At 42.7% G+C, this 72,089-nt stretch overlaps 2 protein-coding genes and 1 long non-coding RNA gene across 15 annotated transcripts; 1 reads left to right on the plus strand and 2 right to left on the minus strand.

The window, feature by feature from the left end:
* Positions 1-311: 311 nt before the first annotated feature.
* On the minus strand, positions 312-18,333 carry zgc:113425 (uncharacterized protein LOC541425 homolog). 8 transcript variants are annotated; one of them, XM_053428835.1, is made up of 6 exons: positions 17,839-18,333; positions 17,538-17,597; positions 17,151-17,282; positions 14,990-15,136; positions 820-877; positions 312-746 (listed from the first exon to the last, which is right to left on the minus strand). In XM_053428835.1, exons 1-6 carry the CDS (start codon positions 18,001-18,003, stop codon positions 640-642), a joined length of 669 nt encoding a protein of 222 aa, XP_053284810.1. In that variant the 5' UTR covers positions 18,004-18,333; the 3' UTR covers positions 312-639. The 8 variants fall into 8 exon arrangements, 5 of the variants coding, with proteins under 5 accessions (XP_053284810.1, XP_053284808.1, XP_053284807.1 ...); XM_053428833.1 differs by having other exon boundaries at positions 312-743; positions 17,800-18,333; XM_053428832.1 differs by having other exon boundaries at positions 17,800-18,333.
* A 1,125-nt stretch (positions 18,334-19,458) lies between these two features.
* Positions 19,459-33,365, minus strand: setd7 (SET domain containing 7, histone lysine methyltransferase). 2 transcript variants are annotated; one of them, XM_053428573.1, is made up of 9 exons: positions 33,090-33,365; positions 32,860-33,003; positions 32,314-32,443; positions 29,835-30,036; positions 29,557-29,746; positions 26,469-26,550; positions 26,256-26,373; positions 25,623-25,780; positions 19,459-20,746 (listed from the first exon to the last, which is right to left on the minus strand). In XM_053428573.1, exons 2-9 carry the CDS (start codon positions 32,864-32,866, stop codon positions 20,554-20,556), a joined length of 1,080 nt encoding a protein of 359 aa, XP_053284548.1. In that variant the 5' UTR covers positions 32,867-33,003; positions 33,090-33,365; the 3' UTR covers positions 19,459-20,553. The 2 variants fall into 2 exon arrangements, with proteins under 2 accessions (XP_053284548.1, XP_053284547.1); XM_053428572.1 differs by lacking the exon at positions 32,860-33,003 and having other exon boundaries at positions 33,090-33,362.
* Positions 33,366-35,530: 2,165 nt separating this feature from the next.
* LOC128445750 (uncharacterized) lies at positions 35,531-49,564 on the plus strand. 5 transcript variants are annotated; one of them, XR_008339502.1, is made up of 5 exons: positions 35,534-35,758; positions 36,457-36,588; positions 36,874-36,937; positions 42,828-42,880; positions 46,758-49,564. It is a non-coding gene; the product is annotated as an uncharacterized LOC128445750 (long non-coding RNA). The 5 variants fall into 5 exon arrangements; XR_008339504.1 differs by lacking the exon at positions 46,758-49,564 and having other exon boundaries at positions 35,531-35,758; positions 36,759-36,937; positions 42,828-44,885; XR_008339505.1 differs by lacking the exons at positions 42,828-42,880; positions 46,758-49,564 and adding an exon at positions 40,124-42,052 and having other exon boundaries at positions 35,537-35,758.
* Positions 49,565-72,089: the final 22,525 nt, after the last annotated feature.

Consider the following 72,089-nt stretch of genomic DNA (forward strand, 5'->3'; position numbering starts at 1 on the left):
GCACTTCAACCAAATGGCCTGTGCACACAGACTCTATATGGCTGACAGCTGTGTGACAACAGTGGAAGATCATGTTGGTGTTTCTACTGGTTAAGATTAGGGCCATCCACCTTCACACAGGGTCCCATGTCCTTTTCCTTACTTTTGTACAACGCAGCCATGAATAACAAATACTGCTAATGCATGTCTCAATAAGGAAAATCTCAGTTGCAGAATTGTGTTAATTCACAAAGTGACCAAATTATTGAAGACAAATAAAAAGGGGATACATTTACAATGGATTTGTTTTGTTAAACCATGTAAAAGCTCAATCACTGCAGTCAGGTTTTATTTATTAAATACACATAAAATGTCTTAGAATACATTTTACATACACAGGTATTTCATATCAGCTTTTACAAGGTTCAAATGAAATCTGGTCATAAAAGAAATAAAGACGTTGCCACAGTTTTACATATTTGGTCTAATCAAGAGCAGAAGTTATTTAAGTCATTTAAAAACGTATAATGTTTAAGATTGCTGACTGCTTCAGCAGAGTTTAGATTTCTCCCCTCAGTATATCCACCAGTATGAAGTCGGCACATCTTTAATCACTTGAATGAAGAGAGCAGACAGGATGTGTTTCAGGTTTTATGTGTGTCAGGTCAGTCTGCTGTATGGAGGTAGTTTGGAGGGTCCTTCTTCCTCAGCGGTGTACTGCTCAGTGGACTGAGGTGGAGAGTTAAAAAGCCTGTCATCACCTCCTGCTGCACATAGAGGAGAACTACATCAGAGACTGACAGAAACAATTGTAACACAGATGGTTTCAAATCAAATTACCTTGCCAGGTACAAACCATCTCAGTGTCCCCAGGGTCGCACTGAGGGACCAGGGTCTCCTACATCATAGACACACAAATTGTTAACAGTCACAGAAAGGTCAGTTCTTGGATTAAAAAAAGTTACATCCTTGGTGACAAAAACTCAACAAAAATGTTGTTCTTAGAGTAGAACTTCTTTGTTTAACCAACAGCATGTCCTGAACAGAGGGATCTGTGTTATCCTGTCTTTGGACTACACAACCCAGGGTGATTGCAGTTCAACCTTTGACCTCTTCTTCAAACTGTAACCATCCAGTGTTAGTATGTACAGCTGCCCTAATGCTTATTTAGTATTTATTTTGACTAGGGTTGAAAATAGATTGAAGTTATTGCAGGTACAACTAACCCAACCTTCAGTACTTCATATTGTCCTTCCACACCCGCCTTCATGCATCACTGAACACGTGCATTGAAATGCCTGTATGGTGTAGAACAAATTAGACTTGGCAATCACAAATATGTTGAATAATCCACAAAAGTCAAGTAGCTTGTTTGGTGTCCATGTCTTTGGAATGAGCAACTGATCATTGTGAAAGTTAACAATTTTGTCATTTAAAAAAAAACACACAGCACTTGATATCAACCAGTCAGCTGCAGCAGAAGTTGACGTTAGCCAGAAACAGGAACTCTTGTAACAGTTGTGAAAAGACAGCAGAATTCCCTTCAGCACCGAACAAAAATCCACAGCACAGGTATATTCTGGGGACAAACAGACCGGAAGTATTTAGAAACCATTTATGAGAAAGAAAACTGTTGATTATGTGGACTCAATGCAGGGCTGCACAATGAATAGTGTTAAATTGGATCTTGAATCACACCTACAGTTGCAATCAGAAATATTCAACCCCCCAAAGATTTTAAGGATTTATCAATGAAAGTTGACAGAATCTTGCTCTTTGAGCAAGATTCTGCTTCGTATGACTTCTTTATGAGTTGAGTGATACAGAAAATCAACACGGAAAATACATGATGTAGTATTTGTGTGTAGCAGTATATTTTGTTAAGATAGCCATGTCACAATTATTCAACTCCTATATAATATTGTTGTTTTTAAAGCTGTCTTAAAGTTGAGTTGAAACATTATTAAGCCTTTGGGAACTCTATACTGATCCTTCATTTGCTTCAGCTGTGATGCATATATAAACCCCACCCATGAAGGTATTCCAGGTGAGTTGCAATCATGGGAAAGACAAAGGAGCTTCCACAAAAGCTGAGAGAGGAGATTATTTCATCACACCTGAAAGGCCTTGGGTAGAAGAATTTCCCCAAAAAATTATATTCCAAGAGACACAATTGGGAACATTATAAGGAAGTTTAAAACTGATGGAGCGGCTTCAAACCTGCCTGGCCGTGGAAGAAAGCCCAACATTTCATCAAGGGCCCTTAGCAACTTAGTCAGAACAACTCAGATAAACCCCTGTGTGACTGCAAGCACCTACAGGATGACCTGATGAAGGCTGGTACAAGTGCTTCAGTGGCAAATATAAGACGTGCACTGAATAAAAAAGGACTTCATGGCCGGCTTCAAGACATACTCAGCTCTTGACCACAAGGAACATCATAAGTTGACTAGAATATGCCAGGAGGAATTTGGATAAGACTACTGAGTTTTGTGTCACAGTTCTATGGACTGATGAAACCAAACTGGAACTGTTTGGACGTATGGACCAGCGGTATGTCTGGCGTGTGAAAGGCCAGGCTTATGACAAGAAGAATACCATCCCCAAGGTCAAGCCTGATGGTGGGTCATTGATGATGTGGGGCTGTTTTTCTGCGGCAGGAACTAGCAATCTTTATTGTGTACATGGCATCATGGATTCACAGAAATACCAGGGCATTTTAAAGAGGAATGTGATGCCTTCTGTTGACAAATTAAACCTTGGTGATCATTGGACTTTCCAGCAAGACAATGATCCAAAGCAAAACCTCCAAGTCCACCAAAGCTTGGTTGAGAAAAAGATCCTGGAACGTCCTGGAGTGGTATTCACAGTCACCAGATTCAAATTTGATTGAAAATCTTTGGTGGGATTTAAAGAAGGCAGTTGCGGCACAGAAGCCATCAAACATCGCTGAAATGTTTTGCACTTGAAAAATGGGCTAAGATTCCAATCGAAAGGTGTAAGAAGCTTGTCCGCACTTACCGAAAACATTTTTTAGAAGTTATAAAAGCTAGAGGATGCGCCACAAAGTACTGAAGCTGGGGGCTTGAATAATACTGCACATGTGTTGAAAGAGTTAAATTTTTCATTTGAACTTCAAAGTTAAGTCAACTTCTGTTGTCAAAATAACTAAAATACGCATCAATAAATATCTTTTGTCGTTTGATGAGGTTTTTTTGTCATTTATTGTCATTATCTGTCATCCACATCACTATAATATCTATTGAGGTGAGGGGGTTGAATATTTCTGATTGCAACTGTACATACAATCTCATTTCTAATAACTATTCTGCTGCATTTTGATTAAGGGCTTCAGCTCCTACTTTCTCCCTTAACCAATGAAAACACAGTGTTACCCTATGTGATGCAGTGGAGCAGGAAACTAGCAATGAAATAAAGTGAATGAGAGATAAGGCGATTTTGGGTGGCCTCCAACCTGAAGGTCGGCAGTTCAATCCCCAGTCTTCCCTATCTGCATGCCGAAGTGTCCTTGGGCAAGATGCTGAACACCGAACTGCCCCCCCCATAGAACAACAAAGTGCTGCTAATTGATGCACTGTGTGTGAATGTAAAACTAAAGAGCTTTGAGTGGTCATCAAGACTAGAAAAGCGCAATATAAATACAAAAGCATTTACCAAAACCATAAACAGAGACAAATTTGTGTTGAAGACAAATAAAAAAAGGAATCCATAAGAAAAGACTCCTGAACAACAGTTAGATAACCAATCCCACTGCTTGTGCAGATAAAAATGGCCCTATTGATTTTGAGCAGATGTGAAGAAATTATAGAAAGCTCAAATGTGAAACTGTGAGAGTGAACAGTCAGGAAGGTTTATTAAAAACACGTAACTGGCTGAATTGACTCATAAGAAAAGTGTTTTTTTTGTCAAAGCTTCTACCACAATGAAAAGTTCTCAGGATGAAATATAAAAACATTTGATCAAGTGAAGTGTATTAATACAGGTTTTGTGAAACGCTAAGTCACACTTAATGAAAACTGAGCCATCATCACCTTTATCACAGCAGATATTTTTCTTTTTCAAATGTGTTTGAAAAAGTATTTTTCGTTGAGGTCACACATTTTACAGACCCTTTTCAAAACTGTTCACAGACCTTGGAAAGACCTAAGGTTCTATAGATTTAATAATGCTAAACATAAGGAATGTAGTTAAGTTGCATATTATATAATGCATTAGTGTTAATCTCTAATGCACATGTGTGAAGCTGTTTACTCAGCATCTGTCTGGATCCACGTATAATTGACCCTTGCAAACATGGATCAACAAGATTAAAGGTCATAAGTAGGACAAAAAAGTACAAAATTCTTTACTGCAGAACACTGGACTGAAACCTATTCAATGTCTACATGTGTCTAGTCTAGATGTTTACTGTATGTCTTATGTCAAAGACAGACTATGGACTATTGTTACGATAGCCGAATGTGATTTATGAAGGGAAAGTCAAATCCAGTCAGTCTCCAGTGTTAATAAAGTTGACTAAAGATAACACTACACACATTAATCAAATGAATGAAAGTAAATATTTTTACTGTATTCTAAAACAGTGTTAAAAGTGCAGATGCAGCCGGGTGACATCTCTGTAAAAACCATCTCAGGAGTCAAATATAAAGTTCATGCTGTGATATATTTTTGTGCATTTTTTGGCAAATACTATAATAATGTAAAAAATGGCAGTAAATCTTACTGAGCTGGAGTCTAACGTATAATACAGGGGGAAACGTTTTTTTAAAGGAACAACCATCTCATGTGTCATGTAAACCTTTTTGAACATGACATCCAGCAGTGAAGTGACAGTAATTACCAAATGTGAACTGCACTGCTACAGTGTTATTGATCAGGAAGATATTGAGCATCGTCGATCGAACACGCAAAGTTTCAGGTGGCAAAATAGCGAGACACATAGTTTGATAGTAAAGAGATTATTCCGGTGAGTGTCATTAGAAACAACTGGTCTTGGAAGTTGTCAAAGACACTGAATTCCCTCAGGTGACAATCTATATGTTTCATATATAATTTGATCGAGGGAGAGAAGCAGATTCTGATCATTTATAAACATCGCAAAAGTAGTCAAACCCGCTAGTTATAAAAGCATTTTTAAATTGTTCATTGTTTCTCAAGAAGAGAAATGGCCTCACTCTGGCGATGTTCTTCAAATAATGAAGTGCTGTTTTTGTGACACACTGGAAATTAGCATCCAAAATTAAAATCTGTGGTAAATATCCCTTCTGAATTTCTTGCCAGATTAGACCTATGGGCCAGACTAACGTATGTAGTAAAGTCAGAAAGAAAGAATTATGCTTTTAATACCAAGGGCAATGAGGAGGTATAACGGGTTGTCCACTAATTAGAAGGTCAGCAGTTTGATTATGGGCTCCTCCAGTCTGATTGCCAAAGTATCCTTAGGGCACAGTGTGGCAGCAGTGTGTGAACGATCAAATTTTATTTTTGCCCATATTCACATATCACAAATTGTCTCATAGGTGCAACAACTTTTGCCCTTAAGTAAAGAAAAACGACCCAAAAAAAAAAATTAACATGGGGAAAAACAGAAACCTCAGAGAAGGCCACATGTGAGGGATCCCCAGGGGCGTAGCACAAGATTCTGGGCCATATACACAAGCAGTCTCTGTGAGCCCCCTTCCTCTCTCGATTCACGATGTCCCTGATGGCCTTGAGATAATTCATGATGTGTTTGGCGTTATTCACATAAAACTTAATTGAATTGCATGAGCAATGGGCAAGACAGGGCCTGTGTTCACTGGCAAATCAAAATTTTGCTAGCATCACCTAGAATTAAGAAGAGCACAGCTGTTGACATGTAGCTGCACAGGTTTGGGAATAATGTTACAGACACAGATTTACCTTGTGGTCTCATTATGTAACTGAATTTGTTTTTGGTTAATGTTAGGAGGGAAATTAACATTTCAAACCTAAACTGCTCAGTCATGGAGAGGGGAAGGCATGGCTTTGGCAGGAGTGAAGAACAAGCAAAAAGGTGGAGGAAGGTGAGGAAGAGCGGTTAAAAGCAGTAGTTTCACTTGATCAAAAAGTACCACACATCTTTACAACCTACTCCCAGTAGTATTAAGAGATGGAAAAGGATAGCTGGCTAGCATGCTAATTTCAGAAGCTATTGGCTGCATAAAAAATGGCGCCGTACTAACGGGTGCCTGTTGTAGCAGCTCTTGGTATATTAGTCGTTTTTTGTGTTTTTATTACGTTTGTTGTAAGTTTTTTATACTTCTTTTTGCACTGCTCTGCGCATCTTCGTACCGCACAAGGACGAGATGCTTTTGTTATTGATTGGACACTTTTTTATAACTTTTAACCGCACTTCTACTTGGCCCCAAACACCTTAGAGATACATTATCTAATGATATAGCTGCGCTAGACGACATTGCCCTTGCTTCCAATGAAACAGTCAGAAACCTGGGAGTGATCTTCGATCCTGATTTATCCTTTAATAGTCACTTAAAACAAATTTCTAGAACCGCTTTTTTCCACTTCCACATGTCCTTTCACAAAAAGATGCAGAAAAACTAGTCCACGCCTTTGTTACAGCGAGACTGGACTATTGTAATTCATTATTATCAGGATCCAGCAGTAAGTCGTTAAAGACTCTACAGCTTGTCCAAAATGCCGCAGCACGTGTCCTGACGAGAACAAAGAGAAGAGAGCACATTTCTCCAGTATTAGCATCGCTACACTGGCTTCCAGTTAAATCTAGAATAGAATTAAAAATTCTTCTCCTCACCTTCAAGGCCCTTAATAATATAGCGCCTTTTTTACCTTGAAGAGCTGTTAGTACCTTATAAACCCACTAGAGCACTCCGCTCCCAGAATTCAAGCCTACTTGTCGTCCCTAAAGTCTCTAAAAGTAGAGTAGGAGCCAGAGCTTTCAGCCATCAAGCCCCTCGGCTGTGGAATCATCTACCACTTTCAGTTCGGGAGGCAGATACCATCTTTTCATTTAAGAGTAGGCTCAAAACCTTCCTTTTTGATAAAGCTTATAGTTAGAGCTAATTAGTGCGGAAGAACGTAACTTTTTCTATTTTATGACACATGACACACGGAGCTTCTCTTTCCAGCTTCTCCTTCCTCTTCTCCATCCCTATCCCCCTTCCCCGGAATCCCTTTGCTTTATCACCCGCAGATCCAGGGCCTCTGTGGCCGCACCATGGATTGCGGTTTGTGGATCGCGCACCGGGAGTCGCAGTGTTGGATCCAGTGTGGCGGATTCTGAGTTATGTGGGCTGATCGTGGTGCATGCGGCGGACCCTGTGTCGCGTTGGCATTGGGCACGGGCGGTGGACCAGGACCGCGGTGGTGGCTCGTGATGGGTCCTGGTGGGCGGCGGTGGACGGTGGAGGACTGGAGTGGCGTCTGGTCAGAGGTGTCAAAAGTATTCCCATTCATTACTCAAGTAGAAGTATAGATACTAGGGTTTAAAAATACTTTTGTAGAAGTTGAAGTATCCAATCAAGCTTTTTACTTAAGTAAAAGTGTAAAAGTACTGGTTTCAAAACTACTTAAAGTATAAAAGTAAAAGTAATGTAAGGGGAATTTTTTAATGTAAATACATTATAGTACCATATGTGTACTACTAACCATTAACATGCGTTTCATGGAGTGAAAGACATGATAACTAGCTGCCAATAAGTATTGTAATAATGCAAAAAGTCAAACTTCAGTGGAATGTTATCAATAACCTTTATTGAAAGAGACCTTGACACCTTTGGGCTAAACCTGTATGTACAACAACACTACCGATAGGCTTTGTTCAGCCGCAAAAGCAGCAGGTTCTCAAAGTTATTTGAGCCTATGCATGCTCCACCTGAACTGAAGATGAGCCCTGCAACACTAAACAGTCTTTCACAGGCTGCTGAGGCCCTGCCCTTTGTACACACCACCCGTCGCTACTACCGATTGGATGGTTTAGTGAGGTCCTCGGATCGGCCCCGCCGGAATCGGTAACGGCCCTGGCGGAGCGCCGAGAAGACGATCAAACTTGACTATCTAGAGCAGGGGTGTCCAAACTTTTTATCCTGAGGGCCACATACAGAAAATAATTTGAAGGTCTGGGCCACTCACGCCGCCACGCCCCCCTGCCCTGGAGCGGACTGTTGACAGTGTGCCTCAATCGCGTAGCTTAGGGTGGGGGGGCCACCTAGTGTCAAAACTGAGTAGTGCAACACAGTGGGCCATAGTCCATTACATTACAATTAATTTAGCTGACGCTTTTATCCAAAGCGATTTGCAATCAGTGCATTCAAGGGAAGGGGAGAGTAGGGTAATGTGAGACACCCACTGTATCTAGGCAACGGAACACATTTGTGGTCATGTGATCATTATGTTTTCAAGCCCCTCCCATTCCACCCTTGCCATGAAGGAGAAGTTGTTGCTGATGCTGTGGTTAGAATGTTTTTTCACAAAATTTTTCTTTTTGCATGTAAAAGTAAATTTTCTTGCATCAACTGTTGTGTCAAAACAAATTGATTCAGGTAGAAAAACGTATATCATACATGTTGGTGAACTTCCAACATATAAAACCATGTGATTGATGCTAGCTGAAGATTAGCCTGAATTGCTAAGAGATGTTGTTTTTTCTAAAATGTTGGCTGTGGGGTAAAGTGAGACACGTAGCACAAGTTAAGTTTAGTCTTAACCATATTTTAGTGTAATATTACATCACATATGTTTTATTTTTAATGCCTTAAACATTGTAGAAAAGCCATCATGCAAAGAAACCTCACCAGGAAGACAATTTGGGGCCAATCACCCCTCCCAGAGATGGAGAGTGCAGCCGCTGAGGTCATGCAAGGAAAGAAGTCCTTAAGAAAAGCCGGAAGGGATAGAAATATTGATAAGACAACCCTCAAAAGATTCATAAAGAAAAAAAGAGGACGGGGAAGTAAAATCAGTAGCCTGGGGTGCAGTAGCTGAGGCAAAGAGAATATTCACAGATGAGATGGAGGAGGAGCTTGCCAAACACTTGAAACAACTAGCTGACCAGTTCCATGGCCTTGCTCCAGTTAAGTGCTGTGAACTGGCATTTGAATACGCAGAGAAAATCAATATCCCTGTCCCTGCCAATGGGACATAGAAACAATGTTCAGGTAAGCTAAGGTGTTTAAGAGATTACATGAATCATAATAATCATAAATGTGCTTAATTGACATATTACAACATGTGTTGTTATGTTAGTTTTAAAGTGGAAAAGGTAAGTGGATCACTTTACCCCCTTGATTTCTCTGGTCTGTCTCACTTTACCCCTAAGCTGGGGTAAAGTGAGACACAAGACCACTTTTTTACAAACAATCATATTTTCACTGCCCTTTGTCCTGAAGACATTCTGATCATTTCCATTGCTAGGAAACATCCTGAATTAATAGGAAATATGTAAATTTTACTGATATATGATTTTAGCTCGCCTAGAGGGGAGCAAATGTAAAAAATGTCCCAAATTACCCCACTCTCCCCTACTCGAGGGTACAAACCCAGAACAACAAGAATCAAGAAAGTACAATTTCTTCAAAAATAGAGCAAAACTACATAGTGCTATAAGTTACTGCCATTTCAGTGCTACTAAATTGTTAGTTTAAAAAAAAAAAAAAAAAAAAGAATACATTTTTTTAATTTTTTTTTTTTTTTTAATTAAATTTTTTTGGAGGCGGGCCAATTTAAAATGGATGGCGGGCCGTAGTTTGGACACCCCTGATCTAGAGGAAGTAAAAGTCGTAACAAGGTTTCCGTAGGTGAACCTGCGGAAGGATCAGGTTCAACGGACGACGGACGGACGACGTCAGGTCGATGGACCTGACAGCGAGGTGCGTCAGCGGAGGCGGTAGGATGACGGATTCTGCGAGGAAGGTGCCCCACGCAGCTCTGGCTTTGCTCTCCTCCTTCTCGGAACCCCTCCGGTGGGGTTGTGTGGCGGCCTCGGCCTGGCCGTCATCCCGCGCGTGCGGCGGGCACCTTACTCAAACTCTCCTCGGAGTCGCTCCTCCAGAGGGAGGAGGGGGGTTTAATGTCTCACAAAAAAAAGTTTTTTTTGGGGTGACAAACTGGAATGAAAACAAGCCAAAATAAAATAGGAGTAACGAGGCTATTTTTAAAATGTAAGGAGTAGAAAGTACAGATATTTGCGTGAAAATGTAAGGAGTAGAAGTAAAAAGTCCTCTGAAAAATAAATACTCCAGTAAAGTATAGATACCCAAAATGTCTACTTAAGTAAGGTAACGAAGTATTTGTACTTCGTTACTTGACACCTCTGCGTCTGGTCTGGATGGTGGATCGTGGTCTGGATGGTTGCTGACCATGGACTGTGATTGCAGCGGGACTGCTTGGCATGTCATGTTGGGGTTGTCCTTCGGGATGTCTACCCTCATCAAATGCTGCTAGAGACTTTAATCTTTAATCTTGATGATGTTTTCCTGCATGTGGCATCTATTGCACTTCTGTCCGTCCTGGGAGAGGGATCCCTCACATGTGGCTCTCTCTGAGGTTTCTATGTATTTTTACCCTGTTAAAAGGGTTTTTAGTAGTTTTTCCTTACTCTTGCTGAGGGTTAAGGACAGAGGATGTCACACCCTGTTAAAGCCCTATGAGATGAATTGTAATTTGTGAATACGGGCTATACAAATAAAATTTGATTGATTGATTGATTGATTGATTGACTTCGGTCTCTTCGGATCTTGTGTGTCTCACGGAAATGTGGCTGCACGAGCAGATACCGGACTCCAACGTCACCATTCCCGGCTTCCAGACGGTTCGAGCCGACAGAGACACCACCGTGACCGGCAAGAAGAAAGGAGGGGGACTCGCCGATCTCGTGAACAACAGGTGGTGTCACCCCGGGAACGTCACCGTTAAACAGCGTGTCTGCAGCCCGGACATCGAGCTCGTCGCCGTCGGACTTCGTCCATATTATTTGCAGAGGGAGTTTACCAGTGTTTTCGCCATCAATGTTTACATTCCTCCATCTGGGAACGCAGAAGCAGCGTGTGACGTCATCCACACTGTGACTGCAGGATTACAGACAAAACACCCGGAGCATTCATCATCATCACAGGTGACTTTAATCATGCTTCCCTCTCATCCACACTCCCAACCTTCTTCCAGTTTGTAAAATGTGCCACCCGGGAAAATAAGACTTTGGACCTGCTGTATGCAAATGTTAAGGATGCATACAGCTCCACTGCCCTGCCACCACTGGGCAGGTCAGACCACAACCTAGTCCTGCTCTCACCATCATACAAGCCTGTGGTTCAGCAGCACCCAGTCACAGTTAGGACAGTGAGGAAATGGTCTCATGAGGCCATGGAAACACTGCGTGGAGCGCTGGAGGCCACAGACTGGGATGCTATTTATGAGCCACATGGTGAGGACATTGATGGCCTGACTGACTGTGTCTCTGAGTACATTGGGTTCTGCATAGACAACACCATCCCCACTAAAGAGGTCCGCTGTTACCCAAATAACAAGCCGTGGATAGCAAGCGACCTGAAGGCCCTTCTCAACGAGAAGAAGAGGGCCTTTAGATCACGGGACAGAGCAGAACTCAAACGGGTACAAAGGGAGCTCAAGCGCAGCATCAGGGAGAGCAAGGACAACTTCAGAAGAAAACTGGAGCACAAACTGGAGGACAACAACAGCAGGGACGTCTGGAGGGGGATGAAGGAGATCACCGGCTTCCAGAGGAGAGATGGGGGAACAGCTGGGAATGAACAATGTTCGAACGAGCTGAACACGTTCTTCAATAGGTTCAACTCCAACCCCCCCACCCCCAGCAGACCCTCCACTGCCTCTACGACTGCCTCTACAGCTTCTCTGAGCAACAACCCCCCACCTCCCCCCATCACCCCCTGCCCCCCACCACCCCGGTCACCACCTCCCCCCACCCCCCCCCGCTGGCTTTCACCACAGACCTTTTCACACCTCCCACCCCCAGGACATCCTCACATCACCAACAGCCTCCCACCACCTCCTGCAACACACACATCTCTGCACCAGCCTCATCACCTCCACCCTCAAACCCACCACTGACACCCTCCACCCCCCAGCCTGGACTCCACATCACAGCCAGCCAGGTGAGGAGAGAGCTGGAGAGGCTCAAACCGAGGAAAGCTGCGGGACCGGACCGCAACAGCCCTCGCGTGCAGAAGGCATGTTCCAGCCAGCTCTGTGGAGTTCTCCAGCACCTCTTCAACCTGAGCCTACACCTTCAGAGAGTGCCAGTGCTCTGGAAAACATCCTGCCTGGTCCCAGTGCCCAAAAAAGGACGTCCTGCTGCACTGGAGGACTACAGGCATGGAAAGACTGGTCCTGGCCCACCTCAGACCGCTGGTGTGCCCATCACAAGACCCCCTGCAGTTTGCGTATCATCTACCTGCTGCAGAAGGCTTACTCCTCCCTGGACAGACCCAACACCTCAGATCATGTTTTTCGACTTCTCCAGCGCATTCAACACCATCCAGCCCAGACTGCTGAAGGCCAAACTGGAGGGCACACAGGTGAGTGCTCCCCTCATCAACTGGGTCGATGACTATCTGACGGGCAGACCGCAGTTTGTGAGATTACAGAACTGTGTGTCTGATCGTCTGATCAGTAACATCGGGGGCCCCCAGGGAACTGTGCTGTCCCCCTTCCTCTTCACCACATACACTGCTGACTTTAATCACTACACTGAGACGTGTCATCTGCAGAAGTTCTCTGATGACACGACCATTGTGGGGTGTGTTGAGGGCGGGAGGGAGGCTGAGTACAGGGAACTGGTTGACCGCTTTGTGAAGTTGTGTGGGGAGAACCGCATGCAGCTCAACGTGAAGAAGACAAGGGAGATGGTGGTGGACTTCAGGAGGAACAAGCCCCTGCCCTCTCCTGTCTACATCGGTGGGATGGATGTGGAGGTGGTCCCTGCTTACAAGTACCTGGGTGTCACACTGGACAATAAACTGGACTAGTCTACCAACACAGAGGCCGTCTACAAGAAGGGCCTGAGCCGGCTATATTTCCTGAGGAGGCTCAGGTCCTTCAATGTCTGCAACAAGATGCTGCAGATTTTCTACAAGTCTGTTGAGGCGAGCACCATCTTCTTTGCTGTGGTGTCCTGGGCTGCGGTCATCAACGCAAAGGACGCCAACAGACTGAAAAAACTCCTTAAGGCCAAATTATAGTCGGGTTGCACGCACGCACGCATGCACGCAAGACACGCAACACGCCCCTTTCGAGCCCTCTGGCGGCTTGCGTGCGTCCGCCAATTTTTCTAACTACACGACAAAGCGACGCGAGCCTCACGCAGCCCGCAAGGCTTGTGATTGGTCTGCTTACTACATCCCGTCCGGAGTCTAGTTTCCGGTTTCATGCCCCACAATACGCGGAAATCACGGAAGATTTAGAAGAACGAATATGGACCAAATAGAAGAGCACTTGGCAGAAGAGATCTGAAAGTATGACCACTTGTATAACCCGTCACTGACTGGCCGATTTGTCCGCCAGACATAGGCTATGAGGAGCCGGAGTGGCGATGTAAATAAACAGTCGACGAAGAAGAAGACGTCTCTTCTTTGTGTGTTTTGTTTTTGAAAAAAAACGTTACTCCGCCTAGTGTTCTGGCGGTGAATTGCGTTGCAACATGCGCAACACGTGAGTGAAGCATAAACCAAAACGAGTCCGTCGATGCAGCTGCGTGGCCTTCCGCGGTTGCAGTCGCAGGACTATAATTAGGCGTTTAGGAAGGCAGAGTCTGTGGTTGGCTCTAAGCTTGTCACCCTGGAGGAGGTGGTGGAGGAGAGGATGCTGGAAAAACTGCTGGCAATCATGGACAATTCCTCTCACCCCCTCCACAAAACACTAGACAAGCTAAGGAGCAGCTTCAGCCACAGACTCATTCAACCCCGCTGCTCTAAGGAACGATACAGGAAATCGTTCCTCCCAACTGCAATAAGACTGTACAACTCCTCTACCTCTGTCAGAGCTACCATCACAGAACTGCACTAAATGTACCTGTCTCCTTGCACTGTGTACCCTGTAAAACACTCCGCTATGTGTTAATATAAACCATATTGATACTATATATCATTTTATACAATAATATTGTCTTTTGCACACTGTCTACATATTCTTACACTCATAGTATATTATATTATCTATTGTAGAGTCGAATACTTATATTTATACCTCTACTATATATCATATCATATTATATCATACTCTTTGTATATTCTTTGTATATAATATTAATACATGTTATTATTATTATATTTACTATTATTATATATACTGTTGCTGCCATTATTACTTATTACTATATACTGCTATTATACTTATTTAGAGAGAATTACTATCATATATAAATATATATATTATGTTATGTTATATATACTATATATACTGTACTATTTGTATATACTGTCTAACAATAACATTACCATCATATCATCAGTACTATTACCATCATCTTGCCACTGCACCTTATTTACCTATTTATCTTGTGTTCCTGTTTTTTTATTCTTTCTACCTCAATATTTTTTTTATTTTATTCTATTGTATTGTATTTTATTGTATTCAAATATACCTGCTGCTATGACGACTTAATTTCCCTTCGGGGATGAATAAAGTAATCTATCTATCTATCTATCATATAGCGAACACAATAGATAATTTTTGATAATCTTAGTTTATTTTTTACGTTTCAAACTAAAATGCATACATATTGCCCCACATGGTGCATAGTTTAAGTTTGTGCTGATAATCAAGGACTCATCGCTTCCAAAATCATAAGGAATACTACTTGTACATGTATCTGCCTTGTTACTCATTGCCAGCTCCATGTACACACATGCAGATGACAGACTAACAGATGTAGCTAAATTAATTATAAAACACTGATAAGCAGGTCTAATTTAAGATTATTTTCAATAACATTCATTGGGATTATGTTGTTCCCTACCAGTCCAGTTCTGGCATCATAGCAGCCACAGCAGGGCAAACTGCGGCAGCCCACGTAGGCAATGAAAGTGGAAAGACTCAGGCTGATGGTGCAGGTCAGCAGTATGGTGGCATTGGCCCCCTTCACCATCCGATGAAGCACAAAAGTCTGAAGAGACACACAAAGAATGTCAATGCAGCACATCCTGTATACGAAAAAAACTCAAAACCTGAACTAGTAAGAAACTGTTGTACTGCACTTGTAAGAGTTCGCAAAGCAAATTGGAATTTTGACTGATGAAATTTAAACTACTTTTTAAAATTTGTACACGTATTAAAAAATTTAAAATATAGTAATTAGCCTCATTTTCTGGTACGAAGAAAATGTACTAGTTTTACAGTCCTGTCAAATGTATTACATGAAATATGAGAAAGTTTCTCAATTGATTGTATATTTTATAACTTTGAAGCAATTATAGGGATTTCCAAAATTATATGGAACAACCCTATAGCTGACTTGACATTTTTTTGGAATAACAATTGTTTATAGTCACCATGCAAGCTATTTTTAGATCAATTACTTAACATTCACCTTTTCAAATGGTGATTGTTGTTGTGCTTAAAATCCCTGGCTCATGACACATCTAGCCACCCCGTAGACAACACAGGAGTTGTAAAAGCCTTAATGCAAGCTGCATGCAGAAGAAGGTATGTCAAATTATTTTGCCATGCTGCCTGCTACATATTGTATATCTAATATATTTTACATAATATTGCAATGAACCAAAAGGTGTTCCATTGCCTGATCCATTCTGACATAAGTGTAACCTTATATGGTAATATTGGATTGCTAATTATACAAATGTTCTATCCTCATGCCTGTTTGCTCAAATAGGCACAGGTGGCTTTCATCATTTTTAAGTAATCTACACACTTTTCTGAAGTAAGATTTTTTTTTTTAAATTGAATGTGTCCTTATGGTACAAACAAGATAATTTTAGGATAAGAATACAAAAATGAGGCCCATTAGTAGTAAACATTTCAAAAAGTCAAAAACAGGAAAGGCTCTCAGATTTAAGTTAGTCTTAAAGGCCCCTTATTTGACACCTTTCTGGGATTTAATTTGCGGCATTGGTACCACTAAGATGATGTATCAGTGCTTTAAAGTCGAAAAAACTGCTGCAACATGTATATCCATGTCCTCTTGTGACTCTCCATGTGACTCTCTCTGGAGCTGCAGACAGAAGAGGCTTTTTTCGTCTGTCTCTTGAGCCGCTCCTCTGATTGGCTGACTGCACTTTGAGTGACACGCGACCTATCACCTGTCTCATTCTGGCGCATTCACTCTGGTTGTAAAAACAGCTGAGAGTCACTCTGGTATGTTAGCAGCCATAGAAAACCAGCCCTATATTTGTCTTTTACGACAAGATGCTTCTGAACGCAAGTTACACCGTCCTAATGTTTGTTCAAGTTTTTGCAGGACAGTCAGCCAAAGTAGGAGTAATGACCCGAGTTACAGTACAGAGTTTTGCAACAGAGTTTCAAAACGGAGTAATGTAGACTTTATTCACTAATGTAGTGAGCACATTGACACGGCACATCATAAGAAATAAAGCGTAACCGCTGGTCTCAAACAGTAACGTTCTTAGGAGTAATCTGCAAAGACATTCTCCTCCTTGCATCCCTCCACACTGCAGTGTTTCTTCAGTATTGTTTGTTTTGGTTAGCCTGAGGTGGCTAACAAGCTGCTAGCTCAGCAACAAGTCTGCTTGGTGTACCGTTTGTTGTGGAGGGGTGGTGGAGGTGAGGGGGGAGCGGGGTGGGGGGTTCGGAGGCTGGACTGGCACCGGCTGGGTTGGGCTGAGAGACGAGTGTGACACCGTATGACTCATACGGGGGAGAAAGTACGAAACGAGGCGTTTAGATAACATATTTCTTAGAATGGACTTTTCATACATTGAGGGTCTCTACTGACCCCCTTCAAGTCATTACGGTTATTTAAAGCCCAGAAAACAATATAGGCCCTTTAAAAACAAATTAATGATTCAGCCCACTGGATTACTTAAAGAGCAAGGGCCTTGACTGCAAACTGTACTGTATCTCCCCCTTTGCTACATGTTAAAAGAATATTGGGTATCATGCAGTGGAAGTCGTTTATCGTTATGCATATGTGTGATGGTTACCACTTGAGGACTGTCGTGGTGGTGAAAGACATCTTCATCCTCCTCTCCATAAGTGAGCGTCAGACAGGCATAACCAGAAATAAACAGCACAGCCACACAGGAGAGTCCTGCTGCTGCCACCATCACACTCACCTGCAGAGACAGAAGGACATGTTCAGCCAACCTCTTTATGAATGGTTTTGTATTTATATAGTTCTTTCTCAATCTTGATGACCACTCAAAGCTCCATGGGCCGGCATTAAGGGTTATGCTTAATAACTCAAGTGTCTTTATGGCATTATAATTTGGGAGATAAAAAATACACGGTGTCTGTGCTGGTGGTCTTTCTCTTCGATCCATGATGAGCCAAATAAACTTGAAAACCCCACCCTATCCAGAGATACTTACCAAAACGGAATTTTTTCTTTGTGAAGCCAACAGCGCCAAAACACCTGGAGAGGCCATGATCTGAAAGGCAGCGAAGTTTCAAGAGTAAACTTAACAGACAGGCAGCGGGAACCTTCTACAGTGTGAGCAACAGACTCAGACGATTAACATGTGTGATTTCTGGATATGTGGCAACAAACTATTCAGTGTGTGGCGTCATAGTTCAAGGAAGAAAAGTGCAGCCAACAAAACAACGCAGGTGACAGCCACAGGAGATAGTTACCTGTCGGCAAGAGTTTCTAACAAAGGGGCAGTATCTCACCAGTCCTCCCCACACCGGCGTCCTGGTGCAACTCAGCACGGTATCCTTGCGGAAAACAGCGTCCATAAAGCCGCAGACCATACAGAGACCTGCACAAGCCACCTGGAGGACACCGAGGCCGAGCACGCTTTTCTGGTTCAAATTGAAGTACCTGTACCGGTCCATCTCCGGGTTTTTATCAGCCTATGAATAGTCCGCTCACCCCAGCCCCAGCCAACTCTGACCGCGGTAATTTCTGTTGTACTTCCTACCTGTAGTAAACTTTAACACCGTCCCACTTAAGTGTATAATACTAACTTCAGTGTAACATTGCGCTCGACGTAGGTTTGTGCCCTCTCGGGGTCAAATACGGTCCCGGTATTGACAGCTCTGCGCAAAATAACATTTGTAGTTTGATTCCGGTATTTCTTAGGAGCTGTGTTGTGCGCTACAGCTGCTTGCACCGCTTCGGTTTATCATTAACCTGCTGGAGCTGCAGGGGCCAACACACCAGGGACTTTGTTACACACAGGATAGACTGTCAGGCGGTTGGCCCCGCCCCCTTCTCTTGCTGATGACAGGACATATCCAACCCCATCGTTTCTCTCAACCCAAGGATTTGTGTCAAATAATTGTGATATATGTATAAGTTGTACAAGGGTAACATTGCATAAATAGTAAAGGTTTTCCTGTGAATCTAATCTAAAATTCTCGCATTTCATTAAAAAAAGGTTCTAATCAGTAGTTCACCTTTGTATCTCTCGGTGTATGAAACATAAATAAATGAAATGTGATAGCTGCTAAGGTTTTATAATTACCTAATACATTTGCATTAATAGCATTCTCTAGCATATTCTTTCTCAGTCAGCACTTCATTTTGATCCTAAAAGGTCAATACATTTGCAAATTAAAGTTCACCACCTAAAATGAGAGTCCTTATACTGCTACCTTCAACCAAACTTAAGTCTTTAGTCATTAATCCAATACTTAAAATACTGATAGCATAATGAATAACTACTACACTTTAATATATAAATACTACAGTATTCCGATAGCAGCAATGTAAAAATACTGAAATACTAGAATTGCACTCAGAAAAGCTCATACTTCCATCAAGGCCCAACACTCCCCTTCAATTAAAATAAACCTTGTAGCCAAGGCAACTTTAAGTTTTCTGTCACACATTGGTGGTAAGTTGCTAGCCCTATTTGTTTCCATACTGTGGCTGAAAAAAGCATACGACTTTATCAATTAAGTGGATACCGGCACTACATTATAAATACTAATATTGCTGAATATTCACATAAATATTACCTCCATAAGGGAGGTTCAGTGTTCACCCCAGTGCATTCGTTAGTTGCTTGTTTGTATGCAAGATTAGGTAAAAACTGCTGAAGGGCTTACTTTCACCTATTTTTCATAGAATAAATCATAGAAAAAAATTACATAGTTGACTGTGTGCTTGCAAGTTTTTGTAATTTGGTGCAGCTTGATTGATTTTAAGGGGACTATTTGGCCTCGGCGAAGGTATGCACAGACAAAAACCTAACCTATTTGGCAGAGTAAAAAACAAACATGTAAACATAACTTCCTTTTGGGAGGTAAGTATTGTCATTATAGAAAAAATTAGATATGCAGATAGACTGTCTTTATCTTGGATTTTATTTTGAAGCATCTTAACACAGACAATTGGGTTAGAAAAGTGGAATGGGCTAACATACAGTATATAATGTACTACTGCCAGATAATACAATACATAACCAATTTCAGATATTATAAATAGTTACCTTAATATATACTGTATATAACAAGCATTGTTTAAGCCTGTGTATATGCCTTCAAATTGATACTTTTTAAATTTACAGCACTGTGCAAATGTTTTAGGGACTTTAAAAAAGATAAAAAACAGCAAAGTATTTACCTACATAAATAAAGCCATGCATCGAATTTATCATTTAACTTCATGTGTGTGCAGTAAAAAGAAAAAGCTGAATCAAATCAATATTTGGTCTGACCACCTTTTATCTTTACACCAACGTCTGTGGGACCAGACCGGACCATCTGCTGCAGGACTCCTTATCTTTTTTTGTCTCTGAACATGGTTCTGTATTACTGTGTCTGGGCTTCTTGTGATGCTGTTCACGGAATCTAACAAAATGCAAACCTCCTAATGGGGCTGATGGCGGAGAAGAATTTACACCTAGAGTGTCTAAAACTTTTGCAATTTTGTCAGCATGGGGCCAGCTGAATAAATTCAATTGTGTAAGCTTAACAGTTTAAATACATATGATAAATACTACATCATAAAAACAGTGTTTATGACAGTTATGTGAAGATAGGAAAAACTGAAAGAAATTAATTTGTCATACCCTGAATTTACAATCACCAATCATCAGCAGGTAAATCATCCCTATATGTATAATATGTGATGAAGAGGACAGTAAAAAAAAGGGCATATCAGCACATCCATCTACTGAATGTGATATGTCATGTTACAATTGTTTTTTGCATAGTTCGTGTGTCGCCCTGTACCTCCAAGGCCTCCGATCATACTACATACATTCACACTCATTGCTGAAGCAGTCTTCCACATGAATACAACTTACAAAAGCATAGTATCTCATTAAATATCTAGAGTGTGTTGCAGCTGCACAAGATATCAAGTGCCATAAATCTCCAGGAGTCTTGTAAGGTTTTAGCACACACAACATTTTCCAGAGATATTCGTCTGCATTCTCATTGGCCAGTAGCAGCAACCTGTCTCTGCTGAAACACTTCCAATTGCTGCTTGTACCAATCAGGAGCCTCTGGACCATTCGTCCCAGTCAGCCCATGATCATAGCCATAAGCAACAGTTAACTCCTCGTCTTTCTGCACAGCCCTCAATGTTCGGATGCACTTGATGGGCCCAAAACGGGGATGGACAAACCTGCACAGAAGACATAACAAATCATCATGTAGTTCCGACTAAATAATAATAACAAGAAAGAAAGAAAAAGTACCTGGATTCAAATAATATATACAGTATATATGTATGTAGATTGTTGGGGGGGGAATGGAAGAGAAGTCCCTTTAAGAAACCAGATTTTAATTCACTAATTATGGATTTCAATTTGGATCTGCACTAAATTGCGAACAGTAATGAATGTCAGTCCCCAAAAGATCAAGAGTTTGACATATTCTGATGTAGAGGTGTTCTATCATGACAGTTATAAAGAAACTGGATGTTTTTTTTCAGATGCTTGATGATACACTAGATCAGACATGTCAAATTCGATGCGATAAAATATCATATGTCTATCTTAACTGGCCCGCCAGTAAATAGGACACACACTGTTTTTGAGTTCCATAGGCCTTGCCACGGTGCGCATTGCACACGGAGCTAGCCAGTATTCCTCTCCACTTGCCGAGTGAGAGTAAGGCGGTGTGCACGGGCTATAGGCCGAGCCATGGTGCTCAATGCCCGGCTTAAAAGAAGAATTTAAATACGTTTTCTTTTTGCACTTTATCCAATATCCTGTCTATCCTGTTAATAAATGTTGACCCGGTTTGGCCCTCGACAACAACAAAAATATCACTTGAAGGAATGTTATGTCATTTACAAGTATTGAGGTGCCAAACAGATGAGATTTTCTATATGCATTTTAATACTTGATTTTTATAAATCTAAAAAATAAAAAAAAAGTACAAAGAAGGGTTCACTACAAGACTTGACTAAGAATTTTGTTTATTAGTTTCTAACTTGAGCTATCACCAAGCGGTTAGATGGAGCTTTAAACCATTGTGGTTTGAGTTTATATACATTTTCACACATTTCCAGATTCATGAGCTCACTGTGACCTGACCACTAAAATCTATTAAAAAGTGGCAAGTGACAAATTATCAAAATGTGAAGAAATTGTAAACATGATATTTCATGCTCAATAGGCACAAAACATTAGCCTGACGTTGTCATACTCACAATTCTAGTCAGAATGTGAGTCTGATACCGCTCCATTGGGCTGTGATTATGGGGCGTGTTTCAACCGAACCAGGAAAAAAAATGCCTCTTGTCTCAATTGGATAGACCTACAACCAATCAGAGCAACGTAGTATGTGACATATGTTAAGCGACGCATTGTGAGTTATTTACTAACGCCGGGTTCACACCGGACGTTGAAGCGACGCGCCAAACCTTAAAAAACAGCGGGCTCCCATCCACTTCCATGTTAAACCTTTGTGCGGGTCACACAGGAGGCTGAAGCACCGCGCTGTGCCGCGGCTGCCTAGTGCCGCTCAGTGATCGTTTCGGCGTTGAGTCTATTTTTTGCGCTTGACGCGGGCGTATCGCGCCAGGAAACACACTGAAAAATGATTTTTTAAACGATATTGATGACATATTTTATATGATATAAATTATCAAATATGCATCCCATACTTTGAATTCCCCTTCTGTTGTCCTGGAGTTTTAATTTGACCATTGACATTATTGAATGTCCCCCTCTGCCCATCCACTACAGCCACACAAGCAGTGATAAAGATAAAAAGAGAGAGAGGGGGCGCTACGTATTTTCCACATAGGCTTGAGTGGAGAATACGTAATTTATCCTCGACACTCGACATTTAACGGAGCAAACAGCGGAGAAGTTCTTCAACATGGATGACATTAAATTAATAATTGAAGTGGAGAAGTACAGTGAGTTGTATGATCCTCGGAACATGTTGTATAAAGACAACATCAAAAAAGACAAATGTTTGGACGCTGTTGCTTAATGTCGGAGCAACAAATAAGTATATGCTTGAATACTACTGGATCAACGGGTGATATTATTAGCACTGCCCGGCGGTTCAGCGTCGCTTCAGCGTCCGGTGTGAACAGCCAAGCGCCGGCGAGATAGGGATAAGCGCGGCGCGGTGCTTTGGTGTCGCCTCCACGTTCTCTGTTCCTCTTTCAAAATGAATGCGCTGTCGATGTCTTCTAAAACAGACTCAATATCAGCATCTACACATCTCAGCTCTCCAGCGGCAGGCATGTTTGTTGAAAACGAATTCAACCCAAGCGCACTTTGATGACGTGGTTGATTACGTTACTGTTGATCATCTATGAATCATCGTATAAAGCCCGCCCCGACAATCTGATTGGTCAGTTTCTGTTCGGGCATAATTTCTCCCCAACGGAGCGACTCCAGACCGAACTTCCCGAACTCAAATGTTGTGGGCGGGGCTTAGTTCGTCTGGCATCCAGGCTAACAAAACATATTTTGAGAGGCCACCGTGACCTTGTACTTTGACCACCCAGATTGAATCAGGCAAATCTAAAGCCGTTTTCAGACATGCAGTAAAGTTGGCTAAAAATCTGTGATGTGAGAATGCAAGTCTCTGAGTCCCAGAACAGCATGCTCTGGCCAGACACCACCTCTCTAAATGCTCGGTAGATTTTCCTGTTGATGTGAATCTGTCTGACTCTCAGAATGTCTTGCTTCATTCTTCAAATGTGAAAAGCAAAGTCTGAACACTGTCCACACCACATTTTCTGGAATCATTCCGAAAGTTGTGTGAACTTTTGTACCAACTTTGAAAGAATCTTCTCAAGGGGTTCCTAAAACTGTTAATCTGTTGTCCATCCATGATTAACCAGGCTGTTTTTTACAGTCAATGTTTTTCTTAAAATTAAACACAATTTGCTTTATTATTGTTCACTGGTGTGCCACTTATAAGTTTGAAATATATACCTAACTGGTGACTTGGGTTCTAAGATTGTGTCACAAGTAAATCTAATTAGCATTACAGATTTGTAATAAATTTGAAGAAATTCCCTCAAGGCCCTTTGGAGATATCATGTTTGTTGGTATTTAAGAGAAAATATTTAAATAAATATAAATTAAAATGTTAACATTTACATTTTTGATAAATTAAGTATTATATTAATCAAGTAATCAATAGTGATCCTTTGATTAATCAATACAAAAATAGCACTAGGTGCAGTCCTAAGTAACGTGTTCAATCTTAGAAAAGTATTTTACAATGTTGTATTTTAAACTTAACTCATCTTCCCACTTATTCATTTACTCATATATTCCCAAATACACTCCTGATCAAAATCTTAAGACCAGTTACAAAATTGCATGAATATGCATTTTGCACTGTTGAGTCTTAGGAAGGTTCTAAGTAGAGTTTCAAAATGCAAAAAGAAGAAATGGGAACAAGAGCCCAAAAGCTGTGAGCAGGCAATTTATTGAAAACAACAATTTAACTGAAGTAGGCTGTTCATCAGCTGATCAAAAGTTTAAGACCACAGCTAAAAAAAAAAAAAAAAAACTCCTAAAACAGAAATTAAAGTGTCAAAAACTGACTCAGTAATGAGTAGCTCCACCAATTATTGTTGATCACTTCAAAAATTCGTTTTGGCATGCTTGATGCAAGTGTTTCCAAAGGGCTAAGGGCATCCACTGTCTGGAACTGAAATCCATTTTTGTAAACTTCCCTTGCCATCCATCCCCAAATGTTCTCAATTGGATTAAGATCAGGGGAACACGCAGGATGGTCCAAAAGAGTGATGTTATTCTCCTGGAAAAAAGTCTTGGTCAGACGGGCATTGTGAATTGGACCGTTGTCCTGCTGAAAAACCCAGTCGTTACCACACAGACGAGGGCCCTCAGTCATAAGGGGATGCCCGCTGCAACATCTCCACATAGCCAGCTGCTGTTTGACGCCCCTGCACAACCTGGAGCTCCATTGTTCCCTTGAAGGAAAAAGCACCCCAGATCATGATGGCGCCCCCTCCACTGTGCCGCGTAGAAAACATCTCAGGTGGCAACTCCTTGTCATGCCAGTAACGTTGGAAGCCATCAGGACCATCAAGGTTAAATTTTTTCTCGTCAGAGAATAAAACTTTCTTCCACCTTTGAATGTCCCATGTTTGGTGCTCCCTTGCAAAGTCTAAACGGGCAATTTTGTGGCGTTGAATGAGACGTGGCCTTTGAAGACGTTTCTTGTTTTTGAAGCCCTTCCTTCACAGATGCCGTCTGCTGGTTATTGGGCTGCAGTCAGCACCAGTAATGGCCTTAATTTGGGACGAGGATCGTCCTGTGTCTTGACGGACAGCCATTCGGATCCTCCGGCTCAGCGCCGGTGAGATTTTTTTGGGTCTACCACTTGATTTTTTTGTTCCATAACCCTGAGGATCTTTTAAGAAATGCAAAGTGACTGTCTTACTGCGTCCAACCTCAGCAGCGATGGCCCGTTGTGAGAGGCCTTGTTTATGCAGTTCAACAATCCTACCACGTTCAAAGACGGTGAGCTTTTTTGCCTTTGCCATCAAGAGATCTTCACAGTGTGATTACTTGACAGGAAATGACATGGAATCCACATTTTTGCACAGATTTTGGCTTTTAAAGGCTGTGGTCTTAAACTTTTGATCAGCTGATGAACAGCCTATTTGAGTTAAATTGTTGTTTTCAATAAATTGCCTGCTCACAACTTTTGGTCTCTTGTTCCCATTTCTTCTTTTTGCATTTTGAAGCTCTACTTAGAACCTTCCTAAGATCCAACAGTGCAAAATGCAAATTCATGCAATCTTTTAACTGGTCTTAAGATTTTGAGCAGTAGTGTATGTTCTGATCCATAAACTGTTACAATTGTTTTATATTGTTTGTTCTCAATTTATATCTTTTGTTTTGTAAAACACTTTGTAGATGTATTCAATAATGTTATTATTATTGATGTGGCACCTTTCAAGTTAATAACATAATAATAATAGTAATAATAGTAATAATAACTTATAATTTCAAACATTTTAATTGTATTTTGAAAATGTGTAGACTCACGGATCATATTTGCAGTTAGGGGTGAAGGAGTGGTTTGCCTTGTGACCCAGAGAGGCACAGTATCTCTCTGTCTGGTCCAGTGGCTGAGGGACATCAATTACAGTGTCCTCGTCCAGTGAGATGGTGTTTCCATTCAGGGCCCAGTCTCTGCTGTCGACCTGAGAAGTCCATGTTTTTACCAAAGACAGACATTTGGTTAAGTAGAAATACTTTGACACTAAGAAAACTAAGAATATGAATGGCACTCACAATATCCTATCTTGCTATATTAAAGAAAGTCAATTACAAAATATGCTGTTTCCACAACCTGATAAAAATTGAACCAGATCCTTTCACCAAGCTTTGTGATAATCTTTCCACTAGTTTTTAGTTTAATCTTGCATACAAAAAACCGGCATGGGTTAAAACATGACCTCTTTGGCAGAGGTAAAACATATTTCAACTGATAACTCTTTTGAGCTATTTCAACTTCTTTGCTTGCCAGTGAACAAGTACATTTACATTGATTCAATAAAAGGGATATTTTAGCTTAAAATGAACAAACTGTTATTACCTTTTCTTTTTTACATTAGTTCAGCTAATCCAGAATCTTTCCATGTAAAGATATTTCTTCACTTGCTCTGTGTTTCATACCTCAGAGTGTGTAATGCGTACTCCGTTATAAAAAGCCATCACAGTGTCCGTTTTGGCATCGGTCTTGGCAAACAATCCCTGTCCGGCTCCTTTAATCACTGATGATGCCACAAACACCCTGAAAAGCGGAAACCACATGGTGACAATAAGAAGAATAGTTCTTAAATTTTCACAGTAATTATCAGGACAAGCGCATGGATAAAGCAGAAATACCTTTTGCTTTCATACGGGTCAGGAAGCAGAGTGTGAGTGGCAATGCAGGTGGATGTGGACCGGTCATACGAGTACACAGGACCTTAAAACAGGGGATGTCAGATTAACGTTGTTTCCATAAACAATAGAGGACAACTTGACAGAAATTACAATGTGACTCACCCATATTCCAGCACATCTGATAACTACAAGTTTAACACCATGATGTTACTATTAACATCCTAAATATAGAAACATCATGATATAGTACTGGCAACCATTTAGAAAATCCATTAATCAAGAGTAACTTTTTTAATTAAAAAACCTGTAATGTAATGGTTTCAGACTCTGAAGTGTTTGGATTTACATCACAGTTAAGTGAACACCTGGGGTTTTATACTGATTATAATTTCCTTGTAAAAAAGTTTACATTAAATAAAATTTTATGTGTTTTTCAAAAATTGTGGCTTCGGGGTAAAGTGGGACAAATGCTCTGGGGTAAAGTGGGACAGTGTCTCACTTTACCCCACCATGAAGCACAAGTTAAGTTTAGTCTTAAACATATTTTAGTGTTATATTACATTATATATGTTTTATTTTTAATGTCATAAACATTGTAGAAAAGCCATCATGCCAAGAAACTACACCAGGAAGACAACCTGGGGCCAAACACCCCTCGCAGAGATGGAGAGTGCAGCTGCTGAGGTGAAGTAAGGAAAGAAGTCCTTAAGAAAAGCTGGAAGGGATAGAAATATTGATAAGACAACCCTCAAAAGATTCATAAAGAAAAAAGAGAAAGGGAAAGTAAAATCAGTAGCCTGGGGTGCAGTAGCTGGGGTAAAGAGAATATTCACAGATAAGATGGAGGAGGAGCTTGCCAAACACTTGAAACATCTAGCTGACCAGTTCCATGGCCTTGCTCCATTTAAGTGCCGTGAACTGGCATTTGAATACGCAGAGAAAAACAATATCCCTGTCCCTGCCAATTGGACAAAGAAACAATGTGCAGGTAAGCTAGGGTGTGCAAGAGATCACATGAATCATAATAATCATAAATGTGCTTAATTGACCAATCCCCATGATTCGGTTACTAGTCCCGATATTAGTGGTTGTCAATCTAGCTGTCGGGATTTTAACTGTGTTGTGATGGTAGTTTTAAAGTGGAAAAAGTAAGTGGGACACAAGACTTTTTTTAAAACAATCATATTTTCACTGCCCTTTGTCCTGAAAACATTCTGATCATTTCCATTGCTAGAAACCATTCTGAATTAATGGGAAATGTGTAAATTTTACTGATATATCAGTTTAGCTCGCCTAGAGGGGAGCAAATGTATAAAATGTCCCACATTACCCCGCTCTCCCCTACTAACCCAGAACAGCAAGAATCATGCAAGTACATTAGCTTCTACAAAGGGGTTCTTGTACAAATGACATATAAGTGGAAATTAACTTAATTATTTATTTATTTTTTGACGATGGTTGTTAGACCATCATCTTCTTTACCAAGGTGTAGTCGGAAGACATGTATTTTTTTAGCCTGTGGTGGAAGATGTGTAGACTTTCTGCTGTCCTGATGTCAATGTGGAGCTGTTTCCACCATTTGTGAGCCAGGACAGCAGGAAAGAAAGGGAAGAAGAAAGACATGTCTGTAGTAGTTTACTTCAGACAAGTTGAGGGTGGTATTCTTGAGGAGAGGGTTCCTCTTTAAGAGAGTTAGGGAAACAGCCAGTTGACAGGGAAGTGTTAATAAAATGGGTGAGAAAAGAAAAACAGTCAGGAGCAATAGACTGGAGAATATGAGAGGGGTTGGTTCAAGGGGGCAGGTGGTTGGGCAGGCGGAAGTTACCAGGGTAAAAACTTGATTGGGAGACAGGGGGTTGAAAAAGGAAAGAGAAGGGGATGAAGATGTGGCTGATGGAAAGGTACTTTCAGAAAGTGGGTTGAAAAATGAGGAGCATATGTCATCTATCTTTTTTGTAAAGTTATTTAATTCAAAATAACTTTATTTGTCCCGGGAGGGAAAATTAATGTTCTGCTGCTTGAAAAACCAAAGATCAATTGAGAAAATAATTGGCTGATGAATCAATAGGCCCATGTATGCTTCTCCGTTTTTTTTCAAACACGGACAGATAGGACCGCCTTCTTCGCCGTGGAACGCCCTCACCGGGCTCCACGGAGAGCTATTCGTGCAGCTCTGATTTTTCTAACAACACGTCGGCATGGCGGAGAGCCTAGGGATAGTCCTTGGCTGTGATTGGTCCGCTAACGACAGCATTTCGGAACGACATCATTTCCTATATCACAATAAACCCAAACACAACTACGATTCTACGATTAATGTGACAAGTGTGTTAAGCCAGCAGAGTTGTCCGGCTGACGGTGGCTGGTTAGAGCACTTACGGCATGTGTGTACGGTCACACACGGTTATAACGAACTTTCATAATGGCGCTAGCGGGCTAGCCACCATGCTAACTGTGGTGGTAACTGTGGAAAAACATGCTGTCAAGACTTTAATTCCACAGCTATCATGACACTGTTTCTCAAACACCGTCAGGTTAGAAGACTACTACAACACTTGGTAGTAGTTAGTATCGGGAGTCCCTGCTGACTGTATGTGGAAGCTGGGGGGGGGGGGGAGCTAGCTGCTTCCATGTAGCTTCAAGTAGTGGAATTAGCAATGCAGTTCGGGAACAAGACCAGGGAACCGCTGCACTAAGAAACGATAACATAAGCATTATGACCCGCTGGGTGTCACTTTATTTTATTTAGTTAGTGTGTGAAAAGCCGGGAGCAGGTAAATAATGAACGTGGACTTCTTCTGAGAACTCATGAGGTAAGCTTCTCTAAGCTCGTCTTCCGTTGCGCCAACTACTGTTCTGGCGCCCAATTGTTTTCAGCAACGGAGAACTATAAATCAAAAAGTGTCCGTCCGATCCGTCCATAACGAACTCGGAGAAGCATAAATTGGCCTTTAGTCGTTCTCTCTCCTGCCTCTGGCAAAAAAACATTTTCAATGACATCTTCATCAGAGACATATATACCAATGAGTAGAGCATGTGGCTAAAGCATCTGGACAAAGCAGGTCATAAAGAGGATAGGTGCACTGACTGTTTGGTGGGACATCAAAGCATGACTTTCCAGTCTCGCAGGAGATTAGACTGGCAAGGCGAGCCTCAATGAGGTCGCCATCCACAAAGCTTCCAAAGAGAGCTGTGTGTCCGTCTGGGTAGATGTACGCTACAGATTCACCGGTCATCTCCCCCTCCTCATTCACCTTCCCAAACACACAGCCCCCATCCTGGAAACACCACAGTAAACATCAACACACAATTCTCCATTCATGTAACCATGAACAGAATTTGATAGTGAAAAGTGAGCTCACTCACAGGGTAGGAGACCCAGCACTCCCCACAGCGGTTGTTGTCTTTATACTGGCCCTTGAAAACCAGACAGCCCTCTCCATCAAACTCCTGAGCAATCCCATTGAGCTCGCCATCCACATACGTTCCATTGAGTACACCGCCATCTTCATACGTGTACACCCCTTGGCCCTGGAGAGCATCATCTACATAGAAACCCTCCAGGGTACTGTATGGAGGGGAAAGAAAGAAAATTAACAATCTATTCCATCACCTAAAGGCAATGATGATCCGATATATGTGATATGTTACATGTGGCATCTATTGCACTTTTGTCTGTCCTGGGAAAGGGATACCTCACAGGTGGCTCTCTCTGAGGTTTCTATGTTCTTTTTACCCTGCTTTTCTATTCTTGTTGAGGGTTAAGGGCAGATGAAGTCACACCTCGTTAAATGAGAAAAATTGTGATTTGTCAGCTTGTATTTGCAGCATTGTACTGCCACCACATGATTGGCTGATTGGAAAATTATAGAATACACAGGGTTCCTAATAAAGCCTTCAGTGGGTTAACTTCTCCACTTCTGATAAAACGGGGTGTACAAGAGCTTTCCTCAGCTTCTTTGGAAAGCATGTTAGGTTCTAGGTGCCTACCGGGTGGAGCTTTGCGGCACTGCTTCGGTTTGCAGTGGTATTAGAATGATAACAAAAGAGCACTGAGGTTCACTCAGTTCACAATAAACTGGGGGTGTAACAGTACCCGAAAATCTCAGTTTGGTACGTACCTCGGTTTTGAGGTCACGGTTCGGCATATTTTTTCAGTACAGTAGAAACAAGGAATAGAAACATTTATTTCTTGCTTTTCAACCCTGGATTACTATGGCTGGGTTTTTCCTACCTAAGTTATTTTTACAAAGTAGAATAACAGAAATAAACACTAATAATTTACTAAAGAAAAATAGTAAAATAAATATCCATTAATGTAGAGCATGTAAAAGAATAACTGTAATTAAACTGCACTGTTAGTCTATTGTATGTTTATCAATATCAAATATATGCATTTTCATTTGGTGGACCTGCTGGTACTTACAATGTCTCTGCCGTGGAAAACACTTTGGACAGAGCTTTATAAAGTTTATAATACTTTCAGTGTGTTTTTGAACGAGGGATGCATGATATGGATATGTCCGAAACCAATACCTAGATGCTTCACATGTCCGATAACGATAATAATTTAGTGAGAAAATAGGGATGAATTCATATTCCATTGTAAACACAACAAAAACAGTTACGACTCAGTTCAAGAGTGTTCGTTTAGTACATCAGAAAACTTGGTGGAGGAAAATGTTCAAAATAATTTAAATTAATTATTTTGACATCTCAAATGTAAATGTAAATGTTCTTAAATAGTAATTAAGATACAATACTGGGCTGCAAAGCTAGTAGCAAGCAGCTTTACGTTAAAGAGTTTGTAAGTTTATGTTTTCACCTGGTTAATTTAATAACGATGATAAAAAGCACCCGTACCATCTTTGTTGATGCCGAATTCTACGGGTGACCTATGTGATTGGTAGTGTTAAAGTTTCCCCCTCTATCGGAACATATGCACATTTGTTACAATTTACAATCATACAGTCGCTCTAAACAAGTGTGAAATTCGCAGTTTTCCGTTCCGACGTAAACACATCACGCTGGTTAGACGGGCACGGAAGAATGACGTCATCAGCGCGACCAGCCGCGTTTGAACCAGGCTATGGTTAGAAACCAGCATGCTCAACAACAGATAACGGTCGCATGTCCGCTGCTATTAAAACACCTATGTCAGCAGCAGCTTTAATGGAGCGTGGAGCTGGGTTTAAGCGGAACTAGTCTTATTCGGGTGTTGCCGTTACCAACGAGTCGGCATGTTCGATGCGCTCCAGCTACATATAAGGCAGAAGTAGCGCAGTGTCAGCTGTTGTATGTTTCATTTGTCTTTGTCCGTCGTCCGTATAGTGACTGTGAAACTGAAGTGTTGCCACACAGCAGACTTAAATGATGAGGGAGGGTCTTCACACTCCTGTTTGTCTGCGGTTGCTATGATCATGAGCAACAGCATATCCGGTTATTTGCTAAAGTTTTCCCTCGTAAGTTCCGCAAGAGGACTGGCTGCATTCGTTTCGAAAGGCTAGTACCGTAAATGGTCGGTTCGGATATATGTACCGTTACGTCCCTACAACATACCATTTCAACAGATGAGTCTGGCTGCCTTTCATATATTGGAAACAGTCATGATGTCTACTGTGCTTTAAAATTTTACCATGAAGTAAACCTGTGATTTGAACTGAACCCTGAATGGAACTGAACTTGTCTCCACTGTGCTTCAAACATGCCTGGTTATGCATTTATTCATGATACATATCGGATCATTTTCTATCAGTGATCTTGATTCTATGTCACAGTTTTACAGAACACGCTTGCATGATTTATGAGTGATCAAGATTAGAATTGTTTCTTATCTTTATGGTACCTTCCATCAAAGAAGAAGAACTTGCCCCTTCCATTCTTCTCTCCATGGGTGAAGTGTCCCTCAAAACGATCACTGGATGAGTAGGTCAGAGTGCAGAAACCATGGGGCTGACCATCGTCATCCAATGGACCTGCACATATACACTTGAAGTTAAGTCATTTGACTTCACAGCTGACTCACTCAAACAACTCTCCATTCTCCTACAACTCCACTAAGTCCTCAGACAATATCCCACTTAACCAAACAGCTGCTGAGGATCATACAACCCAAACTATGATGCAATGGTTCATCACAATGCGGGAGCTGTTTCACATTACAGTCATTTAATCTATTGTTAACTCTCAACTACATTTAAAAACTTAACTAAAGGAGAGTTGCAGCTCAAGGTTGTTTTCATTTGCTTTCATCTGCGTTTTCACTTCTTCAAATATGAACAATACAAATGTCTCAGCAGCATTAGTATGGCCCCACCTATGCATTAGCATGCTGCGTTGCTAACTGTGATATGGAATGCACGTGTAACAGACTGTGAAATCATACATTAACCTCTCATGCAGGCAGCGGGACACACAAATGACCCGGACCGCACTCTGCCGCCTGTCAAGCGGGTTCACTACTGAAATAAAGTCCCTGGCGCGGGCCTGCAGTGCGACTGACTCGTGGAGATTTACGAAGAACTGACACGAGAAGCTGTGGGTGGCAGAGAAATGTTGCATATGACCAGCATTCCTTTGAGTACAATGTACAGAAATAAGTCAAAGTAAGACAACGCTTACCTTCCACCAGCTCCTCTAGATTTTCCTCATCGCTCTCCATGCTGCGGGATGAGCACACCAGCCCCGACTGGCTGTATCTCCACACACCCGAGCGTCATTCACTGTAAAACTGCCACATGTTGCATTCTTTTTAGTATTTTCCTTATTTAACTCAGCTGAATTGAGGCAAAAATGCTGCCAATTCGCCTCATCTGGTAAATAATTCAACTCGATTGGATTTCTGCTAAAAGTTATGTAGCATCGTGACAGATGTTATGTGAGGGCAACTTTCATGGAGAAGCAAGTCGAAATCAAACATTAACTGGTTAAGGCAGCTATAAAAACAGTTAGCATTAATAAACAGTTTGATCAAGACTATCAGAAAATACAATGCACCACACACCTCAGTCTTACTGATCGAGTACCGCATCAATTTCATATTAATAGTTAAGTGCAATTAAGAAATAACTAAATAATTCCCTCATGAAATCGGAAAATATTGTGAATGTCATTAAGCATACAGTCTTTAAAGGTGTCAATCTCAATATACTTAGATTAGATCGACTCCTTTAAAGACTGGTGTGACAGTCATCATCTAATTTGTGACATAACAAATATGAAGGAGGTGATATTCGTCCCCAGAGAGGTGAGACTCTATGACCCTCAGTGACAATGCTATCGAGCAGGTGAGCACTTTTAAATATCTGGCCATACAGCTGGACTGTAATTTGGAATGTAGTGCCCATGTAGATTTTCTGTGTGGAAAGCTTGCTCAAAGGCTGCACTTCCTATGCAGACTTAGACTGTTCAGTGTGAGCATCGACGTCATGTGAATATTTTATGCTTCTGTGCTAGAAAGCATAATTAGGTATGCAATGGCAGCATAGTACGGCTAAAATCAAAACAATTTAGAGCATGTGAAAACGGCTGTGAAAGTGATGGTCAAAAAGAACTATACTTCCCTTTCAGGCCATCTACAAAGGTTCTGTAGTCAGACTGGCACACAGATCCTTCATGACCCATTACACATATTGTTCCCTGAATTTGACCGGTTACCATCAGGCAGACATTACACAGCCCATGAGTGTAAAACCAACCACCTCAACTCTCATTCTTCCCGACGTCTATCACACTGCTGAATAAGGAGATATGTTGATTTTGGCATGTATCTCAATAACCATTGCACTTTGTCTAGTACATATAACTTTTAAGTTTTAATGCCGGTTTCTGTTTTTCATCTTGTTTATCTGTCCTATTCTTTTATTGTTTCATAATTTTAAGTTTTTTTTAGGGCAGGTGCAATATTCACCTAACTTTTATTCTGCATTATTATTCTGGGTCTTGCGCGATATGACCCTGTGTATTGTTTTTTGTTGTTGTTTGTTGTACAATGTACTCCTTGCAGCTGCTGTAGCACTTTGGCCTGAGACATATTTCTCTATGGTACAATAATATTTTATTTTATTTGATAATCATTTCAATGCAAGCATGCCCCAACCTGTAATGGTGAAATCAAGGAAACACATTTTGATGTATTAGTATGTCGTTGTACAGTTTTTCAAACTAATTAAGATCAATATATATAAACATAAAAACATTAAAAAAAATGCTTTTGAAACCACATGCTCAAATGCAGCACACTAGAGATGCAGGGTGCAGTGCAGGATATCTGGTGCAAAGGGATAATTTCCCCATTTTTGGACGCATGCACTGGAAGTTATAGATGTGAACAAATATTATTGACACTATAGACAAAATCCGCATGGAAAGAGGCTTTAACTGTACGAATATGCAGGCGTGCTAAGAATCCGATTCGAGGAAGCTATAGGCCAACTGACCTCACATGTAGGAAAAGTCATGAAAAAATTGATAAATCAAAGATACTGATATCAAATAGACACAAATGAACTACTAAACAATTATCAGAGTGGGTTTTGGAAAGGAAGAAGTAGGCCACAATAGATTACGCTCTGTGTTTAGAGAGTAAAATTAAAATAGCACAGATTAATAGAGAACGTTTAATATCAGAGTTTTTTTGATGTGGGAAGGCATAAGACATGTTCAAGAAAGAAAGGTTAATGACAAACTTCTTTCAAATGGTCATGGTCATCACTAAGATCACAGTTCTACTGTAGAGCTAACCAGTGAAAACCTAGAATGAATCCTTCCTATTGTCAAGAACCTCAAAGGTGTGAAAACATTAATATTGTTGTGGACAGTAAAAATAGGACATATCAACAGGAGAGACGGATTAACATTAGTGACTGACATCACAACAAATAACAACTGAAAAAAATACTAACATTCAGCTCTGGGCATGTAAAAAACAAAACAAGGCTTGTCAGATGAGAGTGGTATTAGAAAAATCATTAAGATCCACACTCCAGTTTAGAAGGTGGCAGTAATGCACCCATAAGGTGTTTGCTAGCCGCCACAGAGAAGAAGAAGAAGAAGAAGAAGAAGAAGAAGAAGAAGAAGAAGAAGAAGAAGAAGAAGAAGAAGAAGAAGAAGAAGAAGAAGAAGTTGTTTCTTTGGAGTCTCATATCACCCCCTGGTGGCCATATAGGTTACTGAGCTGATGATGGCGAACTGGAAATATTGGACAAAGCTTTGTGAAATTACTTCAACCTTTCACACTTTCTGTCAACATTCTACATTAGCACAACCGTTGTGGTTTTCCACGTCGTGAGGTGTGTTCAGACTCCACAGCTCTGTTTGTTCGCTGCTTGTAGCTAAGTGCAACACTTAATGCCAAATAGTGAGTGTTAGCATGCTAGCAGCTCGTCGCTCTTGTATACAGCATTATCTTATCATTTGACAACATCGGCAGAGAACTATAAAGCACTACAATTATATTTTGGAAATTCCACTTTGAAAATAAGTGAATCTGAAATGAATATGTATGGGGTGTTTGGAAAGTCACCTACAAATACGAAAGTTTCATGCTGTGTAATGAAAAGTGACTTCAGACCATTGCCTGTATTTAAACCTCTAAACCTCTTAATTTACACTGCTCCAAAAAACCAAGTCAGTTAAACGTCAAGTGATTGTGAATCAATTCCACCTGCTTTAGTGCAAATTAAAGTGAGAGAAGGTGCAATGGAGAGGCAAAAACCAGACACCACCCCAAAAGGGAATAGTTTTGTATGTGGTGGCCACAGACAATTTCTCTCTCCTTGTTATCCTGATCGATTCTTCTGTAGTTTTGTGTTCTGCTAGTGTCCTTATCATTACTGGTAGCATGAGGTGGAACCGGCAGCCCAGAGGTCAGAGTGTGTTGGCAGTTCCTGGATGACAAAGGCATTGATTGCATTAACTGGCTCTCACCATCCCCTGACCTTAATCCAATTGAGCACCTATTGAACGTTATGTATCGTATATCCAACAGAGCCAAGTATCGCCACAGACTGTCCAGGAGCTCACTGATGCCCTGATCCAGGACGAGATCCCCAAGGACACCATCCACTGACTCATCAGGAGCATACACAGATGTTGTCGGAAGTGCATACAGGCAGGCGAGGTGAGGCCTTAAGTGTTCCCTTAATTTGGTTTTCGTTTTGTACATTCTATGCTCCTGACCCGTCAGGAAAGCTGTATCGCCGGGCTCTACTATGTGTATCTTTTTCTGTAAAACCAGAACACTGAACAAATGAAATGGCACATCCTCAATCTTTATAGTGTCCCACACAGGAAGACGAGAATTTCACCATGAGTTCAGACAAGGCTAAGACACACTCACTCACGGTCTGTGTTGAGTTTACATGTCAGTCAGTGTGTGGTGTTTGACTATTTCATGGCTGACCAGGCTGAGCTGGAAGAGAAGACGAGGCTCATCAACCAGGTTTTGGAGCTTCAGCACACTTTAGAAGGTATCATAACCACACACACACACACACACAGAAACACACGCACACACACAACAGAATCCTGTTTTGAGTCAAATTGTCCATCTACCAAACACTAGCAATAACTTGACCAAAGTTTTCATCTTAATATCCCTATAATTGGTATTGACATCAAAATCTAAATTTCTTCTGCAAGACATAAAAGACTAGTAACTCCCAGACTGGTGAGTTGGCAGATTGAACCATTATTACATCAAGTCAATCTGTTACTGATGTTGTCTCATGTGATAATTTTCCACTCCAAATCGCTTCACTCTCATGATCTCTTTACTTCATCCAGCAGTCAGCTTTCTCTTTAGGGTTTGTTGTAACCAGGGCAATGACCGAGGCTGAACAAAAACTTCCCCTGACCATGAATATGTGTATATAGACTTATACAAATAATATACAAAGAGTATAATATAATATGATATGATATATAGTAGAGGTATAAATATAAGTATTTGACTATACAATACATAATATAATATACTATGAGTGTGAGAATATGTAGACAGAGTGTGCAAAAGACAATATTATTGTATAAAATGATATATAGTATCAATATGGTTTATATTAACACATATCACATATGATGTGAAGTAATGTGATATGTAATGTAATGTGAGACATCGGGTAATGTGAGACACCCCCTGTATCTAGGCAACGGAACACATTTGTGGTCATGTGACCATTATGTTTTTAAGCCCCTCCCATTCCAACCTTGCCATGAAGGAGAAGTTGGTGCTGGAGCTGTGGAAAGTATGTTTTTTCACAAAAATGAGTTTTTTGCATGTAAAAGTAAATTTTCTTGCTTTGAACTTAATCAACTGTTGTGTCAAATCAAATTTAATCAGGTAGAAAAACTTATATCATACATGTTGGTGAACTTCCAACATACAAAACCATGTGATTGATGCTAGCTGAAGATTATTATTTCTATAGGGATATTGACAAGACAACCCTCAAAAGATTAATGAAGAAAAAAGAGAAAGGGGAAGTAAAATCAATAGCCTGGGGTGCAGTAGCTGAGGTAAAGAGAATATTCAAAGATGAGATGGAGGAGGAGCTTGCCAAACACTTGAAACATCTAGCTGACCAGTTCCATGGCCTTGCTCCAGTTAAGTGCCGTGAACTGGCATTTGAATACGCAGAGAAAAACAATATCCCTGTCCCTGCCAATTGGACAGAGAAACAATGTGCAGGTAAGCTAGGGTGTGCAAGAGATCACATGAATCATAATAATCATAAATGTGCTTAATTGACCAATCCCCATGATTCTGTTACTAGTCCGATATTAGTTTTGGTATGTGTGGTTGTCAATCTAGCTGTCAGGATTTTAACTATTACAACATGTGTTGTTATGGTAGTTTTAAAGTGGAAAAAGTAAGTGGATCACTTTACCCCCTTGATTTCACTTTTTTTTAAACAATCATATTTTCACTGCCCTTTGTCCTGAAGACATTCTGATCATTTCCATTGCTAGAAAACATCCTGAATTAATGGGAAATGTGTACATTTTACTGATATATCATTTTAGCTCGCCTAGAGGGGAGAACATTTAAAAAATGTCTCACATTACCCCGCTCTCACCTACAGTACATACTCTCTTCTAGTCTTGATGACCACTCAAATCCCTTCACAGTACAGTTTTGCAATTCACCCAGTCCTACACACATTCATAGAGTGCATCTATGTGCAGCATTCTTTATATCATACAGCTGTCAAGCGCAATTTGGGTTTCACTATCTTACCCAAGGACACTTCAGCATGCAGAATGGGGGAGAAATGGGTTGCTGTTTACAGGACGGTTATACCATTATACCATTACCACCAGGGGCCTGTACTACGAAATAAGTTTAACCTACTCTGATTTAACTCACAGTTATCAAAGGAATTCTGGGTTGAGAAACCCTATTTCAGTGACTGTGTTTTATTGTTCTTTGAAGCTGGTTTAGATGTTGGTCTGTTGAGTCTGCGCTAACTGAATCAGCATCACGTGAGAATGCATGTCCAGGTGCATCAAGAGGGCACGTACGGCAGGGCAAACCTGTGCACTGTATTTCACAGAGGAAGAGTGCAGGTTGATTCTGAACAGATGATGTGAAACTGTGACACAGAACAAAGTCAGGAGGTTTATTGACAACTCATAAGTGACCAAGTTAATTCACAAGAAGATGTTTTTGTCACTTACATTGTAATATCATTGACATGTAAGTGCACAAATTAAGTGAACATTATGACAATACCTGAATTAACATAGTTAACATATATATTAACACTGAATCAACACATGCATTCAATTTCTCTCTGATAATAAATTGAGTGAGTTTCCCTGAAGCACTTGGTCAGTAGATTGTCTGCTGTTGAATTAGATAATATGATTATAAGTATTTACTTGATTCTAACAATAATTTGTATCTGCAACCACATTGGACAGTTACCTGCAACAAATTTAGGATGAAATATAAAAACATTCAATTTCATTTGCAACTCAAAATGGAGTAGTTTTGAGCATAAGTTGCCTTGGCAGCATACCTCGGGTTAAACATAACCTCATCAGCTCGATCCCAGTCTTCCCCATTCTGCATGCTGAAGATACTGAATCCCACAAATTGGCCACTTTATTAGAATTATTGCTGCCCTGTATGTAAAAACTGTACTGTAAAGCACTGAGTGGGTATCAAGAGGTGAAATCATTATATAAAAACAAAGCCATGTAAATCCTCTGTTGCAACCTTAAAGGGATAGTTCACACCCAAATAAAAATTCACTCATTATCTACTCACAACTAGGCGATGGAGGGGTGGGTGAAATGTTTCAGTCGACAAAACATTTTTGGAGTTTCAGGGGTAACCAGTGTTGCAGCCAAATCCAATACAATTGAAGTAAATTGTGTCCACTTCATAAAAAGTAAAAAAGCATAACATGTTGTCCATATGTGTCCATAAATCCCGACAAAAGACCGCAGAAAGTTCGGAGGATGTGCTGTGAGAAAACAGCAGGATATCCTCCATAGCAAGTGGACGATAATGACGTTACATAAAAAATAATAAAGAAAGCAAATATCTCAAGATGAAAAGCGGTGCCATACAAATAGAAGACAGACAAAGATGTCAATAGAGCTTTTGTTGATATTGTCCAACGGTTGTGTCGGTGTGATCTCCGCAGCAGAATTAACACGTCACATCCTGCCTCTGCCTGCTTCACCACCCATTGCCTGAACAATCCAGAGATTTCTGTGCCCTTGAGAACGTGTCTGAGCAGACAACCTTTTGCTGCGTTGTTCATGTGTGACCAACGTGAAGAAAGTCTGGACCCAATTCTTAGGAGATCCTCCAGAGTTCAAGTCTGAAAATGGCTTGAGTGATGTTAGTTTTTCATGAATTTTGTTCAACTCTAAACATATCTACTGTCTGAGACAAAGCAGCCCCCCTCTCCCGTTTCTCTAAGTCGTTTCTCCTGTTGCTCCTCCACAAACATTAATCAGATTCTCAGTTATATAATATAAAGTTAATAAGATGTGATGGAGCTTTTTTTTTCAGTGGCTTCAATGGATACTGTTTGACAAAATTCATCTTGTCTTCTACATATGTGGGAAACACCTAATTTAGTTTTTTGTGGTGGGATCTAATCTTATGTACATCTGTATGAGTCCTTAATCATAGCTTTCCTACTGTTTTGTATGGACTGGTTGCATGGAATTGATTATAATAATAGCAAATTAAAGGGAAGTAAAAGTCAGGAAGCAAATATAAATGGCAACGTAACAGCAGCTATTTACATTTTATTTTTTTTTCACCCCAACCTAATGTACAAAGCAGAAGACAACTAATGGTCAACTGCTTGACAGAGCAGGTGAGTGGGTCGCAAGTATATACATTTGCCCGGATAAGTGAAGCAAGTAAAGGGGGGGATAGGGAGCTGGTATCTCTGTTGGGTATGTCAACACACAAAACTGTGTTGAACAGACATCCATCCATCCATTTGGGACGGGGCTAAACCCTGGACATGACACCGTGTTGGATGAAAACTGTAAAAAATAATGCTTGTAAATAATGATGAATGTACCTGCCCAACAGCACTAATTATTTCTGCAGTCAGACACAGCTGAATTAAACAGAGAGAAAGTAAGTCATATAATGTGGTTATACAAATAGGTGCTTAACACCGGTATACAGCCATTCTCCTATCTACAAGACAAATTCCTTTTACCCCAAAGTGATATGTTCCGGTATTTTCAGATAAGAAATTACATTACAAACCATACAGATTGGAATATAATCAAAAATGCTCCGACGAACATGGAAATTTACTTTATTAATATAACTAAACATCAATTACCCAGTAAAAAGCATGTTTCCCATATATACAGAAATCTGTTACTGGATACATCAGACAACACTTTTTATATCAAAAACAAATGGGAGCTGGAGTTAAATACTATAATTGAGGACGGGGAGTGGGAAACAATGTGCATTGGATGTCATAAAGGTATTAATAGTAACATGTGGAAGGAGTTTGATTGGAAGATGAAGACTAGGTTCTTTAAGACGCCCTCCGTGGTCTCTAAATTTGCAGATAATCCAGCAGCAATATACTGCTGGAGACGATGTGGAATGGTTGGCGACCACTCACACATATTTTGGGATTGCCCAATGTTGCTTCCTTTTTGGAAGGGGATAAAGAGCGAGATAAATAAAGTTCTGGGAATTAATATACTATTCACCCCAAGTCAGTTTCTTTTCGATCTAGCTCCTGAAGGCATGTACACAAGAGACCAAGAGCACTTGTTACATATACTCTTGATGACTGCTAGGAAAATGGTGACAATAAAATGGTTGAATCCACAGCCACCTACAGTGGCACAGTGGAAACAGAAGCTGAGGGAGGTGTATGCAATGGAGGCTCTAACGGCTCAATTGCAATTAAAGTCTGATGTTTTTGTGAGGAGATGGCTACCTATTGCAGGATACCTCTCTAATTGAGGGGAATCCTGTGGTACGATGGAATGTCTTAACTGTCCTTTTATTTATTTATTATTTTTCACCAATCAGTCTGTCATGTATGATCTGTGATGTTGTCAAGGAATGTTTGTGTTTCTCTTCAATAAAAACAAAGTTTAAAAAAACAAAACAAATAGGTGCTTATGTTAGTCTGTGCTGTGTGATCAATGCAAATGAAATGTTTTTGTTCACCAAAAAACGGAAAATTCACTTATCCACTCAGCACTATACAGATGGAGGGGTTGGTGATGTGTTTTAGTCCACAAAACACTTCTGGAGTCTCGGGGTAAACATTGTTGCTGCCAAATCAGATACAATTGAAGTTCCCGGTGACTTATACTTGCAACAATAGAAAAAAATAACATGTCTGCATACTGCTCATGTGATGTGTCCGCAAGCCCAGACATTCATATTAGACTCAAAGGTCATTTAAACTGTGTTTAGCATAAATGTCCAGTGGTAGTGGCTACACTAACGGACATAGCCACACAAAGGTGTGTTCGTGAAAGCACCTCCAAAGAATGATATCAGCAGAGCAAAAACATGCTGTCAAAGACGCCGTTTTGCGATGAATATGAATGTAGGGGCTTGCAGACACTTGGATGACACCACTTTTTGTTGTTTTATTACACCTGAAGTGTAGGTCGCTGGTTACTTCAATAGTATCAGATTTGTCTCCAACAAAGGTTACCCCTGAGGCTCCAGAAGTTTTGTGAACTCAAACACTTCACCCATACCCGCTACTATCATAGTGGTGAGTGAACCATCATTTTTTGGTGAACTATCCCTGCAAGCAGAATGACATGTTATTTGGTTAATCAGTCATTAATAACAGCATATCAACTTTTTGATTTATGTCTTTTTCTTAGAACTGTCTTCCCGGGTGGATGCTGTCAAAGAGGAAAACCTGAAAACCCTAAGGGTCAGTATATTGAGAACCTTATGTCTGCCTCCAGTGTCTTTCAGTCCAGTGAGACCAAGAGCAAACGAAAATAAGGAGAAATTCCAAACCTGAACCCAGCACCTAATAGAGCCTGGATGACTGGACTCTGATGTCAACATTACAGACTCTTAGAGCTTAATCCTAAAACATGTCAAATATCATATACTACAGGTGGAGGCTTTTGCTGTTACTTTCATATGTGCAGAAGTTGGCAATGAATTGGATACAAAAATTCTATAACCGGAGCCTGTTTTTTAATTCAGTTAGGGAAAATCAGTTTGATAACACGTTAACCCATTCAGACCTGGCATTAACATCTATCCTGAGTGATCTGATCACAAGTAGATGTTGGTGCAGTTAATGACGCAAATCAACAACAACAAATCAATACAATAGTAAGCCCTTGGTTACTTACAGTTGGCAAAGTTCACTTACGCAACATTAATGACAGAAAATTTGTGAAAGAAGAACATTTATTATGAATAAAGTATATAACACAAATTACTTAACAATCAAACTAACTAACTAAATATGAGTGTGTGTGTGTGTGAATGTTAATTAGGGGCCTCCAAAAATGGCTGACCAAATTTCACACCTTTCTAGAATGCTTTCAAAATGGTTGTTTAACCCCTAAGATAAGAGCCCCCCCCCCCCTTTTCTGAGGTGGCTTTACGTCTGTTGCTTTACGGCCGAGGGGGAAGGTTTAACTAGGTGAAATGCTATGCGTGTCTGTGTAGATGTTAATCAGAGAATGCCAGAGTAAGAGAGACCTACAGAGGAAGCCTATGGAGGGCCTATCTAACATTAGCTTTCATTTAACTTGTTGCCACAATATCACACCACATATCAAACTTATAAACACACACAGATCAAATAAACAGTCTTGCTTAACATGTATAATTATTAAGCCCAGATTGTTACCAGTCCGAGGGACAAGGAAAAGAGGATGCTGTCCCGTTGCAATTCGGTGACGTCACCGGTTGGTCAAGAGGTTTTTGCCTTAGCGGTTCTGTTGAGCTGTGAAGCTCCGTTGCTTGTTGAAGTTCTCCTGCAGGACATCGAGTCGCTACGAGGAGTTTTGTAGAGCTTGAAGGGCGAGGAGATTTCCTTGAGAAGGTGAGCTGGAAGCTAGACCTTTGACCTCCGGTTGTTGATGGGAAGAGAAGAGTATGGGGCAGCCAGGCCCTCTCCTAAGCAATGCAGGAGAAGCGGCTGGACAGCCCTGCTGTGGATGGAAAGAGAGAGAGATTTTGGGCAGCAGTCCACTTATATTGGCCTGATGACCTCACGAGTCCTGGGCTACTGTGACCAATAGGAGGTGAGCATTTTGTGGCTTTTCACACCTATGCGTGACATTGCCCAGACCACAGGAAATGCAGCATCCTGTTACATCCTGGGAGACGTAGTTCCTTCACTGTCTTAAGACAAAGGGAACATGTGGCACGCTGGGAGACTGAGTTCACTCCAGAACATGCGGCTTGCTTGTTTCAAGTTTTGACCACACATGTAGGTCGACAGGAGGCCTGTGGTTTGCACAAAAAACATATTCCAGCAACTCATTAATCGCTCTAATCTGAAATAAATATGAAGGAAACTGATAAGCCATTTGATCAGACATTCCTTTGCCCACAGATATCTGTGATTCAGCCTCTGAACAAAGGCACTCACACCTGCCACCCTCTTTAGAGATAAAGTGTTTATGTTTTTACTTCCCCTTCCTTGATTGACCTTGTTTCCAGGTGGGAAGCTGTTGAGGGATCATGTCATTGACACTGCATATCCCCACTGTGTAACAAAAAATCTCCCGTTCCTTCTGTTTTATTGGGTCAGTATTGCTGTTAAAGCCTGTAAAGCCTAAAGGCCCATTTGTCAGCACAAGTTCAGTCTGCTTCTTGTAGGTTGCACTGCATTTGTATATCAGCAACATTGGTTGTTTTGTTACTCATTTTAAATTACTGTGTTTTAATAAAGTGAGGATTATCTTTGATGAGTCATGTTTACTAATTTAATCATCGGTTAATTCAATGTTTCACATGCTCATTATCACTTAGGGTGCTCACAATGACAAGTGACCTTCTGCTTGGCGTTCTGCACCTCGTCTCCACCAGTAGGTTTGTGTGTTGGATACATATTAGATGCACTTTAACTGATAGTGTACAGTCATAGGTTCAATGAATCTAGAGTGAGAGTATTGGCCTTTTTATACTTAACTTTTTAAGAGGATCTGATTTCCCATAAACATCATATTACACACACTATTAGTGCTATGCAGTTTAATGAACAGAGATCATTGAAGTGCTATTAACACTATATTGTGTGCTTTATGAATACAACTGTTTAGATCAGCCCAAACTTTGGTTTGTCCGGAGCTTCCTGCGAAGGACACCAGTGGCTAGTGGAGTCTCCTAAATGTATGAATTTAAAAGGCCCTACTTGAGTAGCTTTACTGTATCTGCCCTATTTTGCCAGTTTTCTTCCAATGTCCTTAAAAAAAAGCTCAGTCATTTCCTAATCCTGCTGCTCACAGTAGTTTTTATCAAATGTTACTCAGACAGGAGGAAATATTGGGCAGTGCAGTGAGCATTTATGGCAGCAGGACTGAGTTAAAAGAAATACATTTGACTCCCATTTTTTTAGGAAAAAAACAGTACTTTTGGAGTCACACACAGTACTTCTCTGTTTTGGATTTATTTACAATAATGATATTGAATGTGACCAGCTATAACCCAGTGATGTAATTCTCTCTGTTCCTTGCCACAACAGGAAAACAAAATGTGTACAGTCCACGTAAGGACCGCTTACCTTAAGACCACTGGTCTCGAACAGTAACGTTCTTAGGAGGAATGTGCACGGCACATTCTCTTCCTTGCATCCCTCCACACTGCAGTGTTTCTTCAGTGTTGTTTGTTATGGTTAGCCTGTGGTAGCTAACAAGCTGCTATTTCAGCAACATGTCTGCTTGGAGGGGAGGTGGGGGAGGTGGGGAGCAGGGTTCGTGGGTTCGGAGGGATGTCAATAACATATTTCTTAGAACGGACTGAGTGAAAAGGTCAGCTGAGGGACTGTTTTCATACGTTGAGGGTCCCTACTGACACCCTTCAAGTCATTATGGATAGTAAAAGCCCCAAAAATGTATTTTACACAATATGGGCCCTTTAATATTACAAAGACAAGAAGAAGTTTGATATATTTTCTTTCTTACAGCAAAATCATTGTAATAAATTATACAGGTTCTCTGAGGCAGTAACATTGGCAATTTGGTCAGTTCACAACATGTTGGAGATAAAGTAAGTGACGTCAGATTGGCAAATCTAAACGTCTTTCCCCATAGAGAACAGTCTGAAGGAATCTCAGATCTCCTTTGTAGTGTAACTTCTTTGTCCAGCAGGAGGCAGGTTTGTTCAGGAGAAGCACTGGATTGGATGCCAGTTTGCATACTAGTCCTCAAATTGAATGAGAATCTGACAGACAAGAACAAGAGTGTTAGGTTGCAGAACTACGTGATTAACAGTTTAAATAATATCGTCCACTATTCAACTGCTTTGGATTTTGTATATAGAATCTCCACGATGAACATTAGGTAATGTCTGGCACACAGTAATAAGAAAACAAAATAAAGATAATAAATAACATGAATATATTGCAGTAGAATAGTCAGACATGACAGGCTTTTATCAGTTGACCTACTTATTTATGTCTTTTACACTAAACACGAAAGGGAATAGGCTGAAGTGTGAGGCGTGCTGCAACAGTTAATAGTTGGCAACAGTTTCAACTAGCTAATCCATCTGAGACCACATTCACACAACTTCTGTTTTGTTCGTTAAACTCATTCATGTCTGTCTGCCCTTTTCAGTCTTGGACCACAGGAGGGTGAGTTCAGAACACTATGCAGAGGATAATGTAAAGTGAGTGGCAATGTGCATTGCCGGCAGTGGCAGATGTGACTAGCAATCTGCAGCCTGGTTCTGCTCTATACTAAACAGCGTAGAAACAGAAAAGTCAAGCTAACCATCGCACCATTATAACGCCTCCTCGCCCAATCACTTTAGTGGAAAGCAGCATGGAAAGAGCCAGGTGGTCTATTCTTAGTGTAAAGTTGTGTCAAAATAGAAATAATAGCCACATATTTAAACTGACAATGTAGATGAGTAGACAGCCATTTATGAAAATCCAACTCGGATCATAACCTTAAAATCTTTGAGAAAGAGCACTTCCTGGATCAGGATTTATGTGGATAAAAAATCTCTTCCTAATTATTATAATGCCTTTATTGTCACGGTATGGTCATGAGGACCAACAAATTGGATCATAAACATGTCCATTTAAATTAGTGGCCTAGAAGTCTCTGTAAGAGTTACTCTTCAGTGTTGAAGACTGATGTCAACTTCATTGTGCTCAAAACTAAGTTGGAGACAGGATGTGGGGAATCTTAATTAGGTTGCAGACTGAGTTGTTTAATGCTTAACACATGTAAAGAATTCAGCTGTTAAACGTATTTGCATTGAGTGTTGCTGCATTAATAAAAATTTTCTAGTTCACTTTAAAAAACTCATGCTCAATGAGAAGTGTTACCACACCTTCAACCACATTGTGTCAGAAACAACTTAAACCTGGTCAGTCAATGCAGAACTTATCAGTTAAAATTCTATGAACAATTTTAAATTGGATTTTTGTATGTTTTGTTCTCAGAATTTTTTTTTAAATCAACATTTTGGAGCCATTTGTCAAATTAAAATGTTTCACTTAGAAAATTGAGAGCTAAAAAATGTGAAAGTCATGTGTTGAGCTGCCTGCCAATCTCACCAAACCACATTTGGAGGTGGTCTGGGCCACATGTGTCCACATTCTGTCAGCAGTGTGTACGAAAATGCGTCCTGGGCCACAAATGAAGGACCTCCTACTCAGCCAACATCCACTGACCCACTGCAGTTTTACTATTAATAAAAGAGGCACCTGCCAGCCAATCAGAGTTAAATTGGTCATGTATATATCCATGTGTATTTACTCTGAAGTACTTTTAATGAGAGGGTCTGTCACATCCTCTGACATTATACATTAACACCCTATAATTTTGTTATTATTCAGTTAAATGATAGTATTTAATACTGTTTAATTGTGTTTAATTGGCAATGTGTTTATGTATCTGAACACAAACACAGAATAATGCACTCTTAATTAACACAAGCTCTCAGGTCAGACCTCGGTCAGTCGAGCCCAGACGGCGGAATCAGAGTGAACCACCAGACGTAGTGCTGAGATCGGCTGTAGCGCTTCTTCAATCTCCCCCTCAGCTACTCCATCCTCGAATCCACCTGAAACACACAAACCACACATAATAGATTAGATCACATAGAAATTGGATTTCTAAATGAATTTGTATATACGTATATTCATTTCTCTGTTGGCTATGTGATAGGCCAACGCACTGTCCAGGGTGCACCCCTGGCTTAATGTTGCTAGACTCTTAGCAAAGAGCGAGATTAACACGTTGAGAATAAAGCACTTTCAGTGGACATTAAGTGGAATGTTGAAGTTGCCCCATATGATTACATTGCAGCCACTGCTACCATGTTGCCCTTGTTGACTTAGGTTACTAAACTGAGTGCAAGGTGCGAAATTATTTACACACCGACATTCATAAAAATAGTGCCCAGGTTGAGAAAAAGCTAAATTCCCCTGTAAGGCATGTTGCTTCAGCCCCACTGACTAAAAGGCTCTCTTTACTATTTATTCAAAGGTTGCTGGGAGAGCACCTCCACCTGTACCAGAGGACCAATCGGTGCAGGGGAGAGCTGTTAGCTGACTGATGCTCAGGTTGAAAAGGCATAGATTGGGAAACGCTCTGGACAGAGAATCTAGGAGAGACGCACTCGGAAGCTCACAGGGGAGTCACGGAGAGACACAGCAAAACTTAGCTGAAAAGCTGGCCACTTAAGTTAAAGTTTTTTGGGAGGTTATGTTTTTGTATTATTGTTTGTATAATGCTAAAAAGCAACACCCTTGTCTCTGGCTGTGAGTGGGAGAGCCCTGTGGCATGGTGAACGTTAAAGACTCAACAGCTTGTCCAAAATGCCGCAGCACGTGTCCTGACGAGAACAAAGAAAAGAGAGCACATTTCTCCAGTATTAACATCGCTACACTGGCTTCCAGTTAAATCTAGAATAGAATTTAAAATTCTTCTCCTCACCTTCAAGGCCCTTAATAATATAGCGCCTTTTTACCTTAAAGAGCTGTTAGTACCTTATAAACCCACTAGAGCACTCCGCTCCCAGAATTCAAGCCTACTTGTCGTCCCTAAAGTCTCTAAAAGTAGAGTAGGAGCCAGAGCTTTCAGCCATCAAGCCCCTCGGCTGTGGAATCATCTACCACTTTCAGTTCGGGAGGCAGATACCATCTTTTCATTTAAGAGTAGGCTCAAAACCTTCCTTTTTGATAAAGCTTATAGTTAGAGCTAATTAGTGCGGAAGAACGTAACTTTTTCTATTTTATGACACATGACACACGGAGCTTCTCTTTCCAGCTTCTCCATCCCTATCCCCCTTCCCCGGAATCCCTTTGCTTTATCACCCGCAGATCCAGGGCCTCTGTGGCCGCACCATGGATTGCGGTTTGTGGATCGCGCACCGGGGGTCGCAGTGTTGGATCCAGTGTGGCGGATTCTGAGTTATGTGGGCTGATCGTGGTGCTGGTGGCGGACCCTGTGTCGCGTTGGCATTGAGCACGGGCGGTGGACCAGGACCGCGGTGGTGGCTCGTGATGGGTCCTGGTGGGCGGCGGTGGACGGTGACTGAGGACTGGAGTGGCGTCTGGTCTGGATGGTGGATCGTGGTCTGGATGGTTGCTGACCATGGACTGTGATTGCAGCGGGACTGCTTGGCATGTCATGTTGGGGTTGTCCTTCGGGATGTCTACCCTCATCAAATGCTGCTAGAGACTTTAATCTTTAATCTTGAAGACTTTAATCTTGATGATGTTTTCCTGCACGTGGCATCTATTGTACTTCTGTCCGCCCTGGGAGAGGGATCCCTCACATGTGGCTCTCTCTGAGGTTTCTACGTATTTTTACCCTGTTAAAAGGGTTTTTAGTAGTTTTTCCTTACTCTTGCTGAGGGTTAAGGACAGAGGATGTCACACCCTGTTAAAGCCCTATGAGATAAATTGTAATTTGAGAATACGGGCTATACAATAAAATTTGATTGATTGAGAAGTGCTGGTTGAATGGTTTTGAAAGCACTGGACAAATCAAAGAACATGATCCTCACAGTGCTTCCAGGCTCGCGGTGGTGGATACAGTATGGCGGATTCTGTATCATGCAGGCTGATCGTGGTGGTAGTGGCGGATCCTGTGTCGCATTGGCATCATGCAGTGGTGGTGGACCACGAACGAGGTCGGTGGCTGATGATGGATCCTAATAAGCGGCGGTGGACAATGAGTGTGGACTTTAGTGGATCCAATCTGGATGGCGGATCATGATTTTGCTGGCTGCTGACCATAGACTTTGATGCAGCAGGACTGCTGGACATATATGTTGTGCAATAGTGCTTAAAAAGTGATACCATTGAATGGTGTACCTTTAGGCATTCAATAAATTTGGTTATCAAAATAAAATATAAAACATTAATATTTAAAATATTAATATTAGATCATAACTTTAGTTGGTTAAAGTTGTCTCGCGGGGCACAACCCTTCAAAGAAGGGAAAAAATAGCCAATTTATTGATTAATATCAGTCTCATTTAGATCTAGTTCAATTAGAAATCTCAATATTTTACCATTAAAGATTATATAATGAACAGTGAAGGTTATGGAGTTCTTAACGGTGTAACTTTTGGCAAAATTCACTTATGCAACATTAATGACTGTTTATCAAACTAACTAACAAGGATCTGTATGTAAGTGTGTGTGTGTGTATTTAAATAAGGGGGGGGGGGGGGGGGCTCTCAAAATAGTGGTTGACCAGGAGAGTAAAGGCCTAATTATACTCCTGCGACTGCAACCGCGGAAGGCCACGCAGCTGCATCGACGGACTCATTTTGGTTTATGCTTCACTCACGTGTTGCGCATGTTGCAACGCAATTCACCGCCAGAACACTAGGCGGAGTAACGTTTTGTTTCGGAAACAAAACACACAAAGAAGAGACGTCTTCTTCTTCGTCGAATCTTTATTTACATCACCACTCCGGCTCCTAATAGCCTATTTCTGGCGGACAAATCGGCCAGTCAGTGATGGGTTATACAAGTGGTCATACTTTCAGATCTCTTCTACCAAGTGCTCTTCTATTTGTTCCATATTCGTTCTTCTAAATCTTCCGTGATTTCCACGTATTGTGGGGCATGAAACCGGAAACTAGACTCCGGACGGGATGTAGTAAGCAGACCAATCACAAGCCTTGCGGGCTGCGTGAGGCTCGCGTCGTTTTGTCGTGTAGTTAGAAAAATTGGCGGACGCACGCAAGCCCGCAGAGGGCACGAAAGGGGCGTGTTGCGTGTCTTGCGTGCATGCGTGCGTCCGTGCAACACGAGTATAATTCGGCCTTAAAACCTTCCTGTGGGCTTTTAAGATGCCCCCTAAGATTAACAGCCCCCCCCCCCCTTTTTCTTCTGAAGTGGGGGAGGAGATAAGTAAGGTGAAGACTATGCGTTTGTGTAGATGTTAAATCAGAGAATGCAAGAGTCAGAGAGACCCACAAAGGAAGCCTGTGAAGGGCCTCACTAACAATTACTTTCAAATAACTTATAAACACAATATCACAGCATATATCAAACTTGTAAACACACACAGAATCGAATAAACAGTATACAGAGCTTAGCTCAGTATAATTATTAAGCCCAGATTATGTTACCAGTCCGAGGGAAAGGAAAAAAAAGGGTTGCTGTCCCGTTTGCAATTCGGTGAAGTCTCCCGTTGGTCGATAGGTTTCTGCCTTAGCGGTTCTGTTGAGCTGTGAAGCTCTGTTGCTTGTTCGAAATCCTTACCTGCAGGACATTGAGTCGCTGCCAGTAGTTTGTAGAGCTTGAAGTCCGAGGAGATTTCCTTGAGAAGGTGAGCTGGAAGCTAGACCTTTGCGTCCCTCTCTTTGTTGGTGGGAAGAGAAGATGTCCTGGAGCAATCAGGTTTCTCCCTCTCGCTGATGCAGGAGGAGAAGCCGGCAGCCTCACTCCTTGAAGAGTTGTGGAAAGAGAGCTGGAGCAGCCTTCCGCCCTCCGAGGGATTGGAGAAAGAGAGAGATTTTGGGGCAGAAGTCCCCTTATATCAGCCCGGTGACCCACAGGTCATGTGGCCGGAGTGACCAATAGGAGTAGACTTTTGTGGCTTCTCACACCTATGCGTGACATTGTCCAGACCACAGGACATGCAGCATCCTGTTACATCCTGGGGGAGCTGAGTTCTTTGGCTTTCTCGAGACAAAGAGAACATGCAACAACTGTCAAGTCTCGTCCGGTCCGATAAGTTGTTTCACCTGGGTGGTCATGATTTATGTTCTGTGTTGTGTCCCTACTCATCTCTCCTCTCGTTTCAGACTCCTCACTCCCTCCCTCGTGTGTGTGTTCCACCCTGGTGATTGTCAGCTCCTCCCCGATTGGTTGCACCTGTTCCTAATCACCCGGTGTATTTAGTCTCTGTGTTCCTGTGTCGCGTTGCCAGTTCGTCTTTGTATCTTCATGTTCTTAGCGTCCCAGCATTTCTCTCTGATAGCTCTCCTGTTGCCGACCACTGCCTGTTTAACGTTTTTCGTCTCTGCCTTTTCCCTGCCGGATACTCTGCACCTTCGCCGACTGCCTGCCCGTGTACCGACCTTGGACCTTAACGATTACCAACTCTGCTTCTGCCTGCTCCCTATTGGATTCACGTTCTCGTGTTTGGACTGCCTTTACATGTACCATATACAAGAAGTAAAGTTTGTTAACTGCTCCTACCTGTGCCTCCGTGTTCTGCTATTGGATCCTCACACCATACTGCATCCCTTACAGTACGAACTGGCCAAGATGGATCCAGCCGACGCGGAAACTGTTCTCGCGGCTCTGTGGGCTCAGGGCAAGAGGATTGTGCAGACGGAGGAGAGTCTGCACGCAGTCGGCGGCCAGATGAGCGGAATGTCGGCCCAGATTGGTCAACTGTCCGAGCAGTTTGGGCAGCTGATGGCTCAGCTTTCTTCCCCTCCGGTCCAACAACTTCAGACTTCAGCTCCGATTACAGATCCAGCCCCGGGTGCAGCTTCAGCGCTACTACCCGCTCCAGTGACATACGTGAGGCCACTTCATCTCTCCCATCCTGAGAAGTTTTCGGGGGAGTCCGGGGACTGTCGGTCCTTTTTAGTATAGTGTGGACTCCATTACGAATTACAGGCACAGTCATTCCCGACGGAGCGCTCCAGGGTAGCTTACATGATATCTTATCTCACCGGCCAAGCAGAGAACTGGGCGACTGCCGAGTGGGCGAGAGATTCGCCCGTCTGCTCCTCGATCCAGCTGTTCACGGAGACCCTCCGCAAGGTGTTTGATCACACTGCTCGTGGCAGAGAGGCAGCGAGAGCTTTAATGGAGTTACGCCAAGGTAATCGCCATGTCATTGATTATGCTGTTGAGTTCCGCACGCTGGCCACAGAGAGTGGATGGAATGAGGAGGCTCTGTTCGACGCGTTCATGCGGGGATTAGCGGAGTCCATCAGAGACCATCTGACAGCCCTCGAGCTCCCTAACGATGTGGATTCTCTCATCGCTCTCGTTATTAAGATAGATAAACGCATCCAGTTACGAGAGGCAGAGAGATCCGGGCGGCACGTCATTCCTCCGCCCCCGAGGGGTCTCCTTCCCTGGCGATCCTCTGCTCGATTCAATCCGGTGGCCGCCTCACCAGCACCCCCTGCGGACTCGGAGGAACCTATGCAGCTGGGACGAACCAGGCTGACGGCAGAGGAGCGACAACGTTGTTTGCGTGAGGGCAGATGCATCTACTGCGGGCAGATGGGTCACTTCATATCCGGATGCCCATTAAAGAGCCAGGCTTTTGTGAGAAACCCCTTGGTAAGCCATACTACATTCTCTTCACTTCGACCTGTGATTCAAGCACAACTGATCACACCTTCTCAGACTGTCACTCATCCTGTGTTAGTAGACTCTGGGGCTAATGAGAGTTTTATGGATGGGAGATTAGCTATGAGACTAGGACTTGAATTAATTCCTCTCCAAACCTTTAGAAGCCCACGCTCTGGATGGACGCCTACTGTGTAGGGTGACTCACCGCACCTGTCCTATCCAATTTACGATTTCTAAGGATCACACAGAGGCTCTGACGTTTCATCTCCTCAACTCTCCATCACACCCCCTCATTTTGGGGTTCCCATGGCTTTCGAAGCATAATCCTCACATTAACTGGTCCACAGGGAGAATATTGGGCTGGGGAGGGAATTGTTCTGTCACCTGTGTCCCTTCGGGCTCTACCTCAGAGGTTTCCCACACTTCAGAAGGGCCCTCCCCGACTCACTGTGGTTCCGCGCAGCTCAGGTACTAAAACTCTACCAGCATCCCTGGACTCAGACTTCCCGGATCTTTCCAAGGTTCCTCCGTGTTACCGCGATTTCAAAGAGGTTTTTAATAAGACCCGGGCCTCCGCCCTTCCTCCTCACCGACCTTATGACTGTGCTATTGATTTATTACCAGGCACTTCGCCCCCTACAGGGCGCCTCTATTCCCTGTCTGCACCAGAGGTAGAGACTATGAGGAAATATATCGACTCTTCTCTGTCTACGGGACTTATTCGTCCATCCTCTTCTCCTGCCGGTGCAGGATTTTTTTTTGTTGATAAGAAGGATAAAACACTTCGTCCCTGCATTGACTACAGAGGTCTTAATGACATTACCATCAAGAATCGTTATCCCCTCCCTCTGATGTCCTCCGCTTTTGAATTGTTGAGAAACGCCAAGATCTTCACCAAGCTAGATCTAAGAAATGCTTACCATCTGGTTAGGATAAGGGAGGGGGACGAATGGAAGACGGCCTTCAACTCCCCTAGTGGGCACTATGAATATCTTGTTATGCCTTTTGGTTTAACCAATGCCCCAGCGGTTTTCCAGGCTTTAGTCAATGATGTCCTCCGGGACATGCTGGATCGTTATGTTTTTGTCTACCTGGACGACATCCTCATCTTCTCACCAGATGAGACGACGCACGTTCAGCATGTTCGGGAGGTTCTTCAACGCCTCCTCGCTAACCAGCTTTTTGTGAAGGCGGAAAAATGTGAGTTTCATGTTCCCTCTGTCTCTTTCTTAGGATTCATAGTTTCTAAGGATAATATTGAAATGGATCCTTCTAAGGTCAGTGCAGTGAAAGAATGGACTACTCCATCCACTCGTGAGCAGCTACAACGCTTCCTGGGTTTTGCTAATTTTTATAGACGTTTCATAAGGAATTACAGTTCTGTTGCAGCCCCCCTGCATTCTCTGACCTCTTCCAACATCAAGTTTCAGTGGTCCCCCGCTGCGGAACGAGCCTTCCAGAAGCTGAAGGAGAGATTTACTTCCGCCCCTGTCCTCACTCTTCCTGATCCCAAGCTACAGTTTGTGGTGGAGGTAGATGCTTCCGATGTCGGAGTTGGAGGGATCCTCTCTCAGTGTTCATCCGAGGACAACAAGCTCCACCCCTGCGCCTTCCTCTTCCTCTCGCCTTCCTCTCTCTCTTCTCCTGCTGAGAGAAATTATGATGTGGGGAATAGGGAGTTGTTGGCCATCAAGGTGGCTCTGGAGGAGTGGCGTCACTGGTTGGAGAGAGCGGAGATCCCTTTCCTGGTGTGGACCGACCACAACAATTTAGAATATATTCGGTCTGCTAAACGACTAAATTCTAGACAGGCCAGGTGGACTCTATTTTTTTCTAGGTTTAGATTCACGCTGTCTTATCGCCCTGGCTCAAAGAATGTTAAGCCTGACGCACTGTCCCATCTGTTTGACTCTAGCTCTGATCCCAGATCTCCCTCCAACATCCTACCTCCATCCTGCATGATAGGGGCAGTCATGTGGGGGATAGAGGAAAAAGTCAGACAAGCAAATGTTAACATCCATGTGCCGGAGGGTTGCCCCCCCAACCGGTTGTTTGTGCCTGTTCCGCTTCGTTCCCAGGTCATCCACTGGGCTCACACCTCCCTGGTTTCCTGCCACCCTGGGGTACGACGAACCCTCTTCGTCGCTAGGCAACGGTTCTGGTGGTCATCCATGGAGAAGGAAGTCGGGGAATATGTGGCGGCCTGCTCGGTGTGTGCCCGGAACAAGGTTTCTCACCGTCCTCCTTCTGGTCTCCTTCAGCCGCTCCCGGTGCCTCTCAGTCCTTGGTCGGACATCTCTTTAGATTTTGTTACTGGGTTACCATCCTCCAAGGGTAATACCACAGTATTAACAGTTGTAGATAGATTTTCTAAGATGGTGCATTTTATTTCCTTGCCTAAACTGCCTTCTGCTAAAGGGACTGCGGAGGCAGTACTGTCCCATGTGTTCCGAATACATGGTTTCCCTAGGGATGTGGTGTCAGACCGGGGACCGCCGTTCGTTTCCCAATTCTGGAGGGCCTTCTGTGCTCTCCTCGGCGCCACAGTAACCCTCTCTTCTGGTTACCATCCCCAGTCTAACGGACAAGCGGAGCGGCTGAACCAGGAACTGGAGACCGGCCTACGATGTCTAGTCTCCCAGAATCCGACCACTTGGAGCAAACATCTCATTTGGGTTGAGTACGCACACAACACGCTCAGGGATTAAAGCAAAAAAAAATCATCTGACTGAAAAAAAAAATCGGCACTCACTTTGGGTCGTGGCTGCTTACCGCCTCGATATTTGAACTTCACGTGGTCCATTATCACTTACTAGTTTAAAGCTAGGGCATAAAACCAATATTTTTTTGCAAGACTTCACCATTCGTGTTAATGGGCTATAAATGACAAAACGTCTGCACAAGTTGTCAGAGCAAGCATTTATTTCCACAATGCTTTCAAGAACAATTATATTAAAGAGAACAATGTTTGAACAAAACGGTGTAACACAAAAAGATAACTTAAAACTTAAAAGATAACAGTACTAAATAAGTTAAAACACTGAGACCCAAGAAGAGAAAATGAAAAGGTCTACTTCTTTGGCCTTTAGTGGTGAATCCAAAGTCATCTAACTTCAGGACACCTGATGCCCGTTTCTGGGGAGGTTTTTTTGGCCCAGGAGGAGAGGAAAAGGGTTTTCCTGCAGGTGTGGCTTTAAATGAGCCAGAGGAGGAGGAGGAAGAGGGAGTTCCAACAGAAGTGCCTTTTGAGGAGGAGGTTCCTGCAGGAGTTCCTTTTGAAGAGAGGGGTTTTCCTGCAGGGTTAGAGGAGGAGGAGGTTCTAGCAGGAGTGCTTTTTGAGGAGCTGGGTTTTCCTGCAGGGGTAGATAAGGAGGAAGAGGAGGAGGAGGTTCCTGCAGCAGTTCCTTTTGAGGAGAGGGGTTTTCCTGCAGGAGTAGAGGAGGAGGAGGAGGTGGAGGGGGTTCTAGCAGGCGTGCTTTTTGAGGAGAGGGGTTTTCCTGCAGGGGTAGAGGTGGAGGAGGAGGAGGAGGAGGAGGAGGAGGAGGAGGTTCCTGCAGTAGTGCCTTTTAAGGATTTTCCTGCAGGGGTAGCTTTTCCAGATGATGAAGATGGGAAGTGGCCTGCAGGGGTAGCTTTTCTGGATGTGAAAGATGGGAGGTGGCCTGCAGGGGTAGCTTTTCCAGATGAGGGAGATGAGGAGGAGGGGGGGTGGCCTGCAGGGGTAGCTCCTCTGGTTTTGGAGGATAAAGGGTGGGAAGATTTGGTTGCACACATGGCTCTTCTTGAGCTGTATGAGTGGGAGGCTCTAGTGGAGGAGGAGGAGTGTCTGGCAGCAGAAGTAGATGAAGATGATGAAGAGGTGGAAGCTTTTTTCACCTTCATCGCCCTCACTGCTGAGGACTTTTAATGCTTCCCTGATTTTCCGATCCTTCTCTTCATTCATTTTCTCTTTCTTCTTCTCAAGATGGCATTTGTACCGGTGAAATGATGAGAGACACGAACTCCTCATTGCAGCACTAATTGTCATCTTAGAGGCTGTTTGTTCTGCTGCCTTCAGGTGTGTTTTGATCACAGCCAAGCCTTCATAGGTCTCAATGTTTAACCTGGTCCTATCCTTCTCAATGATATCATCCATTATATTGAATGAACCTTCAACGAGAGGGCCAGTAAACAAAGAGAGCAGTGCCCTCACCAATTTGCCCAATACAGGAAATCTGATTGAGCCTTCTGGTGTCTTCATTACAAAGATTTCCCTCCACCAGTCAGCATCAATACGTGCAGAATTCTCATCAAAACCTTTGGCCTTGTCCTCCAGATCCAGGTCAGTCTGGTGGGCCCTCACCTCTTCATCCAGCTCGCCCAGTTCATTAGTGGTGATGACATTTGGCAGAGCCTTGGCCAAAGTGCTAAATGCAGTAAGCACGTTTTGGTCCTGGATCAACGAAGGTGACAGTGCAGACAAAGAGGAAATGATGACGTTGCTCAAGGGGAGGTTTTTTATCAGGAATGCAGCTGCCTTGATGTAGCCCTCTCTGAGTGAGGTGTATAACTCCTTCACCCAAGGTTTCTTCTCCACTCTGGCCTTGTTGACTACACAATGGCTGAATTTCCCAACCGACAACAATTTATCTGGATACTGCAGGTCTTTGTTCTGTATATCCAGATTAATCAAGCTCTTCACATCCAAAGGGATGGCATCGGGCTTCATAAACTTGGAGAGAACGTCTCTCACCAGCAGCACCATTTCGACATGCAGAACATGAAGCATAGGCTTTTCATACTGCAGTTTTTTGAGGAAGACCTGGAAGGATGGGAGTATACCTCTGTATAGGTCTATAATGGCTGTGAGCTTACTGAACTCTGTGAAAAGTACACAGATTCTTGTCTTCCTGTCACTACAGTGCCTTGCATAAGTATTCACCCCCCTTGGACTTTTTCCCATTATGTACTGTTACTAACTGGAAATCAAATAGACTTAAATAAACTTTTTCCCGTTTGATCAACAAAACATGCATAGTACTTTGGATGTGCAAAATACATTTTATTGTGACACAAACAATAATGAGAACAAAAAAGTTGACATCTGTTGGGTGCATAAGTATTCACCCCCCTGTGTCAATACTTGGTAGAACCCCCTTTCGCTGCAATTACAGCTGCAAGTCTTTTGGGGTATGTCTCTACCAGCTTTGCACATCTAGAGATGGAAAGGTTTGTCCATTCTTCTTGGCAAAAAAGATGAAGCTCAGTCAGATTGGATGGAGACCGTCTGTGAACCGCAATCTTCAAGTCTTGCCATAGATTCTCTATTGGATTGAGGTCTGGGCTACATTGTAACAATATTGGCCAAACATCCTTAGGCCATCTTAAAGCAGACGCAATACGTTCAAATGAACAAAAGTATGAATCAACTTCTGTTTCCCTAAACGGAGGAACAAGTGCCACATGTCTGCCAACATCAAAGCTATCCTGATGGAAGAGGGCAGGTGATTGTCCCCGAATGGGGGTGGCAGACGCCAATGGGGGTTCCCGCTCCAACTCTAGAGCTCGCACTCGTAGATGCATTGCCTCACGCTCCACCTCCTTAATACGGAGCACCAAGTGGAGCTCCTTGGCCGTCATGTCTGCCTTAATCATGGGATCCACGTGGGGGGGGGGCTGTGGCATTGCTTTGGCCTCCGCATCTTCCCCAGTATCCACATGACGTTCTGGAAACACCCCCTTCTCCCCTAGTTTTTCCACCAAAAGTTGTTTTAACTCAGCTTTTTTTGCATGTAAAGGTACTTGAACCCCGAAAAAATCTGCCACAATTAATAAATCAGCTTTCTTACATTTATCCAGCTTTTTTATCGAGGGGTCTATGGCAAAATCGTCTAATTGAAAATCCATCCTATTAACATAAACAACCAACCGGCAACACGTTTATGGAGAATATATCTATACGAACACATATATCATCTGCCAACAATTACTGAATGAAACTGAGAAGAGCAAGAAATAAAGAAAAATTCCCCAAAAGAAGAAACGGACGAGCCCCCAATTCATGTTACGACCCTGTCTAGGGGAAAATATAATCGCAACATGGTACAATAGTTCCCCCCCCTCCTTGCCACGCTCCCAAGAACCAGCCACAACAATTAACAGCCCGTTCGTATTTATTGACACATTTTCTTCAGGGTGGGCTTACAGCAAAATAACAAACAGAAAACAACCCTAAGGCGAAACAACCTAATCTTCCCTACTCAAAATAAAAGGAAACAAAAGACATCATACTGACCTAACTCCTCACCAACAAAACAGGAGAAAACATGGTTCGAACGGAAATGCTACCCACCCCTACCAAGAACGGGCTGTTACCAAAACAACAATTTACAGACGGCTGCATAAGTTGATTCCGGCTGGAGGTCCTGCTGGCAGTGGCAAGAGGAGAGAGAACCGCCGGCGCTTTGGGAACCGTGCTCTTATCCTGGGAATACGATCCACCCCATCCTTCGGCTGGAACCAATCCGCTCCCTGTAAACACATCCACTCAAAGAGACACACCTGAAACGCATCCACCCACTCATCCCCTCGAACAGACACACCTGAAACACAATCATCACGAGAGAGAGAGAGAGAGAGAGAGAGAGAGAGAGAGAGAGAGAGAGAGAGAGAGAGAGAGAGAGAGAGAGAGAGAGAGAGAGAGAGAGAGAGATCCACACAACCTCAAGGTTGTAACACTGGGCCATTTTAAGACATTAACATTCTTTAATCCAAACCATTCCTTTGTAGCTCTGGCTGTATGTTTAGGGTCATTGTCCTGCTGGAAGATGAACCTCCGCCCCAGTCTCAAGTCTTTTGCAGACTGCATCAGATTTTCTTCAAGGATTTCCCTGTATTTGGCTCCATCCATCTTTCCCTCTATTCTGACCAGTTTCCCTGTACCTGCTGAAGAGAAGCATCCCCACAGCATGATGCTACCACCACCATGTTTCACTGTTGGGATGGTGTGCTCAGGGTGATGGGCAGTGTTGGGTTTTCGCCACACATAGCGTTTTGCATTGAGGCCAAAAAGTTCAATTTTGGTCTCATCTGACCAGAGCACCTTCTTCCACATGTTTGCTGTGTCTCCCACATGGCTTCTGGCAAACTCCAAACGGGATTTTTTATGGATCCCTTTCAACAATGGCTTTCTTCTTGCCACTCTTCCATAAAGGCCAGATTTGTGGAGTAGACGACTAATAGTTGTCCTGTGGATAGATTCTCCCACCTCAGCTGTGGATCTCTGCAACTCCTCCAGAGTAACCATGGGCCTCCTGGTTGCTTCTCTGATTAATTTTCTCCTTGTCCGACTCTTCAGTTTGGGTGGACGGCCTCCTCTTGGTAGGTTTGCGGTTGTGCCATATTCTTTCCATTTTCTTATGATGGATTTTATGGTGCTCAGAGAGATGTTCAAAGCTCTGGATATTTTTTTATAACCTAACCCTGCTTCATATTTCTCCACAATTTTATCCCTGACCTGTTTGGTGAGCTCCTTGGTCTTCATGATACTGTTTGTTCAGTAATGATCTCCAACAAACTCTGAGTCCGTCACAGAACAGGTGTATTTATACTGAGATTAAATTGCAGACAGGTGGACCCTATTTACTAATTATGTGACTTGCAAATGTGACTTGTGAATGCAATTGGTCGCACCAGATCTTTGTTAGGGGTTTCACAGTAAAGGGGGTGAATACATATGCACTCAACACTTTTCAGATTTTTATTTGTAAATAATTGTGAAATCCATGTAATATTTCCCCCCACTTCCAAATGATGTACTATTTTGTGTTGGTCCATTACATAAACTCACGATGAAATAAATTTTAATCTGTGGTTATACCATGACAAAATGTAGAAAAGTCCAAAGGGGGTGAATACTTATGCAAGGCACTGTATTTACATCGGTTTGACCCTTTGTTGATTTGGCAAGTTGTTGATGTAGTACATCCATCCTAGCCTTTTCCTCAGCTGTAACCCCATGCTTCTGCAGAACCTGGTTGAGCAGCCATCTGTAAAACATTTAAATACAAACATAGGACATACATAAGACTAAGAGGAGTAAGCAGAGTAAATACAATTATTGCATTTGATCTGACTTTAAATTTAATTTAACACATTTGATGAAGAAAATATTGAAAGGAAAGACTAGACTACTGGCATCTCACCTGTATTTGCGCTGATCATGGGGTGACAGGAAGCTGAAATAGTGTGCAATCAGTGGATCCACTAGCTCCCTTATCCTGTTGCACACCTCCAGCATCTGAAGGAACCTGCTGCTGATGGGGCGGATCAGGCTCTTGTTCTTCATGTGTAGAAGAGATTGAAACTCTACAAACAGCTCCTTCTGCTTTGGAAACTTTTCAATGTCATAATACACATCCGTACAGAATTCTTCAACACAACTCTTGAATGGATTCAAAAGGGCCTTGGCAGAATTTGACACCATATGCACCGTGTCTCCACTGATGTCAAGGAGTGCATTGTTTTCTTTCCTGATCTGGGTCTCCACTCCAGATCGCTTTCCTCTCATGACGCTGCAGTTGTCAAGCAAAACAGACATGACCTGATCCCAGTTCAAATTTTATGAGTTGAGGATTTCTTCGATTGCATTTTTGAGGGTTGAGGCATCTGCAATGTTGACTTTCCTTGATCCAAAATGCTGGGTCACAACTTTACCCAAATCCTCATCAAAGAACCGTACAAGCACATTTAAAATCTTGTCCATATTAACATTAGTTGCCTCATCTGCATTCAAAGAGAACATCTTTGTTTGTAGCTTCATGGACAACTCTGTTTTGCAATAGGCTGCAATGCCATGTGTGCACAAGTAGGAGGCGTGTGCGTTGCACAATGACAGCCTGGAGAGTGCGCTCTGGTCTTCTGCAACTGATCGAATCAGGTTGACAAGGGGCTGTGATATGGTCAGGGACAGGTCATGCTCTGCTATGAAAGAGCAAATTCGCACTTTCTGCATGCAGACACGATCAGCCATGGAGGGACCTACTTCTGTTGTGGTGACTGCAGCACCAGGCAATGATGATGTGTGCCGAAGAGCTCTAACATTAGCCTTATGGCTAGCTTCAGACTGATGGCGTGAAAGGACTTTCTTGCCATTGCTCCCATACACTATTTTTTTATGGCACACCACACAAAAGCAAACTCCTGGCATTTTCATTTTTTTGCACCAAGAGCTAAATGGCTTGCCATTATCACCTACTTCGCATAGCCAAGCCCATCTCCACTTATTTTTTACCGTTTTATCGATTTCCGACACATCAGTGCCTTCCTTCAGTAGAAGGGCGTCCATGCTGCCAAAACCGAAAGCAAAGTGACTGCTGCTTTGATAGCAGTGGCGGCCTTTCCTACAGGCGGTATAGGCGGCCGCCTGGAGCGCCATCTAGAGGGGGAGCGCCAAATAATGCGCCCCCCAAAAAAACAACACAATTATAATTTTTTATTTTTTTCCCGGGCGCGTATTTTGGCGCCCGTTCTATATCTCCAACCAATATTTTGACATAAAAAAATAAATCTAACAGTAAGGTAAAATGTAAAACGGAGGGGTGTGTTCTTCATTGGTGTTGTCGGAACATGCGGCGTGCATGAGTAGACGGGCCGGATTACTGAACTCATCAATTTGCTCTCCTTACCGTTGTGAAGACAGGTGTAAGTATGAAAATGTTTGGATGTGCTCCAAAATCCAGGCCGAGTATAATTTTAAATAGTTCATATGTTTAAAAGTAGGCTAAACCAAATTGTATTAAGCAATATTTGCAATATTATTTTGGCCAACACACATGTTGCGTAAATGTTCGTTAAAGACTGCATGAAAGTTGCAGTTATCTGATTTGCGTTGGTTCACACATTCCAACAAATATGCCTAGATATAGGCTCATAATGCACTGACAGTAACAACATGGATAACTTCGATTTTTACTTGCTTCTTGATTTTCATTGCACAGAATACAAAACGAGAGAGAAGAAGGATAAATGGCTTTCGGATCAGTCCGCGCAATTGCGTTTTTGTAAATATAGCCAGTGTTGGGGAGTAACGGAATACATGTACCGGCGTTACGTATTTAGAATACAAATTATGAGTAACTGTATTCCGTTACAGTTACAAATTAAATAGATGGTATTCAGAATACAGTTACATTGTTGAAATCAGTGGATTACATGACGGTACTTCTCTGTTTCACGAGTTTATTCACTCTCTCGTAAATCCACTGGCGGCAAAGCCCCCAGGAAGCAGCTGGAGACCAGGGCTGCCGTAAGAGCGCCCCGGCCCCTGTCGGCGTGAAGAAGCCTGACCGCTACCGGCCCGGGACCGTGGCTCTGAGAGAGTTCCGTCGCTACCAGAAATCTACGGAGCTGCTGATCCGCAAGCTGCCCTTCCAGCGCCTGGTGAGAGAAGACCGACCTGCGCTCCCAGAGCTCCGCTGTCATGACTCTGCAGGAGGCCAGCGAGGCTGATGCCGGGTTCACACCGGACGCTGAGGCGCCGGGCAGCGCTAATATCACCCGTTGACCCAGTAGTATAAAAGCATATGGTCACTTGTTGCGCCAACATTAACTGCAACAGCGTCCTAATTTAATGTCATCCATATTCAAGAACTTCTCCGCTGTTTGCTCCGTTCAATGTCGGGTGTCGAGGGTAAATTACGTACTCTCCACTCAAGCCCCCTCTCTTTTTATCTTTATGACTGCTTGTAGTGGATGGGCAGAGGGGGGCATTTAATAATGTGATTGGTAAAATTGGTAAAATTAAAACTCCAGGACAACAGAAGGGGAATACAAACTATGGGATGCATACTTTATCATTTATATCATATAAAATATGTCATCAATATCGTTTAAAATCATTTTTCAGTGTGTTTACTGGCGCGATACGCTCGCGTCAAGCGCAAACAAAAATAGACTCGACGCCGAAACAATCGCTGCACGGCGCGAGGCAGCCTTGGCGCAGCGCGACCCCTCAGCCTCCGGTGGGACCCGCACAGAGCTGGGAGTGGATGGGAGCCGGACATCCAGCTGGCCCGCCGCATCGGCGGAGAGAGAGTTTAAACTGCTGCTGCTCCACTGACAATAACAACGCCGCAATCCTACACTTAAAAAATGCAATACAAACCGGAAGTATTCCAAGTATTCAGAATACGTTACTCAGATTAGTTAATGTAATGGAATACATTACAGATTACATTTTTAGGCATGTATTCTGTATTCTGTAACGAAATACGTTTTGAAAGTATCCTTCCCAACACTGAATATAGTGTTGTGCAATAGTAGGAGTAGAATTGACGTTGGCTAATTATTAATAATCATGAAATATTATTAAAATAACAATTATTTCTTAAAAATAATCAAAAATGATAAAGCTATTAATTAAGAAATGTAACACATTTAATTAGAAATGATACGGTTATCCATTAATAATAGTTAAAATAATTAATGAAAACAATAAAATTATCAATTAAGAATAATACAAATCTGTAATCATTGCTTATTGTCGCGGGGCACCACCCTGGTTACAGGGACCAACGATACAATCTATAAATATCAGTCTCATAATGATAAATGTCAAATCAATAATCTCAATATTTAATATTAATAATTATTTAATTAACAGTGAAGGCTACTAAGTTCGAGCACAGGCAATCATAATCCAGCTGCAATCACATACATATGCACAAATAATCACAGACTACAGATACTTTAATTACAAAAGCATTTATTAAAAAGGGGAAATAAAGTTAATGTTATTCAATGATTCATCATTTTAACAAGCTCCGATATTTCAAAGATAAACACAGCAGCAGCACTTATCACAATTCAGAAAATACATGTAAAACCGGCGGTCTACCTATGTATGTCTGTCTCGGTGTGTGTGTGTGTGTCTGTGTCAAAGTGTCTCTCTGTGTGTGTGTGTCTATGTGTATGCATGTGAAATAAAGTTAGTGTTATTTAATGATTCATCATTTTAACAAACTCCCATATTTCAAAGATAACAACAGCAGCCGCTTATCACAACTTAGAAAAACACATGTATTCATCTATGTGTATCTGTGTGTGTGTATCTGTCTGTGTCTATCAATGTGTCTCTGTGTCTGTGTGGGTGTGTCTGTGTGTGTGTGGGTGTGTGAGAGAGCGAGAGAGAGAGAGAGAAAAAGAAGGGGGCGTGGCGATGACGCAGTCACTTGGTGACGTCACATCTAAGATGGCGGCCGATCATGATTCGTGGAATCAAGGCCTAAAAACTCTCAAAATGGCGGATTGACTACAAAACAAGATGGCGGAGCCGTTATGAATTTAGAGCCAGAATGGGAAGAGAGAGAGAGAGGAGGCGTGTCAATAATAGACTCAAAATGGTGGGTTTAACTTGCGTTATTCAAAATGGAGTCTATGTTAATGACACCATGTGGCCGGAGCTCACACTGGTGGTCGTCACATGAATTACACCAAGGGATTTTCAGACAAAGAGAATTCTTTGTCTCTGCTTCGGCGTTCGGCCGCATGGCTTCCAGATGTGTCCAGCCTCTCTGAATATAGATTTAACTATGTTACATGAACTGTATTCTAAATACAGATCGGATGTGTGTATAGGTCGGTTTAGAAGGAGAGAGAGAGAGCATACAGGGAGAGAGCAAAGCTCTTAAAAGCACCGTCAGAGACAAGTTACATTTACTTTACCACTCAGCACCCAAGTGGCGTTGTGTGCTGAGGTTTGACCGGTAAAGTCTCTTTAAAGTTGTTCAAACGGTCACAATGAGCTGGAGACGCTGCTCACGGCGCTTAAAAACTGTGGCACAAGGCCGTAACCGGAAACCGGAAGTGGCGAGTCGCCGCTAAACATTAGAGACTCGGCGGTCTCATACAAAACAAATACGTTCAATTATTAAAACAATACGCTACGTATTATATTAACATCTGCCCAGACAATAAAGCCTCTTACTGTACCACCCCCGCGGTGTGCGTGCGCGTCGGGCCAGTGAATCACGTGGTCTCTCAAGCGGTCTTCGGCCGCTGGACCGGACAAGCAGCGGATTTTCTCGTGCTGCTTCGATGGGATGAACGTCGTCCTTCTTCTTCAGGGATGTGGAGCTCGTGCTCCTCAGCGGAATGAATCTCGCGCTTCTGCAGGGGATGAACAGCGGTAACGCCGCTGTGGATTTGGAAAGAAAGTCTGTGATGCTCGACCGGCGAGCGAGTTCCTGTGCGTGGCCTCTTCAAGTTAAAATAACAAAAGTCCTTTTGAAAATAAACTTGAACTGAGATAAAAGACAATGAAAGAAATGAAAGAAAATAACTCTGGTTGATAAACTAAAAGTTAAGGTTGCCCCCGTTAGCACTGAATCAGCTGGGAGGCCCCGAAGGGGGCCTGGTGTTGTCTTCAGAGCAGGGTAAAATGGCTGCGATGTTTGGGGTCTCAGTGGTTTTGTTCTACCTGAGAGGTCCTCCTCCTTGAGGAGTTGTTCATAGGATGATGCTGGCTTTAAGCCAATTGAGTGTCAGAAATGGATCTGAGTGGGCGGGGCTTGGAACTGAGCAGGGGCTTCTGGGAAAACCCCAGGACATTTTTCCACCACCAGGGGGAGATTCTTGAGCCTGCAGGAGGATGTTTTCCCGCCCAAAGTTTAACAACCCTTTGTTCCTCTCGGCTTCAGTGTCTGCTGGCCCCCCGCTGGGCTCTGGCCCAACAATAGCCTATAGGCATATAAACGTCGGTTCGTCTTTCTTTCTTTGATTCTTTAATTGTAAGCCTTTTCTCACGCTTCTGCTCCTTTTTCAATAATTCTCTACATCGTGTAGGTCCAGGCCAAACGAAAAGGAGAGCATTTTAAGACGTCTGTTGATTTAGAACTTTTTATTTAATTATTTCTGTATCTGCCGACGATGATTGATACACCGGTGGCCATGACTGGGATGCACTCTGCAGCCCCCACGGCACTGATATTGACAGCATGACCCACTGTATCACTGATTATATTAACTTCTGCGAGGAGAACACTGTGCCCTCCAAGCTGGTACGGTGTTTTCCCAACAACAAACCCTGGGTGACCCCCGAGATAAAGACCCTGCTGAACGAGAAGAAGAGGGTCTTCAGTTCGGGGGACAAAGAGGAGCTGCGCAGAGTCCAGAAGGAACTCCGGCTGATGATCAGGAAGGGGAAGGACAGCTACAGGAAGAAACTGGAGAAGCGGCTGGAGCAGAACAACGCCAGGGACGTCTGGAGAGGGCTGCAGGCCATCGCAGGCCACGGAAAAGGTGTGGGAAGACAACAACCCAGCGGGGACAAGGACTGGGCAGACGAACTGAATCTGTTCTTCAATAGATTTGATTCCCCTCCCCCCGCCCCCTCTTCACACCTCTCCTGGCCAGCCCCCCCTCCCCCCCCCCCTCCTCAGCCTGCCACCTTCGACAACTGACCCCCTCCAGCCCACCCCCACCCCATCTCCAGATCATCATCCCCCCTTGAGACTCTCACCACTCCTCACCCCCACACCCCCACACCCCCACCCCAATCATCCTCCACCCCCCTCTCTATAACAGATGATCAGGTGAGAAGTCAACTCAAGAAGATCAAGGCTAGGAAGGCCCCGGGCCCGGATGGTATCAGCCCAAGACTGCTCAAGGACTGTGCTGACCAGCTCTGTGGTGTGATCAGGCATTTGTTCAATCTAAGCCTGAGCCTGGAGAAAGTCCCAGCCCTGTGGAAGACCTCCTGTGTGGTCCCGGTGCCGAAGACGCCGCGCCCCAAGGAGCCAAACCACTTCAGGCCAGTTGCCTTGACTTCTCACCTGATGAAGATGATGGAGAGGATTATCCTGAGACACCTACGACTGCTGGTGGGCACACAGCTGGACCCCCTGCAGTTTGCTTACCAGCCTGGGATTGGGGTGGACGACTCAGTTACCTACCTGCTGCACAGATCCCTGCTACACCTGGAGGACAGCAGGAACACTGTGAGGGTCATGTTTTTTGACTTCTCAAGTGCATTCAACTCCATCCAGCCTTCACTGCTCAAAGTGAAGATGGAGAACGTGGGAGTGGACCAACACCTGGCTGCATGGACAACGGACTACCTCACCAAGAGACCACAGTATGTGAGGCTCCATCACTGTGTGTCTGACGTGGCGCTCTGCAGCACAGGTGCCCCTCAGGGTACGGTGCTCTCCCCTTTCCTCTTCACCCTCTACACCTCCGACTTCACCCACAACACCACACACTGCCACATCCAGAAGTTCTCCGATGACACAGCCATCGTTGGATGTGTTCCTGAGGGGAATGACCTGGAGTACAGGGCGGTCATCACAGACTTCGTCAGCTGGAGTGAGCTGAACCAGCTTCAGCTGAACACCAGCAAACGAAGGAGATGATCGTGAACTTCCGGAAAAAAGCATCCAACTTAACACCAGTGAACATCCAGGGATTGGACATAGAGGTGGTGGAGAACTACAAATTCCTGGGTGTTCACCTCAACAACAAGCTGGACTGGTCGGACAACACACATGCCCTCTATAAGAAGGGCCAGAGCCGCCTCCATCTGCTGAGGAGGCTGAGGTCCTTCGGAGTGTGCAGGGCTCTCCTCAGGACTTTTTATGACTCTGTGGTGGCCTCAGCCATCTTCTACGCGGTGGTCTGCTGGAGGGGGGGTAGCACGGACAGAGACAGGAGCAGGCTCAACAGACTGATAAGAAGAGCGAGCTCTGTCCTGGACTGGACTCCATTGAGGAAGTGGGGGACAGAAGGATGTTAGCCAAGCTGGCGTCCATCATGGGCAACACCTCTCACCCCCTACATGACATTGTGGGGTCCCTGAGCAGCTCCTTCAGCAGCAGACTGTTACACCCACGGTGTAAGAAGGAGAGGTTCCGCAGGTCCTTCATCCCGGCCGCAGTCAGGCTCTACAACACCAGCACCACCTGATAATGTTGTAGTCCCTGTCGATTATCTCTATCTCCACTCAACCTCTCACCATAGCTGTATTTGTATTTTTATTTTTCTTATTTATGTTTGTATTTTTTTACTCAGTTCACTACCATGCACAATAATTATTTACAACACTTTACATCTATATTTATATCATGGTCACTTAAAATGGTTACATTGCATTATTTATATTTCCAGTATGCTATGTTGTAGTATTATTTATATTATGGTCACTTACTTTTTAATTATTTTTCTGTATCATGGTCACTACTGTTGCAATATTACTTATAATATTTTTGTTTTCATTACAATAACACTTACATCATTCCACTTTATCCCCAGCACCTGCTTTTGCACAGTGTCTGTTTTGCAGGTTGTTTGTTATCTGTACTCTTATTATGTGTAGTTTTAGTAGTGTACATATTGTGATCTTTTTTATTGTGCTTCGGCACTGTTACTTTAATTCTGTTTTTCTTTATTGCTGTAACAAGTGAATTTCCCCATTGTGTGGATAAATAAAGAAATCTAATGACTGATCAAAGCGAAACACAAGATGGTCTATCTGTTCAAACAGTCATTTTTTGCCACAACTCAACTTAATCCGAAACACTAGCTAAATTGCCAAACACAAGAAAAACAAGCACAACGCATGGGGATTTATTCCAATGCTCTGCCAACGCATGGATTTTTTTTTTAAATGCCGCGTCAACTTATCCATTCAAACATGAGAAAGACGCAAGGCATGGTTCACAAACAAAAGGTTAAAAAAATCACAGCTAATTGGTGAAGTTATGCAAATCATATCAGTGTTACACCCCCCCCCCCCCCCCTATTTTTTTTTTCTCTTCGGATCTGCATCGATCTCATTTTTAGCCTTATGCGAGCGGAGTTGACGGAAATCCGTCATAGCGACGGAAAACTTTAATCCATGCACGCTACCCAGTGCTTCCTCTGGCCTGTCTCCTTTTCAATGTACTTATGGTTACCAGCCACCACTGTTCCCCGACCTGGAGACGGAAGTCAGCGTCCCCTCTGCCCAGAAGTTCATCCATCGATGTCGCCGCATTTGGAGAGGAGCCTGAGAATATGCTCCTGAGAAGCGCGGCCCAGGCGAAGAGGATGGCTGATCGACGACGGACTCCCGCCCCCGCTTACAAGCCTGGACATAAGGTTTGGCTGTCCACACGTGACCTTCCCCTGCGGGTGGAATCCCGTAAGTTGGCTCCCCGGTTTGTGGGACCGTTTCCAGTATCAAGAGTCATTAACCCGGTTGCGGTTCGCCTCAAGCTTCCCAGATCTATGAGAGTTCACCCCACTTTCCACGTGTCCCGGATCAAACCGGTTAAGGAGAGTCTTTTGGTCCCCCCCGCTAAGCCCCCTCCCCCTCCCAGGATTATCGATGGAGGTCCGGTCTTCACAGTGAAACGCCTGCTGTCAGTTCGGCGCCGGGGTCGTGGACGGCAGTATCTGCTTGACTGGAAGGGTTACGGTCCTGAGGAGAGGTCATGGGTGGCCACAAGTAATATCATGGATCCTTCCCTCATCCAGGATTTCCATCGTCTCCACCCTGACCAACCTTGGACGTCAGGTGCCGTCCCTAGAGAGGGGGGTACTGTCAAGTCTCGTCCGGTCCGATAAGTTGTTTCACCTGGGTGGTCATGATTTATGTTCTGTGTTGTGTGTCCCTACTCATCTCTCCTCTCGTTTCAGACTCCTCACTCCCTCCCTCGTGTGTGTGTTCCACCCTGGTGATTGGATTCACGTTCTCGTGTTTGGACTGCCTTTACGTGTACCATATACAAGAAGTAAAGTTTGTTAACTGCTCCTACCTGTGCCTCCGTGTTCTGCTATTGGATCCTCACACCATACTGCATCCCTTACAACAACAGGCTTTGTCAACATGCGGCCGAACTATGGTTTTCCAAAAACCATGGCCCCACATATAGTATTGAAGTTATCCTTCAAAATGTTTACCCTCATCAATGCTGCTAAAAACTTGATGAGGTTTTCCTACACCGGACATCTATTGCACTTCTGTCCATCCTGGGAGAGGGATCCCTCACATGTGGCTCTCTCTGAGGTTTCTACGTATTTTTACCCTGTTAATAGGGTTTTTAGTAGTTTGTCCTTACTCTTGCTGAGGGTTAAGGACAGAGGATGTCACACCATGTTAAAGCCCTATGAGAAGAATTCTGATTTGTGAATA

This window comes from Pleuronectes platessa, chromosome 8, assembly GCF_947347685.1.
Source record: "Pleuronectes platessa chromosome 8, fPlePla1.1, whole genome shotgun sequence".
In the NCBI taxonomy this organism is placed as follows: domain Eukaryota; kingdom Metazoa; phylum Chordata; class Actinopteri; order Pleuronectiformes; family Pleuronectidae; genus Pleuronectes; species Pleuronectes platessa.

What these genes read in the sequence shown, in the direction of transcription:
- zgc:113425 (XM_053428832.1), bottom strand. Translation starts at nt 18,003, where the DNA reads ATGGACCGGTACAGGTACTTCAATTTGAACCAGAAAAGCGTGCTCGGC. An exon ending in TTAGAAACTCTTGCCGACAG is followed by an intron (nt 17,598 to 17,799) that starts GTAACTATCTCC and finishes GCTGCCTTTCAG; the next exon opens with ATCATGGCCTCTCCAGGTGT. An exon ending in GATGGTTTGTACCTGGCAAG is followed by an intron (nt 747 to 819) that starts GTAATTTGATTT and finishes CTCTATGTGCAG; the next exon opens with CAGGAGGTGATGACAGGCTT.
- setd7 (XM_053428572.1), bottom strand. Translation starts at nt 33,129, where the DNA reads ATGGAGAGCGATGAGGAAAATCTAGAGGAGCTGGTGGAAG. An exon ending in TCTAGAGGAGCTGGTGGAAG is followed by an intron (nt 32,444 to 33,089) that starts GTAAGCGTTGTC and finishes GTATATGTGCAG; the next exon opens with GTCCATTGGATGACGATGGT. An exon ending in TTCTTCTTCTTTGATGGAAG is followed by an intron (nt 30,037 to 32,313) that starts GTACCATAAAGA and finishes CCCTCCATACAG; the next exon opens with TACCCTGGAGGGTTTCTATG.